Genomic DNA, 67957 nt, shown 5'->3' with positions numbered 1-67957 from the left:
GAAGGTATTCCACATGCTTTACTTTGACAAAGCTCCTGCTGACTTTCTGGGAAACCTTGGCTAGTCAAAATTTGGCTTGTGATCATGGACCAATATCATCGTCATAGTAAGCGTCGCTAAATGATGTCATCTGAAATAATATCACTCTTTTGGAAGGCCTCACTGCTGACAGAGTAGTGATCCTACTGCTCTTACAGCATTTTGCAAGCCAGACACTTAGAAATGGCATTTAAAAGACTGAGTCAATTTACCCTTGTGTCTTAACGTGACTGCAGAATCTTTTCAAAGGCTTATCTTTATGATAGTGTTGTAAATACAAAACATAGCTGGAGATAATTAGGAAAAAAATAAACAAGTTAGAAAAAACAATTTATTAAGTAGTATCATATAAATAACTTGTTACAAAAATCAATTTGCAAAAAGGCAAATTCACTCTGTCCGTGAGAAATTGTTGTTCAAATTGGTTTCTCATTAAATCCTTAAGTTTCATTTCCCCCTGCCCCCCACCCCGCAAAAAGAAGCCAGTACAGTGAATAGGACATATAAGGGAGAGAGTGCACACTTGCCATCTGACCATCACAAACTGCTCATCCACGCTGCAGAAGAGATAATCATTCCAGCACGGGTCCCTTTGCAACACAGGGAAGCTTGTAGATGTAAATCTCTTGGGTGACCAAAATGTTATCACCCACGAATGTCCCTCTGTGCTGAGCAATGACCAGATCCATCCGATGCTGAGGGTCCCTCGGCACAACCAGGGGGTGACATCGCAAGAGACTGTGTGGCTGGAGCATGCCAGCAAGTTAATCTTCCCAGGTGGCAGCATCAATTTCAATTTATGCTTGGAAGTATTTTTAATTAAAAAAAATCAATACTGAGAAGCATTTATTTTAAGGGTTTAAAAATCACAAATTGCAATAGGAGTTTGCCAGATTGATTTTGCTCAGTAACACAGTTAAGATGCACATAGCATTTATTATAAGGCCATTCTTTTAAGTTTAATTTTTCAAAGCATTGAAAGTAATCACAGATTTAAAACAGTACAGTGATTCTGATGAGTTTTTTTCTGTGTCAAAATCCAGAAAAAATTTGTGTTTGCGGTGTTCTTTCTTTGTTATGTTCACCTGAATGCTTAATAATTCTATACATTTGTTTCTTTAATAAACACTAAAGTAATAGATCATAGAAAACTAAAAGCTTATAGAAAGTGTCTCCAGATATATTTACATAAATAGTGCAGTCTCATAGGAAAGGTCAAAAGCCCATGGGAGTGGAAAGGATTTCTCTATATGCTGGACTTACGCATTGTCAAACTAACTTTGTGGAAGGAGAAATTTGAAGTTAGCAGCAAAAGACACATGCAGGAGAAAAAAAAAAGAATAAGAGCAGGTTCTGTAAAAACTCCTTTGAAATCCAGTAACTCTATGTGTAATATAACAACTTTGTGGTTTTTAAGTGCCATGGGCCTGCCTTGCACATGACGAATTACCTCCCTTTGTCCCTCCTGTAAAATTCACTTTTTGTTCTTTTTCCTGAAACTCTCAGTTCTCTGACTCTTTTACTCCCTCTAATCCCAGCCATGGCTTATGGATACCTACAACTGAATTTTATGAACTGTTTGGTAAAGTGTTTAGGGTATGACAAATCCAGGCCTGGGCTGTAAAGCATAATATTGCAAAACAATGGGCAGGATCAAGATTGGTCCAACTGTGCCTGAATAAAACCACTGAGGGGAGAGACTGACATTAAAACATTGTGTGGGCTGCTATATTTTTCGCTGCCTTCTGAAGCAATGCATGAGGCTGTGGACATTAAATATGCTTTTGTTCCTCTTCTTTAAGTACAGAAACAAGCTTGAAAAAAACAAGTCATTCTGAAGACTAAGCTGAAATTCAAAAACATTGTGGCTTTAACATTTATTGGAGGCTGCTGTTTCATGCATCCAGAGGGGTTGAAAAAAAACCCCTGCCTTTCACAACTGATGACATAGTTCATACTCATTAGAAGTAGCGTAATGACACTTAATTTGTCAGCTCTCATATGACAAGGGAGCTCAGATGGCAGCATTAATTGAAACACAAATGGGCAGGGGATGTCAGCATCCAGCTGGGACAGTGGTCTTCTGAAACACTTCAATTCTACTTATAACCAACAGAAACATGGAGATATTCAAAACAGACGGTGGCAGGAAGAGCTAGCATGATAGTGTTCACAGAGTTACCTGCTTAGAAACACTGTCCATAGTTCACCCTGCAGAAGGCCATCAGGATAGATCTGCCACAGAAATTTAACACATTTTAACAGTAATCATGCTAAAGCAACTTTCTTTCCTAGACATCTGCAGAGAAATGGCCTAGATTTAATTTGCTTGGTCTGAAAAAGATGATGTCTTCCTTCCTATCCATGCAAATCTCCTTCTGGCTGCTATAGGAAACCTGGAAGTGTTTGAAATAACTGTGCACTGTTGGCCCTGCTGAACATGGATATGTATGGTTTTGAAACACGGCCAGCTTCCAATGTTTATTATTTCCTTTCTTTTTATTCATTCTGTACATGTGCAGACACATATTGCCAAAGCCATTTGTCCCTGCTCTACTTCTTTGTGACTATTCTGCTTTTTATGGTATTACATTTATTCACTTCATTGTTTTTTGTGGGATTTTTTGTTTATTTTGTGACAGAGAAATGGAAATGTTGTGCCTTGTACTGTAGCTTGCTACTTCCAAAACAGGATCATTTGAAGGTTGCCTCTCCCATTCACATTCAACAGCTGGAAATGCCTGTCCATAGAATGAATTAAGACAACTAACATAATAAAAAAATGGAAAAAAATTCATGTGTTTCTTAGTACAAATTTAGAAAATATTGGTGTTGGTACAGGTGGAGTGTTCTTCTTCTACTCTAAATGTTTCCCAGCAGTAACTGAAAAACACACACAACTTGTTTTTCTCATGGTTAGATATATCTCTGTTGATGTCTAGGTTTGGGGACACATCCCAGTCCTGTGGTGCTGTCGGTAGAGTCCTGTGGAAACCCCCAAATTCCCTTGTCCAGAACTTGCTGCAAGTTTCCACATCAGCTCTCTTCCAAGCCCTTGTCTGCACAAAGACAAGTCCTGACACAACTGCATTGGAGACACGTGCTCTTGTGTCTCCCAGTACTGCCGTAGGAGAGAATTTGTTTTAACTTGAAATAATAATTCTTTTGGAGTAAAAAACCAATCATTTTTCTGGAATAAAGTAGCTGTTTTGGGAGTTGGGATGAAATGGCTATACTAGAAACCTTATTCAATTTCAAGAGTAGAGATGTTGTTCTACAGCAGCAAGGCTGGAAAACTCTCCCATGTAAACATGTCCCTGTTTCATGTTAACTCCACTGAGTTCCTTGGTATCTTTTAACAGATCCCCTGTTGCTAGATCAGATGCTTTTCCAAATTAAAAGCCAACTGCATTGCTCATTTCTCTACCTGACTTAGCTAAACATACTAATAATATTTTTTTCTTCTCAAATAGGTGTGATTGTAAGAAGAGCAGGCTTAAAACAGCCTTGAAACCCACTTCATAGCTTATAGTCTAGCATTTTTTATCTATAAATGACAATTTAAGCATTGTGTGAAAGCATTGTTAAATACTTATTTCTATCATCTAGCACGCCAGCATGCAACAAAGTGCAAAGAAATACTTCTGTAAAGTTTTGTATTCAGTGCAATATGGCACTTTCAATATTTAATATGCAGTACTGATTTTATAAATTGCACTTTGTGGTACTGCCAAGCAAGAAGAAAAGACAGAATTGAACTCCTCTTGCTGTGTGAGAGATGCTAAATCTATCTAATTTGCAGGAAAGTAGACCTTAAAACCCAGATGCATAAATAATAATTTGGATGTGAGTTTGCCTTGAATTTTCTTATAAGAATCCATTTGCTATTCAGGAATCCTATTTGTGGTGACATAACATGATTTTATATATAATATATTTACACAACAGACATGAGTAGCCACTCTATTATTCACTGTGTCACTCAATGGACAACATAAAACCAGCTTTCAGTTCAAAGGGAAACAAAAAAACTGAGAAACTTGAGCTTGGACTGCTACTCACGATCACTAAATCAGACAAAATCACTGTGAAAACACAGGAAAGTAGTTACAAGATCAGTGATTCCCCTCCCTTGTTATCCCACCCCAAGGAGTGACCAATGCAATGACCTGCAGTGTGGCCTGGCACTTTCGGGGTGCAGTGACTGTTTTCAGCCAAGCGAGGGTGGCTCCCTCTTCCCTGCAAGCCAGGGGGTGGTTCTCAGGGCCGAATACATGCGTGGTTTCACAGCCACTTCTGCTGTTCCTTCCACACAAAAATCTGTTTCCTCAGGAGGGGAAAGAGAGTTCGCTGACTTGCTTTGGGTGTCCAACTTGACTCTGAGCTTCAGGTGATTTGCACCCCATGCAGGAAAGGGTGAGACACAGGTGTGTAGCGGGGAGCAATTTGGAAGAGCCCCCTGAGGGGTGAGCTGTCTCTGCTGATTCTATGAGGAGAGCAGCCCGAAGTGGGGGACCTGTGGCAGGTGATGCTGAGCATCTGCTGCTCCTCCATGTATCTGAAATCCAGACAGCCCCTCCTGTGTGTCAGACCCAGGTTTCAAATAGGTTGCCTCCTGGATGCTCAAGGAGGACATGAAGAACTAGATTTTCAAATACTCTTAAAATCTTAAATTACAGAGGAGTCTTGAGGAAGACATTAAAAATGCCTAGTTGTGCAATTACCACTGCAATGGGTATGACAGCCCCAGACCCACCAAGCGATGGGGTTGGGCACCTTGCCCTGCTGGATTGAAACACTGTGAGAGGACTCCATCAGTGAAACTGGGGGTTCAGCTCCCTTTGAAACTCTGGGTTCCTCTATTCTGAAACCCCATCTAATCTATCATGCTGGGCATCTGCGAGCCATTAGCTTCCTTGCCCTAAACCTGTAAAAGTGCGGTGTTCCCCGCTGCGAAGGAGTCCTTCGGAGTCCTTCCCAGTCCCACGCAGCACTGCAGCATGGCTGGCTCATCCTCTTTGCTGTGAGCTGGTTCGCAAAAGCTGAAATGATGTTGTCATGCTTGTAAAAGTCTAATAGTCGAGAATCTTACTTCTCTCTTTATTTAACTCTCTAGGAGTAATGAATTCCAGGGATTAATTTTTAATCCTTTTTAATTTTCTGTTTATTAATTTTTTTCCCTTCTCTCTTTATTTCTAAATTGGAGCTGGCGTTTAGTTTTTCAGACTGAATCATTTAAGATTTAGGGGAGGGGAAAAATGGATCCATGCCTATAATTCTTGTATTAAATACTGTTTCAAAATGAAATACATGAAATGAGTTATGTATGAGGTATATTAAAAAAACAAAAACAAAAACAAAAACCCCACAACCTTCTTTCCTTGGCACACTGCCATGTGCTGTGTACCTACTTTGAGAGCAAGGGTTGCTTTTAGCTCCTGAAATTGGATAAGCCCCATGGCAGCCCATTATTTTTATCCAGATTGCCTCTCCTAGATGGCTGGGTTTGTAGAGCAGCAACTGCATGCATTTGACAAACCAGCAGAAATACTGAGTGGTGCCCAAGCTGTAAACAAAATCGTTTTCACCTGAGACTACGGCATCTTCTTCCACCCTAGCCCTGAACAAAAATTACTTAGCTTGGCAAAGCAGATGACCACACACAAACACACAGGCTTGTGTTTAAAATTTTGTCTTTTGGTGAACTCCTTAACAATGCTGGCTGAGTAGTTTATTAAAAAAAAAGAAAAAAAAAAAGGGTTATAGTTATAAACCCTTCTTTTCAGGCCACTGGAATGACAATTGAAAAAAGGGTTGTCAGGCATTGGAACAGGCTGCTCAGGGAAGTGATCGAGTCCCCATCCCTGGAGGTGTTTAAAAGGCATTTAGACAAGGTTCTCAGGGACATGGTTTAGTGCTAGAGTTATGTTAGGTTATGGTTGGACTCGATGATCCTGATGGTCTCTTCTAACCAAAATGATTCTCTGATTCTATGATTCTTGTTTACTTGTGCATTCAGGGCTTGAATCTGGGAGGAAAACAAAACAAACAAAAAACCCAAAACCAACCAAACCAACAAAAAACATGAAAAAAACCAACCACCCAAAAGTATGAGAAATTACTTCATCTGGCCGAATGCCAGCATTTTCTATCTGTAAAGCATTTCCAAATGACTTATGTAATTCTTGCAACACTCTGATGAGGTAGGCAGTATTTCCCCACTTCACAGATAGCAGAACTGGGCAGATAGTCAATCGGGAAGGCCATGACAAAAAAAAGTACTTTCCTCCTTTGCAGTTGCTTCTTTTGCCGTAACAGGCAACAGGTGGCAGTCACCTTGAGGCTACTACTCCCCTCCTGCACATGAGAACAGGCAGAAGTAGATGGATATTAAAAGCCTGACTCCCACCTCCCCAGCATAGTGGCTGGCCATCACTGAACTGGAAAAAGTACCAAGAAAAACACAGTTATGATCTGCTCCTTCCACCAAGTCATAATCTAATCTGGAGATGGATTAGATAACTTTCCCCATACCACAAGGCAAGTCTGGCTTAGAACTGGGAAACCATCTCAGAATTTGATATTGGGGCTACTGACTGCACACACATGCACACGCACACATCTCTCCAGCAATGCTAGGTCAGAAGTATATATACATAGCAGTCAACGAACTATATATATGTGTGTGTTAGTATGATTCAGTGCATTGGGGGCAATAGTGAGTTCTAGAAAAACATTTAGATTTAAATGACCATTAGGCCTTTCTACCCTCCTCATGAGTAAAATGCATGTTTGATGTTTTTTCTCGGCTTACTCTACTTGTATAATAAACCTCCATTCCATCACCACTACTTTTGACTATAATACATAGGGTAAACTAGAGTACCTCATTACATTGGGATGTGCAATACACAATTGACAGAGCAGTCGTCTGAGCTGAATAGTCTGAATATAAGTAAAAAGAGCAAGTGAGCTTAAACAGTAATATACTCCAATTTACAATATAAGCAGAACAAGTGAAAATATTGCCCCCCGTCTGATCCTTTTTTCCCTTCCGCTACTGCCGTGGTTGTAAGATCGGCTTGATAAACTGGATGCACTAAAAATAAGAACTTTGCCTCTTGGAAGCTCATAAAATTATGCTAGAAAAAGCTTTCTGACGGCTGATCCACACGGACTGCAGTCATTAGACAATTTGAATGGGTAGAACAGAGCACCCTTTCACACAACTGTGGAGAAATAGAAAGAAATAGCCACTTCACATATCTTAATGCTGTTTCTGATTATGAGGAAGGAAGGAAGAAAAAAAAAAAGGCAACGTATTAAGAGTCTTTGTCACTGTCCATTGCGCCATACATATCTGCCAGCTTTTTAAACCGAGGCCCCCAGTCACTGAGGTAATCGTAGTCCTGATCTCCGTCCGTAGTCATCGACTCCAAGGAGCTGAGTGACTCGGCCACAGAACCATTACCTTCATATGCGTAAGTTGCTAATGAGTCATATGGGGGTGCTGTTGGATCTGTATCATTTTCCTTTAACCTTTGGTTAATGAAATCTCTGACATCCGTGTTATCTCGTGCTGTTGCAGTCCGTCGTGGCACAAAAAGTGTTTCTGGCACAATGTCTCTGCGTAATTTATTATCGTCTATGGCTTCTGGATTCCTCAGGGTGCCGATATCAAATGCCTGGGTGTCTTCTTCTCCACCACCTTCATCATTATAACTGACAATGTTGTCTCTGATGTCTTCTTTAGAAATAATCAAAGGCTCTTTTTTCCGCTGCCGTCTCAGTGCTGCAAACAGCACCACTGTAACTGGAAACAAAAATAACAGGGGAAGAGAAAGGGAAAGGTTTATCCTGAACTCCATTAAAACCAAGAAGAAATGCTGCAACTCTGCTCGAATTCAAAGTTTTAAAAGATGTGTTGCAAAACTGCAGATGCGCATGTCAGGTTTTCAGACTGTGCATGCTTTGCCTGTGGGTACCCTGGGAGATGAAATGGCATGGACATGCACTGGAAGAAAAGGAGCCGTCAAGCTTATAAGAAGCCAAGTGGAGTATCTTTCTGTCAGTAGGCACATTTTTACTCAGTCATATAGCAATTTTGTTGCCTTGAGAACAAAACTAGTTTCATGATAGTTGGGAAGGGAGAAACACTTTCTCCAATATAACTAACATCAGGTGTTATTTACCTTGAACCTCTGGTATGAGATGTGCTTTGTGCTATGGACAAGGCTAGTATGTACTGGGCTATGACAATAGATCAGCAAAGCTGCATTTCAAGATAAGTAAGTCAGTCTTCCTCTGGAAAAAAACTAGGAATATGGAGTGGATTTTTAGCCAGCAAAAAGTTCAAGTTTTATTAACCTCTCTGGTGTGTTTTTACAATCTACATCACCTTAAAAAACTACATGCCTTAAATCTTAGGCTGATGAGCTATGGTAATGGTATTATTTAATCTGCCAAAGGCATGAGATTTCTCAAACAGATAATTTAATGCCTGTCATTCTAAAGTGTGTGTGTATGTGTACGTATATATATCTACATTTCATTTATTTGGAGGGCAGGAACTCTTTCCAAGGGCGTGATCCAAATTTAAATATTTTTACTCAACAATGATCCCTGGTATTGCTGGGGAAGTGGGCATAGATAAATGTAGGAGTAGTTACATTTATACAGTCCTAAAATTACATTTGATCCTTTGAAGGCAACCATGAGACTGATGTGGCCCCCAGTGAAAATGAGTTTGACACCCCTGGCATAGAGGGTAGGAGGGGATATGTTCAACACGTTATTTCCTTTAGAACCTAATTTCAGATTTCTCAGCAGGATACTACCTTAAGATGGTTAAATTACTGAATATTTACAAATTAACAGCAGCCAGGAGCTGCAATGTATTACTACTATCACTGCTGCTTTCATAGTCTGAGGTCCAGAGTGCTCAGTATTTCAGCTCTGCTGTGCCAACTCTGAGAAAAGACACATCTTGCTGTCTTCATAGATTTTTCATAACAAGATAAACCAAATCAGAAAATGCCTAAACATATGAGATGATAAGGTGGTTCAAAATTATCTTTCATGTCAGCTGTGTTTCCAAAATGGTGAGTCAAAGCACAGTAACTGTTTTTGGCGCTCCCTTCCTCATTTGTAACCCTGTTAAGGGCAATACCAAGGACTAAGGACATCCCCAAAACAAGATTTTAGCCCCCCCACCCCTTTATTTTTTTATGATGGACTCCCTTGCAGGTTTGCTTAGAGCAAGATGCTATCTGTAGGTGTGCTCAAGCATGCTGTGGAAGAGTCTCATACTCTTTCTCTTCATTGACTGTAGAGGGATCCCAAGAAGATAGGATAAAGTAGGAAAATGCTCTAATTCCTGCTGTGTCATATTGCCATCTGTTAATATGAGTTGAAAGGATATAAGTGAGGTGGCGAAACTGAAGGAATAGGAGGGTTGGTTCAGAGAGGTGGTAGATGCCCCATCCCTGGAGACATTCAAGGCCAGGCTGGACGGGGCTCTGAGCAACCTGATCTAGTTGAAGTTATCCCTGCTCATTGCAGGGGGGTTGGACTGGATGATCTTTGCAGGTTCCTCCCAACCCAAACTATTCTATGATTCTATGATTCAGATGGTGAAAGCTTCAGGCTCTCATGTTAATAGTGAAGATTTACATATAGTGTCACGTAAGGGTCCTAATCTGAGTGATACTTTTTTGTGCTGCTATGCAAAAATACAGTAAGAGATAATTCTTTTCCTTAAGAGCATAAACCTGTGACACTATATGGGGGTGTTGGGGGGGAAGTCTATGTGAGAGAACAGAACTAGCTGAAGAAAATTTTGGAGAACCTGAAAAACACAGTGTTGATTTTGAATGGACTTCTGGAATAGCAACTGGTAGAATGATCTGAGAATGTGTAGGAATGAAGGGTTGCTGAAGTATCTCATTAGTAAAAAGGGTGTTACACAGAATATGCAAGGATGAGACTTTGTTAATTATGTCACATCTCTGATACCTGGGTTTTCTTATTTTGTGCTGAACTTGCAGGCAAAAAACCTCATTAGAAATTGTATGTTAAAGTACATCACCTCTATTTGCATGTCAGTGTTTAACAGTATCTGAGGCCTCTTGATAAGCTGCTAGACTTACTCAAACTGCAAATAAACCTAGGAATTTACAGTCACTTTTTGTTGCTGCTAAACTTTAAGTTGTGGTTCAGGTCTGCCCAGAGTATTGTTTTTCACTCAGTACTGGTTGCACATGCAAACCCTGCAACCAGCCTGAAAATAGAAAATTATATAGCTGAGTTAATTCAAAATCTGCTTATGTTGCATGGTGGCGTGAGCAGTAATTGACATAAAGTGCTGCTTAGCACACAGAATCAATTATTTTCGATTGACATAAAACAGGAAATCGTTTAATGTCAGATTGATATTAATGAGCACAGTTGTACTAACGAGTGCAAGGCTATCTGCAGCATTAGATTTCTTTTTCTGGGAAGGAACTGAACACAAAGTGAGCTCAGGCCTTAAAGGCGATGACACTGTGTTTTGAAAAATGAATTTAATGGTGAATTAAGGGCAAGGTTGTTATTGTGGGAATCTTTTCTGTAAATGGGATAGTGCTTGTTTGAATAATCCATGACTATATTGTTAAAGTCTGAGAATCACAACATGATCTTTGATCACTGGAGAGAGAAATTTTATTAACAGTAAAGATCAGGATGATTCTGCAGTGGTGATGAGCATGTCCAAGGAACATATGAGTATGACAGCAAGAAATGGAATCACTGCAGAAACATTTTTTCACTTCCTTGACACTACTGCTATAAAATCGATTTGATTCCCTTCTTTCCTGGCCAGACACTAAAGGTGAACTAATAACATCTCTGGAGAACTGCCTAGTTCTCTGCAGATGATGGCTAATGGCTGAGGGATCCATCACTGGTGCTGTAGAAGGGGGCTGGTACCTGAGTAAGAAGAATCTGAGAGGTGTTGCAAACTGTCTTTATTTTTATAAAAAAAAGTTGACCACTTGTAAGTGCTGTAGCCAGAGATCTATACATTCTCCACATTCAGGATCCAGCCTCTTCATATTCACAGGTTCCTGAAAGGGAGGACCCTGCAGCTTTTGAGAGAGTGCTTTAGTAGCCACCCCATTTCAACATCCTTTTTCCAGCAGAACAGAAGCACTAAGGCTTGTTTCTCCTCAGTTTAGACATGGGAACTTAGTTGTTTAAAACGAAGTTATCTGGCTTTCTATGGTCAACAGGAAGAGATGCACAACTGCAGAGGGTGATCAATCTGGTCCACCTCAGATACAAATATGGGATTGGAATGAATGTCTCTCTACATGTGCCTGTCTCTTTCCATTGACCAAAGGGTGGAGCCCAGCTGCCTCTTCTTGCTTGGACATTGCTAACTTTTAGATAACTAAGATTATTTAGGATGTGTTCTGTACACCTTATCTGTAGCAGCCCTCAGAGGAGGAAATACAATAATAGAACTGCAGGATAAGACAAATATGTCTTTGCTTTGCTCTTGTCCTAGCCTTGGTATAATCACTTGTAGAAATGCAAAATAACCATGAAGGGAACAAAATATCTCTGAGCTACTTACCAAGTAATATAATGATACAGAGAAGAATGGCAATAAGAGCCCCAGTGCTAAGACCAGTAGGATGAATCAAGGCTTCTGCATTACAGGACAGCATCTTTCCTCGATGGTCACAAGCACATACTCGAATAGTCACCGTTTCAGTGCTGCTCTGGATAGGGTAGTCATTGTCTGATATTACAACTGGTAAGAAGTAGGTACTCATTTCGTGCCGGTTATATCTGTTTTTTCGGGTGAAAATCCCTGCTGTGTTGTCTGGAAACATAAAGTACACATTAAATCTTCACCTGAAGACTGAAAGCAAGGGTGAGATAATAAAGAAAAGTCTTCCTAGAAATTCACCTCTGTTGTCCTGTAGTGTAAAGTTTGAGCTGCTGGCTGCCTCAGGAGCTAAGGAGAATGAAAACTGATGTCCACTGTAAGAGTCATCTTTATCAACAGCACTTAATGTTTGTATCAGCTGAAACAATAAGAAAAAAATTAACTGCAAAGTCAGTGGACCTTACGCTTATTTTTTTACTCTAGGATTGTAAAGTAATCTTACTGTATTCATATATTTTTCTTCTGCTTTAAAGCAGCTGGTGCTGCTATGGCGAGCTTAACAAAAGTGATGTGTGTGCTGGTGATGCTGTTTAGGATCATCATGCTATTGCATTACATACCACCAGCCAGTAATGTAATGAATTTGAAAGTTGGTGGGAAAATCATGTTGAATTCAAGAGCAGGCTTGGATTGATGCCAGTCCAGATGGGTAGGAAACTTTTACATGTTACAAGCAATAGAGATGAAAGGTGAGACAGTCCAAGATGACTGTTTATTTATCTACCCAAATTTCCTGTCACAGGAATTGTTTGGATGAATTTTCCAAATTATCTGCTACTTTGAACCATTTAGTAACGGGACTGGTAAAGTGAGAGTTATCTGTCAGGAAATAGTTATATCACAGACAGGACCTGCAACAATTATGGACCTGAAACTTTTTGAAGGAGACAGTGGAGGAGCCTCAATAAATAGAGAACCACAGAGCAAAACTGAATCAGGGCTGACAAGGTGCAGTACAGAAAACAACAGTGTAAAACATGCTGTCACGTTAGCTGCAAGAACACTAAGTGTAAACAGATACTGTGCAGCCACTGTCTATTTTAATTTTGCAAAACCAACAGTTCGATGCAATGCAAAGTACACTCCTTGATGAAGTGATGCAAGAGTAGTAGAAAACTCAATTAATTTGGAATATTTTCTTAGTACAAGCAGAAAACACACCTGTTCCGCCTTCGCATTTTCACAGACGAAGGTCTCATAAAACATGGCAAACTCTGGAGCATTGTCATTTACATCCAAAACCTTAATGAACACTGGGACACGACTGCTTTGTTTTGGGTTGTCTGAAATGATAAAACCAGAAATAATAGAAATTTTCTTTAGACCAGCTACTGACTCCATGCAGGAAAAGAAAAGGACAGACTTAGGGGCTCCTTGCCTCAATTCTTCTCACAACACTCCACTTATATTCTGTTGATTTCTAGGGAATGTGTTACAGGGTGAACTCCAAAAAATTGTGCTTTGTTATCATTACTCTGATTTTGTGTAAGCTATGCAGTTAAGATTAGACGGGAGCCCAGGATTTACAAATTCTTTTGAACACTCCAAGTATGATTATGAATCTATGTATGATGCATATAAGTAATACTGGAATTAAACAAAATCTATTTATTAACCTAACTGATACAATTTGGTGAAACAAAGTTTCTAATACATATTCTCTTTCTTAACTCTGAAACAGGAAGACTGAAGAATCATGAAGATGGGACTGGATGTTTTTTCCATCTCCACCTGTGATATATAATAATCTGACCCCTGCAAATCTTGTGACACGGTTCCTTAAGCTACCATGATTACCATTATGTTATATAAATAGTAACTGTGGCTGTGATCACAGATATTTTCTAATCTGTTGAGAATTGATTTGGCTGATTTCTAGACTTAACACTAAAATGTATCAGCTGAAGAACATAAGCATTACATAGAATCTGCAGATCCCCATATGTAAGCATGTTTTTTTCCCTATAAGGACTGTATAGTGCCAAGAGATTGAATTTGACAAGGATATTCCTGAACATAGTGATGAAAATATTGTCATCTTTCTAGATGAAAATTGAAACATTTGGAAATGCACCTCATATTGTATAGACTATTCCTTTTTCTGTTTCAAGGAGACAGGTTTTAGTCATGAAGATACAGAAAATAAGGAGGAAAGGTAACAGGCAGAAACCTCACGTGGGAGCCGTGAATGGTGAAATAGGCAAGATTCTGAGGCAAAAAGTCACATCATGACAACCATCAAATCCTAAAAGGTACAAGACCTGCCCTCAAACCAATTTGTCATCACTGATCAAAAGAAAACCAAGAGACTTTGCCAGGACCTGATTTGTGTCCTTCGTGCTCCATATCACACACAAAAAAATATCTAGGCCAGGCCACCCAGACATAACCGCCTCAGTTCCTGGGAGTGTGTGGATGTGGGAATGTGAGAGAGTGAAATCTATGAGTGAATGTGATCAAAATGAGTTTCTTTTACAATAAACACCTCCCCGCTCCCTTTCATAAGGGCTCACACTGAGTTTTGCTATGTTAATTTCCTACCCATGTTAATATAGTTTATTAATGCACTTTAACCTATGATTCAAGTGAAAAAAATAGTGCAATAAAATATAGCAGATCTAAGACTGTACGCTTCTACAAGCATTCATTATAATAGCTTGTTGAGTTAGGCTTTAATAAAAGTCCTATTACTGTGTTTATCATAGTTTTATAAATTTGAAAATGCCTTCTCCAAAATTGTCACTGTATATTTGTATTACACAGCTCAGTCATTTGAACGAAATATTGTGCTTTAAAGCTCCACAGTCCTATTGAAGTTAATACGATTCCATTAAGCATGAACCACTTTCTAATATGAGCCATTGGGCTAAATTCATTCAATATATAAAATAACAGTTTATGCATAATATAGAGTAGGCTGAATTCTATGCTAAAATACATCAATATAAATGTCGAGGTTTTATAACAGGCAGAAATCAAAGGTACTCATTTGAAGTTGCAGGACTATTGGCGAGACTATTTTATAAGGGCATACTTTTCTAACAAATATATTCAAATATATTGGCAAATGTTTTTCTTCTCAAGAATTACAATTGTTTTCTTTCCTGCTTTTTGAACCATGAGCTGTATATTTTCATTTTATTTCTAGGAGCTTAAAATTCTTGCAATTTAAAATGATACTGTAATAAAAAGAATCTTCATAAAAACTCTGTATTCTATGGACAAGCGCCTTTTTCTGATTTACTGAAAATGTAAGTTGAAATATATATATACATCTTTAAGTCTTTTTTTGCTAATCTTTCAAAATATTTTTGCAAATTACTTAATGTAGGTTAATTTGTTTGCATTAACCTTTAATTACTGCTGTGCTCCATCTCAAAAAAAAGCCACAGACACTCAATGAACTGCTTAAATCTATTCACCTCTATAGTAGTATGCTTTCTGTTGAGCCAGCAACCAAACTGTTAAAGATTTTTCTTTTTCTGAATACATCCTCAAAGTCCTGCCAGTGTTTGATTTACCCTTAAGTGTTAAGTAAAGAATATTTAAAATTCTCTCCCCCTAGATCAGCTGTAATTCTGCAGCTGTGAATCAGTAACCCTGTTTACTGAGTTTTATCACCAGTTTGCCTTCTGACAACGGCAGATGCACTGATGCAGTGTTTCACCAACTATTTGTTCACAACATTCACAGCATGATTCTCTGGGCTGCTGAGCAACTGCAGCTCATACTGGTGAAAAAGCAGAACATTAAAAAATGAAGCTATCTAGACTTACTGACAATTCTAGACAACTAAAGGTAAAACAGCTTCTATATTTTCATATTTTTTTTCTACTGTAAAATGAAATCAAGAACAATTATCACTGAAAGGTGTTTCTTTTAATGACTTTTTTTTTCTTTTTTTTTCTTTTTTGGTATCAAAGGAAGCACCCATCCATCTGAATGTGCACCCTGCCTGTAATTTGACTGGGTATTTCTTTTAGATTACTTCAGTGGAATATGCCTGGAGTTTGATGGGATGGTATGTCACTGAGAGCAATCAGTGATTAGCTAGAACTCAGTGGAATGGGATTTTAGCTAGCCTTGCTAGAAATTACTGGGTTTAGCTAGGAGCATTGAGCAGTGGTGCTTTCCAGTCTAGTTTCTTGAGACTAAAACTAGTGATGTAGCCTGAATCAGACCAAGGCTTGTTTAAACAGTAGCTGCATTTCAACCAAGAAAATTGCCTTTGGAAGGCATCTACCCCATTTATGCCATATTTGGTCTAGGCTCAGTGAAGCAAAACCTGGGAAGAACCTCCTGCAGCCTAGAAGGATTCAGACTAAAGAGGAATGGTAATTAAGACAGACATCTGTGTGTCTGTCTTTAAACAAAAGGTTTAGTTGAGAGTGTTTGGCTGAGTAGAAGGTCTGTCCTTGGGGGAGGAGACAAGGAAGTAAATGAGTATTTTATATAGATGCTACTGTCTACTATTTCAGCTCCTCTGGGATCAATGTAAATGTTCTTCGCAAATGTTCTTGCTATTCTTTCCTTTTTGGGTGTTTATTTTTCCCCTGCTCCTCTACAAGGAACTCAGTCCGTAGCATACAAGTCTTGATCGTAGATTATTTCTTCAAAGACTTCACAGAAACACAAACACCTGACTAACAGTCAGCCAGAAGTCAGTATTTGGTATGCTGAAACCACATAACTAGCATTAAAAGATGTAAACTTTCAAGCGAGGGAGAAAATTATTAAGAAACATAACTCCTGTAGGCTACAGCCCACTATTCTTTCACATAACCCCATCTGCTTGCTTCAATACTACTGTTTCACATCAGTTTTCAGTTTTAAAAAGACTAAAAGAATAAAGCAAGCTGGACTCAAGTACTCCTTAGTTACACTTTTCTCACCATTCAGCAGCTGGTTGAGCCATATACACAACATAACAAAATAGAACTTATATTGTCTGGGTTTATGTTAAAAGAAAAAAGCCATTTAGCCTCTGAATTGCACAAAGACTTTGTGACAGTCATAGAACTGGTGTTTATATTAGATCTATCTATCATTCCACCATGCTCCACAATCATAGGCACTGTGACTCTGCAAAAGTGAAAAGAATTGCATTCCTTAATATTTGAGCGTGTCACGTGCTTATAGTTAATGTATTATAATAATGAGAATTGATTATTTAGACCACCAAGCATACATGCCCTTATCTAGTTCCCTGGTATTTCCACTTATAAAATCAACATGACCAGTATTATCACAAAATCACTTCTGAGCAATTCTAAACTAAGTGATGGACTGATTTGTAACTACAGCTTGTAATTTCAAAGGATGGGAAAGAAATTAAAAATGGAAATCTTTAAAACTGGTTAAGATCTGGACACCTACCTCAGACCAACTACCTTAGTCTTAGCTGAAAACATCCAGCCTGTGCTATATTCAGTTTGGAGCAGACTGAATTCAGCCATGAAATGTAGTTTGGCTTTAAAACAGCTTGCTTGCTGCACACGAATTTCAAAATTCAACAATCATGTTCGAAATTAAAAATGGCTATTACTGATTAGAAAGCAGAAAATTATTACCTTTCCTCCCTACTCAGCTAAGTTACCTCTTCATGAACTGTGTCCCTAGTAAATACAGAACTGCAGACCACCTCTTGCAGTTTCTGCTTCTTCATTAGTATTGAGTGGACTATCCATATAACCTGACATCTGTCCAGCCGTCGTTTTCCATGCTCAGCTAGAAGGCTAAATCCATTACATCAGGGACAGCAGTGGTATTTAGGTTTGACTTACTGATCTCTGCTGCTATTACTGTAATGTTGTGCCATAGCAGCGTTTCCCGGTCAAGGGGTTTTGAGGTAAATATCGAACCATTTCCTGAATTGATGTTGAATACTCTGTCCATATCAGTGTGTCGATCTACAGAGTACCTGGAAATACAGAGACAGGGGTTAGGAGAATGCTTTATTTTTAATTTCTATGGTCTTAAACCATTTTCTGAGACTAGACATCAAACAGCTAGTAAATGGGGTTGTCTTTTGTTTTCAGTGCAGGCTTCAGAGTCTTTATATATTCACACAAAGAGCTAGTTCTGAGCTACTGGATAATGACACATCGGAGGTTTGATTTAGAAGGTGGAGCATTGTCAGTGAATAAGTGAATTACTGCAGAATTTACATACCTCTGAGAATTATCAAAGCTTTGTTCTTAGTGAGAAATGTGAAGTCTGTGTCCTGAAAGATATTAAGTTTAAGGCTGAGTTGGCTTTCCCATTATAAAATTCTCTTTCTATGGTTTGATATCTCAACTGTTCCAAATCATTTCTGATATAAGATTTGACAGCTGGAGTGCATTTCTGCCTTTCACTTCCCAGTGTTTAAAAAAACTGCCCCCAAAACAAGTCAGCACGGAACAGAGATTCATTATTCCACAGTACATATCACATAAAGATTTGCTGTAATTCATTAAAACTAACATGCTCAGCCCTGCTTGATGGTATCTAGATGTGAAAATGAATGCTAACAAGCTCTGGAGGAACTTGGAGTCTGAACATGGATTGAATTTCAGTCTGATCTTTCACTTTTTCTACTGAACTGAATCCAACTTTAAAAGCAGAGAACTCCCGTTCATAGAAGAGGGTGCTACCACCTTAATTCAAAGACTGTGGCTTGGTTTCATCTCTCACGAAGAGAAAATTCTTACATAAATTACGGAGGTTTTGACAGAAATATGTCTCTGATGTTGCTAAAGCAAGAATGCAATTGCATTATTCTGTTCTTGTTTCAAGCCCAAATGTGTGCTGAAGTACAACGCAGGACAGAGCCTCAGGAAGCCCCGTGTGCTCCCTTGGTCTTGCAGGCTACGTCGATGGAGACAAGGCAGCTTGGAGACACGGCAGCTACTCGACAAGGGACATGGTCCCTTGTGTCCAGACAAGGATAAAAATACAGCTGAGGTGTGTATGCAGTCAGATGAAAACTGGACCAGGAGAATTACTGGCAGAGTTTACTGCCACTGCAGAATCGAGGGGAATGCGGAGGTTGAAGAAAAATTTCCGTTCCTGGCTCTGCCCTAGGAGCAGCAGCATGAGACCTCCCTTATTCTGCACAGATTTCCCAGTACCTGTGCAGTGTCTCTTAACTGCTGAAAAAGACTTTGCACGGAAGAAGGAGGGAATAGAAGAGTCCAGTTGAAATATGATTCTGTCAAAGGTTTAAAATGAACTAACTTGCTAATTATCTTATAACTGCATTTTATTTTTCTTATCTGTAAGTAAAAAAAAAAATAAAAAGGGATATAATAGCCACAGCAAATTTGACTGGTCTTATTCTAAAATGAGAATTTTAGTGTAATCTACCTTCCTAAACAAAACAAAACAAGCAAGTATTCAGGTATAAATTATTTGCACTAAATTATTTGTCTTTTTCCACATTAACCTCTTATGGAAACAACCAAATGAGATTCAAAGGTACTCGCAGAAAAAGCTAACTTTTTTTGGCAGGACTTCCATGGGCACAGCTTGCCAGTTTTTCAGGAATTGATTGTTTTTATTTGTTGCTGTCACTTTCCTAATGGTACCCCAACTTCATCTGCATAAAGTCAGCAATGGTGTCACTAACTTAGTGCCTTTATGCAGCACTGTAACGTTAGCTTGAAAAGAGTATGAGCGAAGGTTTGTAACATGCGGCGCTGACTGATGGGACAGCTCCAGCAAGCTGTCTTGTTTTGTCCAAATGTAAATAGTACATGTGAAGCTGTTGACTTAGCTGAAATGCTTGATGGAAACAAGTTTATACAAAGTGGTCTGACTCTCTTATATTTTGACAAAGCAAGTATTTGATATGGTAAACATTTCATTTTAACTTTCATTCATTCTGGCTTTCATATGATATTATGTTGGTATTCCGTGAATTCAATTATTTTTCAGATATTCTGTAGCTCATTTCCATATCTTTCAGTTGAAATACTTTGGTATTTCCATTTTGCAGTAAATCTAGATTTTGCATTCTTATTTGAAATGAACTATGAGGATTTTCCATAGATTACATTTTCCAGCCAACTGTAATAGTGTGTTCAGGCTCTTATTCAGCAAAATATTTAAGTAAGCAACTAGCTTTAGGCACAAGTTGTCTCTTCATTGTTTTTTTTTCTTCAATTATACTTTCACTCACGCCTCATGTTATGAACAGACAAAATATCTTACTGCTTTAGCATATTTTAATGCCTTGGCATATTGTAATCACTATCTTTACTTTTTAAGATTTCCCAAATTCAATCTGTGGTACAGTATCTGGAGGAAATTTTAAAAAAATGTTCTGTACTTTTTTTAAGGTTACCAGACCTGTAATATTGAGGACTTCTTCCTCAAGATATTAAGGATTTTAAAATATAAGTCCTTGTAAAACTATATGTATTCAGACATTTGTACAGTGGAAAGTTAAACTCACAAAAAACCCACCCAACCAACCAACCAACAAAAAAACCCCCACAAACAAAAAACCAAAAGAGAAAAACAAGAAGAGCTTCTTAATGAAATGTTAATTTTATTTCTTCACATCCAAAAGAAAATACATACAAGTTCAATGCAGTTAAAGTATATTCTAATTATTCCATTAACCCTGGTCTAGAAGGATGATTTTAATAAGCTAGACTGTCACTTCTGTTTCTCAGTTTGTATAATTCAGTCTCTTTTGATCAAGGGCTGTTAATTATGTTGAATTTGTGGTGATTCTGACTTACAGATTATAACCTAGTAAGAATTAAGCAGACAACATCAAACTAATTTTTACATTTATTTAATGAAATTACTGGTGTGTATTTGTCAGATTTCAGGACTTCATCCCTTTCAAACCTTGAGAAATTGACAAGCTAGGAAGTTAAAAGGTATCTGTGCAGATTCCAGTCTCTCCTCATACATCACAGGAAGGAAGGTGAAAGAGAGAATCTAACACATGCAAATATGTTGTCAGTAAAATACACAAACGAAATTAAGCTTTACATTTGTTTGCAGAACATTTTCATCTAGGACACTTTGGTAAAACAAATCACAGCAGGGAGACAGTTCCAGTGACTGATGAACTTCATTATGCCTCTGAGGAGTTACTATGGCAAAAAAACTCAACTAACAATTTAAAAAGATCTGATGTACAATACAGCAGTGCCAGTTGCAGAATTATTTTTTTCAATATGCAGAGGTTCATAACATTTCTGTTTAAATCAAACACAAGCAGAACAGAAAACTTCTTTTTATGATATAGCTGGACAGTCGAGTGTTACTCAGGAGCGTTTTAATGTCACTATATGTGGATGCATATTCAAATGCAGTTATGGGTGTATTTTTGCATTTTCTTAATGTCATGTCACAGCAAAGCTTATTTATAAGGGCTGGACTGATGAAATGTAGCTCTACCAACAGGCAGGTCATAAATGATTGTGCACTCTTACAACCAGGGCAGATATCCACTTCATATTTTGCTATTGCTTCATTGTCTTCTGATGTTCAGCTGCTTGCTGGATAATGTAGCCACAAGTCAGGAAGATTTGTGGGTCAGGAAGCGATGTGTGTGAATTTTTCATAGTGCATTTTCATAATGATATTGTGAAGGTTTCCTTTAATGGAAGATCAAAGGGGCTTTCATCTAACAGAGTTAAGGCTCAGTTTGTTTAAAAAGAGAAATCTTCACTCGAGTAGAGGAGAAAATGAAAGATTTTCATTGTAATATCAAGTGTCTAAAGATTCTATTTTACCCGTCAAGAAAAATTGACAAGCAAGTGACAAGTCATATATATATACTCTAATTGCATCTTCCCTGGAGCTCAGAGTGAAAATTGGATTTAGCATCTCTATTGCATGATGAAAAAAAAAAAAAAAATAGCCTGTCAAAAAGATGCAGACTCAACCTGTGCCCCTAAATTCTAGGAGATACCCAAGATATCAGCACCATAAAATTACATTTATTGCAAGCTAACATCTCCCAGACTACTGCTCTCTGCTGTTTTCCTTCCCCTCTTACTGATTTTCATGTTTCTCTTGCTGTGTTTATTTCTTTTACTTTCACCTTTTCCTCATTTTTCTTTTTCTTCTCCTTTCACCTTGATCGTTGCATGCTATGTGGGTATAATGGAGACAAGTTTTCTGCTGCACTGCATCAATTTTGACACCTGTGTTAAATTTTGCTCAATAATTATTCAATACTTTAATATGTAAAGTACCTATACTGTACTAAAGATCTGCCCTTTGAAAGACAGGTAAGTTTTAGCACACAGATTCAATTAATAGAAAAAAGCTAGTAGGCAGTACTCAACAATGAACAGCATAATCCCTATCCACTGTAAATCACTTATAATTAGGGGCTGGTGCTGCTGTGAAATGCAAATGGTTGTAGTTATCACCACAGGGAAGCAGAGGGAAGCATTCCCCTTGCTCTACAGTGCCGTTACATATAAAAAAGCAGATTCACATGATGACTCCAAGGGGCCCAGGTGTCACCCCAACCAATTTTTCGTCTTCATGCTAGCATGCCCATGAAGACATGCTATAGAGAGTGTTCATTCTGTCCCTGGGCTTCACCAAAGTCAACAATACATTATGTTGCTCTTTAAGTTACTGTGCTCTGCTAGTCTAGAACTCCATATAACTGTTGCATGTCATGATATAATGAAAGCAAACCTTAATTAAAATTAGCAGACTTAGTCTTGATCAAGAATTCATGTGCAGGGCATTGCATGTAAACTGAAGACAGACAGGGTTTCTGCCAGAAACGCTTTAGATTTAGTTTCTTCATCTAGGAAAATAAGATGATAATATTTACCCCAATCGCAAGATGAGCTGAGAGCTTAAAACTTACTCATGCCTCATAAACATTGTAAGATGTCTTGATGAAAGATAGTTGTTGCATAAGTGCAAAGTATTGATGGATTGGGTTTTTATTAAACCTGCATTGTTCTATTTGATCTTAAGAGCACTATTGCATTTCCAAGGTGGCCAACCCAGAGACATACTGAAAATTGACCTGGATTTAATATTGCTGTATTTTTCATTTCCTCCTCTTACTGCCTTGTCAGTAGCAATGAACTTTAATTAAAGCACACAACTATTTAAAAGTTATTTTATACTCTATCCAATATGACTTAAATACTCCAATATGTTTTTAAATATACTGAAACACTGTACCTGTTAATTTACAAAAAAATGAAGGCTTAGGTTTAGCTAGTCCAACCTTGAGATTTCTTCCACTTCCTCTAAGACTATTGATTCATGGCAAGTGTAATTTATGAAGTCCATGAGACTGATTCTTATCTTACTAACCTTACACTAATACAAGTGAGATCAGAGTCTGTGTATGCACATGAGCTGCTTTGAAGGCATTTCTACTTGCAGTTTAGGGAAGGTAAATGTGACCTCTTAAGTAGGGCTGGACAGATGGGAAAGGAGAGGGCTGCTGAATCACCACCCTGTCATATAGCCAAGACGATGCACCACGCTGCACTGGAAAATGTGGAAGGTGTAAGGAGAACACTACCATCTTAGTGGTCTTTTTGCAGTAAATTCTTCTATGGTAGAAATAACCACAAACATTAGTTACTGAAGAAGGTAGGATATAATTCAAGATGCAAGGGCCATCCAAACACAATCATACATACCTAGATATGCTTAAGTGTGAGAGATTGTTTGCCATCTATAATACTCCATATTTAAGCATGTCTGAACAATTTCATTGTTAAAAGTGATTTCCTGTGTGTGTGCTGACAGGAAAAAAATCAAAATTATAGCTGTAAAAAATTTACACACAAGCCAAAATACTCTATGCTTACTTGACAGGGTTCTTGGCAGCATCTGGATCCTGAGCAGTTACTGTTCCTATTACAGTGTTCATTGGAACATCTTCTTTCACTTCCATTATGTAGGCTGGTCTGCTGAACACAGGGGGTTCATCTACATCCTCCACCTGAATTCTGACTGTAGCTGAGTCCTTGAATGGACCCAGGTACAGGAATCGAGGGTCCACATGAGTATTGGTAGCTTCCACTTTCAGAATATACAGGTTTTTATTTTCAAAATCCAATGCCTGATGGAAAAAAAAAAAAAAAAAGTTTGAAAGGTCTGTGGTGATTGCTGTGGTTTGCAGCCAGATGAGCCAAATGGGAGGATTTCATGGAGAGACCTGTGCTAGATAACAGGAGACTGAACAGGAATTAAAATGCCAGCAGAAAGGAGAAAGATAGGGCTCTATGTTACTGATGATATGGTATAGAAAAAAAGACTTTTCCAGAGAACTGTATGCCTGGACCTCCTAAACATCAATTAATCTTTCCTTCTCAGATGGTCTTAACTCTTCATGCCTTTTATTCCGTCGTTTTTGCCATTTTGATGGTTCCTTCTCTATTCCTTCCCTCTAAACACCATACTCTAAAGGTGGGAAGATTTTCTAGGAACTTCTTGTTTAAATATTGGCATTCCATCACTGGAATGAAACATTGTGACATCTAGTGTCTAGACATCCAGGACCATCTATCAAGGAAAACATGATATTATGATAGGCTACACTATATCGCACTCTGTTAAAAGTATGAAGAAGCAGCATTTAGCAACTTTTTGTCACAGTACTTGGAGAAATGTGGGGAGAGAGTAGTCACCCCCTTTTTTTCCACTATGTTGTAGAAGATTCACAGCTTCTGTCAGCAACAGACAGAAATGCAAACAGAGTTAGACTGATATCATAATCAGCCCCTGGAAGGCATCTTCTAAAAAACAAGTAATGACAGGTGTCGTACTGATATCAACAAGCAAGTGCATGTTCAGAAAATCTACACAATGTCTATCTAGTGATGACTGAACTTGAACTGATGGAGGATGATATCTGTAACCTTATCAAGTTTGCCTGATAACCCACTGTAAACAATATTTCTCAAACCTTTTCTGACAGCCAATGTACAACCTAGTAGCTGATGTCTATTGTGATCCAGCAAAGCACTGTGATTATTTTTTTCTAAAGCAAAAGCATGCTGTTGGATTTATTCATTACATTTTTACAAAAAAGTGAGTCAAAATAAATTTGTCTATATACTTTAATACATTATAGCTATACAATTTAACACCTTCCGGTAGTGCAAAGTAGGCAATGTGACACTGATTATTTCTATGGTCTTAACACAGCACCTTCTAGTGGGTGAGCAAATCCTGTAAGCATCACAGGGAGAAAATTGCTGTTGGATGGTGGCGCCTCCTTGAGTTATTCTGTGGATGTCTTCAGACTGCAGAATTTTTTCTCAGTCCTATCCTACTCCCTAGGTTATTTACTCTCTCAGGTCCTTCAAAGTATGTGCATTGGTTTAGTAAAGGAGGGAATGAGAAGGACCTCAATAGCTTGTATAAAAGAAATTTTACATAGGGAATGTAAAGTTTCCCTATAGATAGCATGCAAAAGAAACATCACATTACACTACAAAGGGAAAAAAATATGTGCTAGATAAAGTTTTGGCTGGTATTTCAGAGGCTGGGATTAAGTGTGTTAAATTGTGTACCTTTTTAACAGTTATAATTCCTTCTTGTGTGTCCTTGTCTGTGGTAATTCCAAACATGTCATATCCATCCCCCTCAGTGATGCTGTATTCAATTTCTGCATTTTCATCCACGTCAGCATCGTTAGCTTTTATCCTGCCAACTGGTGAATCAGGTGGCATAGACTCAGGAGCTCTGAATTGGTATGTGCCTGCAGCAGATAGAGAAAGACATTTTGTCAGTCAGTCTCATGGTACTTTGGATACCCCCTTTCAGCCCACTGTTGATGCTGGGCATGCACAGATGGGTTAGTCGCTGTGTCTTCAGGCCTTCCTGAGGAAACAACCTTTTCTAGTAGGAAGGATGGGCATTTAGTTTTCCTACACACATATATCTTTAGCAATATATGTCCCTTTCTAGACATTACCAGAGTCTCTGTTGGCCATATAAAAATTGTATATAAAAAATGTTTTGAAGCCAAAAGACAAACATTAGGAACTGCCGGAGGCCAATGCAGCTTAGTAACACAAAAGCAAAATCCAGGCAAATGCCTAGTAATAGTGTGTTACATTGTATTTTCCTCTGAAAAAATTCTACTTGGGGAATGTTGGCATTATGAAGTTTTATCGCCTGCTTTTAAATTGAAGACACTTATGTCCAGAGATGTATAATTAACTCATTGGAGGCAGAGTGCTATATTTTCTCTTGAGTTACTCTAATTTAAATGGAAATGCTTTGCCCACAGCTAAGAAGAGACTTTGAACTTAAATGACAAGTTGCTTCCAATAACTTTCCTGGTGACTTAACCACCAAAGCTTGCTGATTTGTCTGATACTATCTACAATTATTTTCTCTAACAGCTGCTCTTGACTTTGACACACACTGACACTGTGATACACACACATCACACACAGAGCAGTGTTAGAGAAAGAAAAAAGAAGAGAAAGAAAAAGAAGAAAGGAAAGGAAAGGAAAGGAAAGGAAAGGAAAGGAAAGGAAAGGAAAGGAAAGGAAAGGAAAGGAAAGGAAAGGAAAGGAAAGGAAAGGAAAGGAAAGGAAAGGAAAGGAAAGGAAAGGAAAGGAAAGGAAAGGAAAGGAAAGGAAAGGAAAGGAAAGGAGGAGGAAAGAAAGAAAGACGTGGATGAAAGCTGAATCACTTTGAATCACTTACGGCCAGGAGTGGTCACTAATAGAAATTACTTTCTAAGATCTGGCTCAAGTGATTCCCTTGAATATCACACAGATATCTACCGAATGATCTGGGAAGAAAAACAGGTAGAAATATCTGGTATATTTATGTATGTGCTTTTGTCCAATGAGGCAAATGCTTCCCAGTTGTAAGTATTCATTTTGATAGAATTGCTCTTGGGATTAGTTTATATACTTAAATAAATATGTTTCAAAACTTAAATATGTTTGATTAGAATGGATGTCTTAAAACACAGTCAACGACAAAGTTTAATAGAAATAATATTGATCGAGAAATAAAGATTATATCAGTCAAAGCTATTTAATTCAGAGGAAAAATAATGATTCTGTACATTAATTCACCTCTCAGACTATCTACTGCAACTGGAGTAAAAATATTAAAGATACGGTTCCCACTTATTGCAATTAACATTAGCATGATCCTATTGCTCACTTGTGTTTTGTCTTTTTCTTTCTTACAGAAAGTCTGATACTCAGTAAGTCCATGACAGCATGAGGTGAAAAAAAATATATCCATTTTTGCCCGTTCTACTGTAAAGACTTAGAATGTAAATATTCCATACTCTGGGGGAAGCGAGGTGGATTGTCATTTACGTCAGTCAATGTGATGTTCACGGTGGTGGTTCCTGATAATCCGCCCATCTGGCCTCCCATGTCCTTAGCCTGGATGACCACTTGGTACTGCTCCCTGTTTTCACGGTCCATGTTTAGCAAAGCAGTTTTAATAATGCCTGAAATATGAAAATTAAAGAGGGATAATTCACAAGTAAGGTACTGACTTTGATGGGAATTCGTATTAAAAAACCTCGCAGCCTAAAGAACAAAACAGTCTCTGTGTAATAAGTAAACTTTGCCCAGTACAAATATTTACTGTTATAAGACGGCACATTAAATTATAGACTTGTCATCTCATATCTCAGGCTGCTACCTGTGTGACAGGCACAATATTAGTGGCATTCCCAGGAAGACATTCTACCTATTTGTGAGCAGTGTTATTTTACATAACTATTTACCCCCTTTCAGTTCCATGCTAAAATCTCTCACTGAACTGGAAAAAGGCTCTTTGTTCATTATAATGTGCTCCATCTTTTTTCTCCTGTTCTGTCAATATTTTTATTTTGACAGATGTGGTAAAAAAAAAAAAAGGCTAACTCCAGCAAGACATCATTAAAGAGGCAGTACAACAATATTAAAATGGAGAAGAGAAAGTAATTAAGAAAATTGTGAGCATCCAAGAATGCCCAGTTATGTATATTTCTATTTATACATTTATTGAAATGATTTTGCATGTCATTTCCTTCTTCAAAGGCACAAATACCAGTTGTGAGGCCAGCTCCTATTGAAATTCAATCATTCAGTTTTACCATGAAGCAAAATGACTGGGTCTCTTAAGGCTAAGAACTGACTCCTTTGTAGGCAAAAGGGGTGAAATTCAAGCACTGAAATCCATGGCAAAATTTACAGTGGCTTTGACAGAGACTCATTTCGCTCTAGGAGTTTTGCAATTGATTTCCACGGCAGGAAGATCAAGCCTGTGGTTTACCTTGATTCCCCTCTGTGCCCCATGCAACCCTCTTGCTAAGAGATTATTACTCGTGAGCTCCCAGCTACATTATCCTTATTATAACTCTAAATAGAAGAGCACATAGTATAATGTCCAAGTCAGAATGAGTGCATCAGTGCAAAAATCCTTGCTTGTAGTATCTAATACCTTACTCTTGAAGGGAAGGTCCCTTTGATCTTGACTTTCCCTTTTTTCAGAATTTTGTACATTCTTTCACCTCAGATTTTTCTTTGAGACATCTAATCTCTCCCTCCTTTTCCTTGCCCGAGTATCTTAAGATTTATTTAAAAAACAATGCTAAAAGCAGATTAATTGTCTGGGATAATAAATTCTTTCCTATAATGGTGCTGAAGAGAACTGATTTCTTTAGCTTCCAGCAACCTATCACAATGGATGTTCCCATTTAAGGAGTTTCTTGAGATCCTTTGTTTCTTGGTGGAGAAGTTTGTTATACATCTCGGGAAGAGAATATCTGTTTAGTCAGATAGTCAATGGTACAGCAGATTCAGTCAGTCAGAATTCATGTGTTTTACATGCACAGGTTGCAAAGCTGGCTGTTATTCAGCCCATAAAGAATTCCAGTCACTGTGTATAATTTAAACACCTTCCAAAAACAGAACTCAGAAGTTTTGGATTCTATTTGTGATCTTCCAGTGTAGCGCAAGAGCCAATTTTACCTCTTCTATCATTATTCTCAATTAAGATTTCTTCCATAAAATTAACATTAAAGTGATATATTGCAGATGTACGGAAATTATAATTACTTTAAACAAGTTTTGAAGAAGCAGAAGAAGAAAAAAAACAACCCTAAGCTGAACAAGTCCTCAGTCTTAATTTAGTCATTATGAAGATCTATGAGAATTAAACACTTTTTTACACACCCACCTGTTTCTCGTTTTCTTCTAAAAGCCAACCTATTTGGTTTAATTTAAGCATCCACAGCAGCCTCTGTACCCACTGCTTGTTAAAAATGATTGAAAACGGGTTCACATCCAGTACTAATTGTATTTATTAGACTTTGTTGTTAAGATTAAATTAAGGTAGGTGTCATGTTTGCTGATGTATTGCTCCTTTAAATTTGCCAGATTTCGCACTCAGTAAGATGTAATCTCTGAAGTTTTTGTCTAATATGTCCTAGCTTGTCTTAGTATGTCATTTTAAATTGCAGACATTGTCATAGAATGACAGATAAGGTCCCCTGACCTGTCTCAGATTCAACGGAGAAATATGGTTGTCCCTGGAGAATGCTGTAGACAACTTTAGCACTGTTGCCATACGTAGGATCATCAGCATCAGTTGCAGTGACTTGCACAACAAAGGTACCTGCAATGATAAATTAAAGAAAATATAAATCCATAGTTTTTTTCATGGCCAAGGCAGTTTATGATACAGAAAAAGCATAGTTCAGGTTCAGGTCAAATTTGTGGCAAAAAGTTAGAGAGGTATTCTTATTTTGTAGCAGCTTCTCTGTTCTTAAAGCACATAGCTACAAAACCAAAAATATAGTTGGTTTATTCTCACTTCATTAAAATATACAGTTATTGATTGGATATGTAGATCTTTCACCATATTTCTTGTGAAGAAACTAGAAATACACCCTCCCTTAGATATTGAAGGCATTTAGAATTTGAATCTAGGTCAAAAATATACTTTTGCAAATTTACTTATGCTTGTAAGGTATTTGGCATAGGAATGTAAATCTGTTTATTTCATGTGTCTTCTAGAGAAAGAATTGGTGTTGAACCCTAGGCAAAGTGTTAACAAACATACAAAACGAGCTTTGGTTTTGGCATTTAAAACAGATTTGTGAATATTACGTTCTTCCTTCACCAGATGAGATTTCATCCATGTGACAAGACCCATTAATGAGAGCAGACAGTATGCCCCAAAGTCTTTATTTTCATACTGCTTGAGCTTTATTTTAATCTCACTCTTGATTATGATTAATTAATGCTTCTCTCCCTGGATATTATTTCAGATTAGAAATGTGCTTCTTGCAGTTTGACTATCTATGTCTCTCTGACAAAGAAATCAAAATGACCTCCCTAAGAATCAGAGACAAAGAATCAAAACCTGACAACTTCTCTGGAAAAGATCCAATCTTAAAACCGTATTTCAAGGAAGTTCTTTTCTTTTTTTGACTTATTCCTACAGCTTGATACATTTTAAATCAATAGAAAGATTTCAGTGGACTTCAATGGACTTTGGACCTTTTTCCTTTTGCACAAAAAGAGCAGCAAAGGTCATAGGAAGTTAATGTTGTGTCTCCGAATCAGTGATGAGTTGACTCAAGCAACAGTTTTCACTCCTGAGTTGTGTACAGCTACTTCTGCTCCTGCCCTCTTCCATTTTTTTTTTACCCTCCTGAACTAAAGAAGGGTTGCTGAACAGATCTAGGGATGTTGTGGACACACTTAGGTGACCATGGATTACCATCTTATCACACTGCTACTAAATCATATTAACAAAGTGTATTGAACTCTACACATGTCATGTAACACAGCTTAGCACAGCTCTCTTTCACTGTGAGCTAAACTAGATCTTGCATTTTTTCTGGTACAACAGAGGGAGTGGGTTTCACTCAGCTGACACATCTGATTCCAGCAAACTTGTCACTGTTTTCCTGGACTTAGATTTTTTTTTTTTTTAAATGGCTAAGGTGCTTTTTTACTCCAGACTCAAGCAGTGGATGTCTGTATTCAGTGCCTGTAAAATTCTAGCCCTTTAGTAAGTCCACAGAAAGAACGCAGATTAGACACTGAAATCAATTATTCGTTGGCACCTACCAACATCTGACATTTCAGGAATGCTGGCATTGTAAACATCCTTTGTAAACATTGGCTCATTGTCATTGATATCATGGATCTTAATGATGAACTCAGATTCTGGCTCCACTGGTCTTCCAGTCCTTCTGTTTATAGCCTGGGCACGGAGTATGTAGACAGGCTTTTCTTCCCTGTCTAGTCTCTTTGTGGCCTGGATGTCACCAGTGTTTTCATTGATAATGAAGAGGTCTCCTGCTCCATCTCCAGAAAGGATGTACTTAAGTGATCCATCTCCTTTATCCTGGTCTGAATGCAGCTGGTGGTGAAATGTGAATTAAAAAAAAAAAAAAAAAAAAGGAAAATAAATAATTGAGACACAATTCTAGATACTTTAACTGATACCATGATAGATGTTTTACTATTATTAATACCCAGCCAAAAGGCTGTACACTGCTTTTGGGAAATGAGATGATACCACAGTAGAAGCAGTGAATTGATAGAGTTGTGTCTTGATGTTGGAATTGAAACGATCTGCAACGTGGTAAGAAATTGCCTGAGGAAAACCATGAACTGAAGCTGCAGATCACTTTCCCAAGCCAAGCATACATCAGTCAGATCTAAATGTTAGTGGCTTAAGAAGAATCCTATGCAAATGTAGGACAGTGAGATCCTACAGTGGAAAAACTTTGGGCTCAGGAATTGCAGTAAGCAAGGAATTAACAAGTGGCCATGTCAGCCACTTTTTGAGTTTAAATTCCGGATGCTCTGCTCTTACTCCCTGTGGATATTATGTAATACACCACACAGTGAACAACATAATAACATACTAAATACATACATGAACAGCAGATAAATACATGCATTTACAGATGCAGCAAAACAAGAGCGGAGGTGGGCAGTCATACTAGACCATTCCAGCACTGGCAATGAACAGATCAGTTGCCTTATGCAAAGCGACACTGACTAAGCAGAGGAAATAAGATAATGATAGTAATTAGCATAAAAAGAATGAGCTACCCAAACTTTTTTTTTTTTTTCTGCTAAGCACAAGCACAAGGTACAACTGACAAAATCATACTCTCATGGCTATTCCTTTGATAAAGTCTTATTTATCCCTCCTGGCTTTAAAATCAAGGCTAATTAGCTACAATTTATTTCATTGTTACATTACAGAAAATAAAAAATTTAAAAATGAAACATTAAAACGGCTTCTAAAGTCAGGGCATAGGTGATAAAATTTGTGGGAAAAAATAATCTATTAGGTAGCAGATTCCTGGAAATTATTTCATAGAAGAGACAAGTTTATGAATCAGGAGAGCTGGACTTTCTCAACCAGCTCTTTGCTTCTCTTTTCCTGTATACAAGTTCGAAAAAAAATACCTAGTTGTCTATGTGACAAAGTACTTAACATTGCTGGATGGCACGCTTTGTAGAAGAGAAAGATTTGTAGGTTGAAATAATACAGAAAATCTTCACATAACCAGTGCCTGGCCATGCCCCTACCACGCTGGAAAGGCAGCCTTCACCATGACCAGATGGTCAATGTTCTGAGCTCCCTCCAACCTTCTGCCCGGATCAGTGCTATGCTGGCAGCCTACTAACAACCCACTTCATGGCATGGTGCTCTACCATGTGCACTTATGCCTACAGTCTCCCTACAGAAAGCATGAGCCATGCAACAAATTCTATGTTTAAGGGCAAAACTCTTTGTCACCACACATTTCAAAAGTGTCCAATAATGCAGAGTAGCAGAACTGTAGCATGCTTAATTGTTAGCAGATGTGCTGAAGCATTCTTAATTTTGTTCTTCAGGGAGAAAACAAACATTCCATGTGATTTTGCACAGAGCCCTTTCTCTTGATAATAAGGACACCAATAAGTAGCTTCTACGCAACATTTTTTATAAGTAGATTTCAAACTCCTTCACAAAAGCAGTCAGTACCATTTGCTATGGTTTATGGATAACAACGTATATAAACTCAAAGTTTCTCAGAAGGCTAGTATTGGAACCTGGAATAGAGTTCAGGTCTCCTGAGTCTCATTCAGTTGGCCAACATACTCAGCCACAGGGCCTACAGGAATTATATGATTTACTAGATATAACCTCAGCCTCTGATGAATATCTGTTAGACCTGCTTGTTAAGAAATCAGACTAGAAGTCTACTGCAGGAAGTAATTTCAATAGGATATTTGAGTATAATTTTCCTCCTGGAGCAGAAAAGGCATGAAAAGAATTTTGCCTTTAAAACAGTATTTTTTATTATTGTTTCACATCAAAAGTTCAACTTCTGTTTGCCTTGAAAGCCTCTTTAACTTTGTCTGCATCATATTGAGAAAAAAAAACCCAGCCCTTAGTAATATACTATCATGAATTCATATGAATCATGGAATAGGTCTGTTGTGACGCTTATTACAGGCTCAACTCTCAAACTCATTTTTATCATCAATTTAATTAAACCTGGTTTCAATTAACAAGGTAGCAGAAAAATATCAAGCTAGAAAAGGTGGTGGAACCCCTGGGAATTTTCTTCCTTAATATTCTTCATCTAGTCCAGACCAACTAAACAGCTGAAAATGGAAATGTGTGTGATTATTTTAAAGTCTGTAGTTTATGAAATTTCCACTCCTCCTCCACAATTAATTCACCGGTGTAAGATCAACTGTGGTTTTGGATATCAAGGTAAAGTATATCTCAGTCATTAGACTCATCAATATTGAGAATGAGGTGATCTTCATCAAAGGTTCAATCTCTAGCCCTTCAGCAACAGCACTAACTTTTGAAAATAAACATTGCCTCTGACAAGATCCTTTCCAACTTCAATACCTTTAGTTTTACAACTTTCTTAAGACATGACAGAACAAAGTGCTCAGCTGGCCAGGCTATATGTGGATTATTTACTGTAAGAGCGAGGCCTTGGGGAGATCATGTCCTATGTGCCAGTGTGTATTACGTAGAGCTAAGGCTGGCTGAGTGCCTGTTCTTCAGACTAACAGTGAACTTACAATGTGTCACCATATGTGGCCTTGAGAACCTGACTCACAAAGGGTCTCAGAAAGTATGATTATAATATTTTTTTATTTCAGTAAATTAGGATAGTGCTCTAAATGCTTGTCATCAGGGGTTTTGTGGGATAGGTTTATATCACAACACAAGGATCAACTGCTTAATAGCTGAGCCAAAATAGCTCAGATTTTGTTCTCTTCTTCTCAGAAAAAATGTTTTTATTTATTAGAAAAAAACAAGCAGATCTCTAGAAAAGTTTCTCATAGATTAGAAATTTGTAACATTCACTAGTGAGGAAAATATCAGAAAAAATTACTAATAATTTTAGATTATGCTACCAGTCCTTGACTGTTTCCTTGGTAGAAAAGTTTTATCTAGGCAAAGACAAATTCTGTTTTACTCTTTCTTAACTGTCAGTTTATCTTGGAATTAATATTTTGTCTGTGTGGCCACTATGAAGGTGTGAGTTGCTACGATAACCACGTTGGAAAAAAATAAACTGGGAGTAAAATTAAAGGAGAAAAAAATGGTGCAAGTTGAGGCCAAAAGAAGGCCCTGGAGGTGAGATGCACTTAAAAATACAGTTGATGGTTTTGTATATAAAACTTAACACTATTGTTAGATTATGAGGATGAAATTAGTAGTAATAACAGCCCACCCTTTCTTTTTAAGTTGAAGTTATTTTTCACTATCCAGATACGTCATTGCAAAGGAAGTTTGCTGTGATGAGATATGCATATAAATTATACTGCATATGCTTTCAGCAGCTCCAGTCCTAGCCAATGCAAGATATTATAGCTTCACTCTGCGTGCTAACCCATGTTGCAAAAGAGTATCCATTATCCTCTGCATAAAGTTGGTCAGATAAATGGGTCATGGCAGATAGTCACGGGATAGAATAAAATGTCTTGGGGCACAGTGCTCATGTCACCTGGGCTGTATCGTATTACCATTAGTCAAGACAAAGTTACTTCAGCCAAAAGTTTTTAGGACTCCATGTAAAGGTAGCTTTTATTTCCACAGGAACTCAGTGTTACTTAATTTCAATTGAGTGCTCAGACTGAACTGAATAATACCCTAAAGGTAAGCAAAATTGTGAAGAACTAAATCTATGCAATGAAAAGTAAATGCATCAGCAATTGCTTTTTATTAATATTACAGTAAATTGTTTCATTTAGAATCTAATCTGGACACTTTTGTGAAATCATCCATCAATCACTGGCTAAAGCTGAGGATGAATGACAAATTAAAGATTTTACTATGCCCTAGGCATACTTTTATTCATTTTACTTTAATACCACTGTTAAGTGAACCATCTGGTTTGCTAGTAATGACTTGCAGTCAGATAAAAACTGTCCAGCCTCTGCCTTTCTTCTGCCCTCCTGAAATGTCCTGGCCTGAAATATTCAAATACAGCTGGCCTGAAAACAGCGGAGGCTTCATGCCTCCAGGAAGAGGTGTTTGAAGTGCATGCAGGACTGCAGAATTAGCTGCCTGTGTTTAACATTCTGTTTGTTGTCACATACATAATCACTTTAAAAGGAGCATTGTTGTTTTTATTTTCAAATTTGCCATAATCAGGAGTAGCCTCCATCTCTGCAGTCTCTGTCAGAGCCCTCTGAAAGCACCCAGGGCAATGGCAATGGCGTACCTTCAGCACAACAAAAAGGAAAAGGCAAGTCAAAGTATTTGTACCATGAGCTTTTTTTATTTTTTCTAATTTCCAGAGTGAATATATTTACAGCCTTTGCATTCACGTCCAATAGATAGTATCACTTCACTTTAAAACAACACTCTGGGAAAATTTTACTGAAGTTTTAAAAATTGATTTGGACCCATGCTACACACACAGGAATTAATTCAGCATGTGGGAAGAATTGAAGGGCATCTTTCATGTGCTTTTGCAAGAGGACTATAAACTGATACAGCACGAAAACAGCAAATCCAATTGGCATTAATTTGAACAATTCATTATTGCCCATCTCTAGTATTACAAAGTCATGAGCTATACTCCAGAATGTTGGCAGTGTTTCCGAAAGTAGCAGTGTTAGTGTGTTTGAACAGAGGTGGGGGACAGTGTATCCCTGGGTTGGTCATGGCAGGGCCTGGCAGCCAGGGCCCATCCCACCATCACAGCCAGGAGTGGGGCAGCCAGGGCATTCCCTCTCTGAGGACAAAGTGGGCCAAGGCTAGGACACGATGTGGGCCCGTAGGGGAACCCAGCTTGGCAGGGCCTGTGGCCAGGCAGAGCAGGGCTATGGGGAGCTGGAGACAAGCCCTGCTGCAGTGCCAGTGGGGCAAGTGATGATGGTCCTGGGGCCTGACATGGGGTGCTGGGCTATGGGCTAGGGGAGAGAGCCCTGGGGCTGGGCAGGGACAGTCAGGGCTGGCGGCACCGCAGGGCCCTTTTCTAACCATGTTAAATTCACCTTGGTATGAAACTGTATGAAACAGCAGTACCCAAGCTGTATAAAGAAAGTGAGATCCCATATATTTTAACAAGTTAAGGCTAAGCACTAACTTTTTTGTGTGTTTAAATGGAATACATTTGAGAGAAGCGGCTTTCTAACATGCATACTTGTGACATGATCGTACTGAAAATGTGCTTTTATAGATGTGGTAATTAAATTCCAAAAACGAAATTTCAGGCCATGAATATTCTCCAGAATGAAATACCATCCCTCCTCTACCTCACTCTATAGCAATCGTTTAAACAGCACAGTTAATCTAATTTATGGAGTGGCTTTAGGTTGTGTGAGACAGCTGTAAATTGCAGTTTGGCTCCCACTAATGTCGTATTGCCAGTTATGATACCTGGCAAGTCTGTGAGTAAGATGGTTTTCCATCCACCCTGCAGACCAAGTTCTGTTTCCTGTTGTGAATATCACAACCTACTTGCTGAATTTCAGAGCAGTTACTGAACCTTAGCAAAGATCGAAGTCAATAGACTTGGGATGTACGCCCTAAAACATCAACCTACAATTATTCAGAAATAAACTGCCTATTGTGTCTTATTATTTGTTTGCATTTATAAGAGGAACTTGCTATTCTGGGATTGCTGTGGTCACATTTTTGTCTCCTAACACAATAAAGAAATAGAGACCAATTATTAAAATAGTAAGCAGGCAGTTGGTATCTAGCTAACAAAGAGAATTACAGGTTTACTGTTGGCAGTATTCATAGCACATGATTTCACTCCAAATTGAATAGATCTAACAACAGAGTCCTAGAATGATAGAATGACTCGGGTTGGAAGGAACCTTAAAAGTAATCTCGTTTCAACTCCCCTGCCGTGAGCAGGGACACCTTCCACTAGACCAAGTTGCTCAAAACCCCATCGAACCTGGCCTTGAACACTTCCAGTCATGGGCCATCCACAACTTCTCTGGGCAGCCTGTCCCAGTGCCTCACCACCCTCATGGTGAAGAATTTCTTCCTTATATCTAATCTAAACTACCCTCTTTCAGTTTAAAGCCATTACCCCTTGTCCTATCACTACATGCCCTTGTAAAAAGTCCCTCTCCAGGTTGTTCTATCTAGTAATGAACAAATTCAACCACATGGATTTCTTGAGGTTATGCAGTGCAATGCTAGAGCATTCAGAAAAACTAAAGCGCTTAAAATGAAACTGCTAGTACTATAATATTGCACAAAGTTTCTATTTCAGAATAATAACAACCTTGTACTGTGCCCTGTCTCTTCCAGTGCTCTGTATTCCTATAGCATCAACCAACTTCTTCAATTAATATCATAATCAACACCATTAATATAACCAAATAATCAGCACCAGAGGTTATGCTTCACTTGGTGACTCTGTGTTAAAAGGAAAATGGTATTGTTTTTGCACATTAGCTACTAAGTATTTATGTATCTTTTGCTGAAGTTTCAGGGTAGACTTCTTCCTAATGCACAAAAAATGCCCCCCAAACACTATACATGTTCCATATATCTATTAATATATACATACACTATATCATGTATCATCAGGGCAAGTATCTACACAACTAATTGATTTCCTTTTGTGGTCCACATAACCTCTCTATCTGACCCACCCCTAAGGCAAAGTATCCTGCCCACTGCATGGTATTTTGTACTTCCTGCTCCAGCCCCTGTTCTCAAAGCCTCTTGACTGCAAAACGATGCTGCTTCTTGTGTTTCCTAAATACTGGCTGAAGAAGAGACAGCATGGCCTGTAGTTGGTGGTGGCTTATATGTGTGTTTATGGAACAGTCATTTGACCAGTCAAGGCACAATGTAGGTTTATTTGTCTTATGCAGCTGCTATTCTTCTGAACTGTATAGGAAATTAATGGTTCTGACACCTTTATTCCTCTATAAAATTTAGCTGAAAGCAGTTAATGGATTTAAAAAAATATTTAGAGAGGGCAAAGGGAGAGAGATAAAGGGTAGAGTGCTGAAGATAGTTATCTGCTCAGGTCAGATATCTGGAAGGTTATTTCAAGACTTAGTTACCTACCCTTAGGGACCACTATTTCAAAAATGCAGGTTAAATTTCTGTTAAAAATAGGAGGATAGATGCTAAAAAAAAAAGAAAAAGACAGACAACAGGAGAAAGATGTTACAGTGCTTCCAGCTTTTGTTGGTGTTTAGACATACTAGAAGAGGTGATTCCTTTCCATTCTTATATAAAGTAATTTGAAGATTATATGAAAATTTATACTCTACACTCTCGAAAGAGTTGGAGAGCTGGAGTTTGAAGTAAGATTCAAGAACTGTAATTTTCAAAGAAAATAAAACAAAAAAAATATTTCACAAGATTAAAAAGAATTTCAAACAGCCCCAGCCTTGCTAGATCACAGCACCATGATTCCAGATGTATAGCTGTCAGACAAAGCACTTCCACACAGGGGCTGTTACAATGCTGCAACAGCCACTTGAAGTAGATTCTCACTTTTTTCATCTCCTCACTAACCCAAGATCTGCTGTCCTAAGCAATCAGCAGTCTTCATTGTTCATCACTTTCTTGAACTTACAGATGTCATGGTTCATAGAACATTTACATTAGTTAAATACAGAAAGTGACTAGTTTACTATCGTAAGTATAGTTACTATAGTATAGTTAATACAGTAAACCTGAATATGGCTTAGTATGACTGATTCCTGAGTGTTTCAGTTTGTTAATGCAGTTTTAGCTTGCTTCCCATTATGTCTAGTTAAGAAAAAGTTTCAGCGGGTACACAGTTCCTATTTGAAGAAATTGATGCTCTGGTGATTAGAAAGAATCTTGTTTTCCAAGATTAGGTGTGCTGTTCTTGTGCCAGCATTGATTTTCTGTTTTAAGAACCTCCTCCCACATACATATATTCTTCCTCATCCAACATTTATAGATAACAATCCCATATGCTCTCACTATTTTTCTTTGCTAGGCTACCAGCCTATATACAGACTTCACTTGCAAAATAGGCACTTCTGAGTCCTCAGCTGGAATCCTGTTTACAACCCCAGTCTCTCATTTTCAAGCCAAGTGGATTCCAAAAAGAGCCAGTGAAGAAAAGATCAGATATGAAGGGCTGATGATCCTAGTCTTTTTTCTGTAATTTCTGCATTTCAATTTTCCTTCCTTCTGTGTAAACGGACACAGGTCTTTGAGCAATGATGTTACTATTTTCCTATCTCTATTAGAAATGAGTTAATATTTTCCTGTCTCTATTAGAAATGAGTACAAACATTTGCCATTTTCATTGCCATATCAAACTATTTTCTTCCTGTCATCCCATGACTAAAACATTCAAGTTTTTGTCCTTCTCTTGCTGTTTCTAATTTATGACCATTTAGTGTGCATTGGATTTTTTTTTAATAACTCCTGTTTCAAGAACATTGCATTTTTATCCTGTTTCTGTTCCTTCCATTTTGAAGAACTTCCTTTTCTTCCTGTATGATACCCTGGTCAGCAATAAAGGATAAAATTCAGTACTGAAATCAGGCATGCAAACATTAAATCTGTAGTAAATTAATGAAATACAACACCGAAGAATGAGATTCCTGTGTTTTGGGGTGTTGGTTTCTTTTGAGTTATTGGAAAATATACTGTATGCTATTTGCATTGTGCTTACTTTCTTGGGTTTTGTTTGTAAGAGGTTGTACAGCAGAACCAGAAACACTTTAAACCTTGGCTCATTCAGCTGTGGGATCCTATTAATATAACAATACACAATAGATTATAATTTTATATAAAGTTCATATCGGCAAGCTACTTCTTTTAAGTAAACCATATCAGTCTTAGTTGCATGGAATCAGGTATATTAGAAGAATAACTCAGTAAAAAGATAATAATAAAAAATTTAAATGATACAGGTATCCAATACTTGCAGTATCAAAATGCAAATGAAATGTTTTATTAAGATAACCACCTCAGAGTATACCAGGGGAAGGGTAAAACAGTAATGCCCTCTAAGGGCCCCATTTAACCTGAGTACTGGTACTTAGTTCTAAACCTGAGGTTTTTACCAAAAAGATTCCATGAGATACAAAAAAATGAAATTAATGCTAAAATTGCACCCACTGCAAATGGTAAAAAAGCTAGAAGTCAGATAGAAGTGCTCAGTAACAGCAGTATAATCTGCAAAAAAAAAAAAAAAAGATTGTCATGATATCTGGAACCACAGGAAGAGTAAAAAACATCCAGGAAAAGAAAATTCACCAAGGTGATGCTATCTTTCTGTTTCTTGAGAGTATCGAAATGTCAGTGATCTTTCTCATTCACTTTTAAAAATAGGAGTGCCAATCTGTTCCCTGTAAATGAATGACACTAAGAGAAGCTAAAAACTGATCTTGTGCTGCTGAACAACTTCAGGAAATGAATGGGCCAAAAAGCACTGAGAGCACTTCAAGATTCAGAAGCAACGAGGCACTCCAAAGGCAAACTAAGAATAAAAGATGGTGACATCTGATTTCAAAACAAACAAAACACAGAAAAGGCCCTATAATAAAAGTAAAGGGTGCTGGACTGAAACAAAAAAAAAAAAAAAAGAAGAAATAGAGTATAAAGGGCCCTGCAATATGAATCTGTCGTTTGACCAGGGACAAGAGGCAAAATGCTCTCAATTTGGACCCTCCAGGCAGACTGGAAGGCTCCTTTCATTCTCTTTTTGTGAGGGCTATATGTGAGGCCACATAGCCTGAGATAGACAGGGACAATAGTTTGGCTGATGTTGTGACCCTTGGTTTATGGAACAGGCTGCTCAAACAGTAGTTGCAAACCTATTGTTCTATTTCAAATGTATGAAGCTAAGAATAAATATCGATATGGTGGTGACTCACACCTTTATTACCCACCCTTCAAAATCAGAAATGGGTTTTATAACCTAAAGTGAACACATGCAGCCGCAGCTAATCAACTTTGCAAAAGTTCAGTTGGAAAGTGTCAATCACTTCAACATTGCCTATGGCCTATCAGCTCTTTTCCCTCTTGGGTTCCCCAACTGCTGCTGCTCTTCACTGTGATTAGACAGGGACAATGGCACAAGAGCTTTTGTCCTGCACTGCACTACCTCAAACCAGAAAGGTCCCTTATTCTTTTGGCCCTTCTCTCTAAGGACAACTCATCAGATCTTAATAAATAGATAGCAAAGCTGCAAACTAGGTAAAGGTGTCTCCATTTTCTCCTGAGCTCTTCTGTGGTAATGCAGTTTTATTTGTCTCTCTTCCTACTATCTCTAAGCATAACTATAGCAGGAATTTATGAAGTTTTCCTTTACAAAGACAAACAGGTCTTTAATTTATAAGGCACACGAGACTGTGGTGTCAAGTCTGATCTCTATACCTACGGGCCCTTGAATTTCATGTTGTTTTAAAAAACTTATTTTTGAACTACTATACAACAGTAAGAAAGATAGCCAAGCTTCCTTTTAGACTCAAAAGAATTCTACCTGTCACTTAAAAAAAAATCTTCAGTTCTAACCTTAATTTTCCCAGTTTTACTTACAGAAGTTGGGTTTCATTATGCCTTTGTCTGTTACCATCACAGTAGTGATGGTAACAAAATAGCGTTGTACAGACTTCTGCAATTACCCTCACAAAAGCAGAGATCTGGTTGTTCTCTTACAGAAGACCAAGGCAGTTAAAAAAAAAATATATATATATAGTGCTTTTTGGTCCATCTATTTTAGCATCTGGCATCTCTTTGTCATACTGACCATCATGTATTTTTGCCAGTGTTTTTAAACTGTGTGGTAGCAACACTACCTGGCAGACATGAGGAACGGCTTTAGTTGAGGCATCAGCATTCGCTTACTAAAAAGCATAAAGGACCCCCAGTCTTATCATACCTTACCTCAGGTGCTAAGAAAACTCTCTACACGAGTATCTAAGCAGAAGATTAGGAGGGATTAAAAGTTATTTTCTTACCTAGTGTATGTACTTCTGTGATCAGGAATGAAAACTCACACCTTTAGATCCTTGAAATCCATAAAGAGACGCATAAGTAATTTTTTTTTAGGAGACAGACTTTCTCATCACTGCAAATTTACCACTGTAAACAGTCAGTCATTGGATTTAAGTGTGAGTCTTAAAGACCGAATGAGAAAATTAGTTTGAGGTGTCACTGATTATTTCCTTGGTATAAAAAAATACAAACAAGGAAAGGAGTGCATTTAAGTGTGTCTCTTCGACAAAAAAACTAGATATGCAGAGAAAAGATAGGCTTGTAGCCACAAATACAGGACTAGCAGGTTTTAATATTGTCTCTGCCACAGTCTTCCTGTCTAATCTTAGATCACTATTTGATGCTTCTGCATTCTCCCTGCAGTAAAATGTGGGTTGTTAACAATGACCATTTCTGTATGTAATGATTATAACATGATTATAACATGATTATATAACATGATTATAACATGATAACATGGTCAGTTCTGGGACCAATACTGTTCAATATATTCATCAATGACTTGGATGAGGGAATTGAGTGTACTATCAGCAAGTTTGCTGATGACACCAAGCTGGGAGGAGTGACTGACACGCCAGAGGGCTGTGCTGCCATCCAGCGAGATCTGGACAGGCTGGAGAGTTGGGCGGGGAAAAATTTAATGAAATATAACAAGGGGAAATGTAGAGTCTTGCATCTGGGCAGGAACAACCCCAGGTTCCAGTACAGGTTGGGGAATGACCTATTAGAGAGCAGTGTAGGGGAAAGGGACCTGGGGGTCCTGGTGGACAGCAGGATGACCATGAGCCAGCACTGTGCCCTTGTGGCCAAGAAGGCCAATGGCATCCTGGGGTGTATTAGAAGGGGGGTGGTTAGTAGGTCCAGAGAGGTTCTCCTTCCCCTCTACTCTGCCCTGGTGAGACCTCATCTGGAATATTGTGTCCAGTTCTGGGCCTCTCAGTTCAAGAAGGACAGGGAACTGCTGGAGAGAGTCCAGCGCAGAGCCACAAAGATGATTAAGGGAGTGGAGCATCTCCCTTATGAGGAAAGGCTGAGGGAGCTGGGTCTCTTTAGCTTGGAGAAGAGGAGAATGAGGGGTGACCTCATCAATGTTTATAAATATATAAAGGGTGGGTGTCACGAGGATGGAGCCAGGCTCTTCTCGGTGACAACCAACAGTAAGACAAGGGGTAATGGGTTCAAGCTGGAACACAAGAGGTTCCACTTAAATGTGAGAAGAAACTTCTTCTCAGTGAGGGTGATGGAACACTGGAACAGGCTGCCCAGGGAGGTTGTGGATTCTCCTTCTCTGGAGACATTCAAAACCCGCCTGGATGCCTTCCTGTGTAACCTCATCTAGGTGTTCCTGCTCTGGCAGGGGGATTGGACTAGATGATCTTTCGAGGTCCCTTCCAATCCCTAACATTCTGTGATTCTGTGATTCTGTGATTTGAGAGCCTTGGGTGTAATTTTTTCTGTGGTAGTCTGTGGAAAGACTGAGGATTGCTTAACTGAAGCAAAGAATAGCAATTCTGTAGCTTTCCCACAGCCTGCTGCATTTAGAGGGTGGGGGGATGGCCTATTCATAATCCAGCTGCAGTTCTAGAAAATCTAATTGCTTTCAGTTGTTTGTTATTATCCACCAGTTGAAGGTTACTGCCACCAGAGAAGAGCTAAGGGATGGGGTAGATGGGAGAGTTTCTACAGCCTGGGACTGGCTCTATTAGCTCAAATAACATTTGGAAGTATCTTCAGATGTAAGACTTTGTGGTAAAGTGAAAAGAAATGTAGTTGTTTTCATGTCTACCGGGTGAGCTGTGGAGTTAAGGAAAATTAAGTGCCTAGCTTGTAATGCCTTTCAATGGGGATACGAGTCCCTAAAGGGATGGATGCCTCCCTGGGAAATCTCTCCTTTAAACCCCCATTTTTCGATATGAATTGTGTACGCAATTCAAGAGCACCTACCTTTGTTATAGCTTTTTTTTTCCAATCGGAGCAAAATAGTTCCAATATCCTGATATCCTTTTATATGTAAAAGACAGGTATGTGCACAGGTAAAGGTACTTACAGCATAGTTAATGTATCTCCAGTGTTTAAGATTTCTAATTAATATATAAAGCATGTTCCATTTTCCTTTTTGCAAGAAAAGATACTCACTGAGCCGAAAGGCCCAGATACTTAGGGACATGCTTTAGTGGCAGTGCTTGGTTGACGGTTGGACTTGATGATCTTGAGGGTCTCTGCCAACCAAAATGATTCTATGATATATCTCATCTTTTAAAAATTACATAGGGGAAAGCGAAAAACATATGAGGTTTTCTGTGTACCCGGCCATTTTATGGCAGAATGCTTCTATGGGTTTGATCTAAATATTTTTCAGTTAATTCGAAAATCTCCAACTGACTATAATGGAACTTCTGTCCTGTACTGCATCATTCAATCAAAAAGTGAACTCACATTGTAGATGATAGTAGGTATTCTTCCAAGAATAGGAGATTTTATTTTTCCAGAAAATAGTACATTCAACAATCATGCACTTCTATAGTTAATAATATGTTTTAGTATATGTGCCTTGTTCTCTAAATTTTGTAATCTGTGTAGTTAGTGATATATGCCCAGCTTTGGTTTCTCAGGGAATTTACCCAGGGATAATTCCTTACTCTCTATCAGTGGTCAGAATTATCCATTTCATCACTGAGAAAATGTTTTCTTTGGACTCATGAGCTTTCAGAACTGCCTCAAATTTATATAGTGGGCAAATACAGCAACTTAATTAAGATATATGAACAAGTACATTTCTAATTCTGTGAAAATGTCTATTCTCCTGTGGGGGTAGGGGAGAATGTATCTTAAAAATGAACTAGGAAAAAACCAAAACAACCCTTTGGCCTAATATCCAGAAATGTTTTTACTGGGTTATAGTTGAATAAAACATCAGGCTTCTTCAGCAAGTAACAGCTTCTGACTACTCCCTGATGGATGCGCTTGAAAGCAAATGCTCATCCTTTGCTTACTGACAAAGGTGACCCTTTGATATTCTGAGCACTTGATGCTGACAATCAAATCCTGAAATACGTGTATGAATTTTATATGCTATATAAAAGTGTGTGTGGCAGGGAGGAAAGTAGGGGGATGGAGAAGGGAGAATGTAGAAAAACACTAAAATAAAGGAGAACTCACATTCATATTTAAATGAAGACTTAGGAAGAAGGAAATTAATTCATATGCACAGGTTTAGTTGAATCTTTATTTGCATGTCTGGATCATCTAGTTCTACAGATCAGAAGCTTGAAATATGAAAAATATCTCCATGCTGTTCTGTTCCCCAGCTTTGTTTCTAAACAAAAGTTTGTGACTTGTAAACATAGTTAAGGATTTGTGTTAGACAGCAGGTACAATCTAAAAGGCTGCACATTTAAATTTCAACAGGAACCTCTTGAGAAAGGCTACTCAAGTAGGAATATATTTATGGAAACCTTAGCCAAGGCTGCCATTGAGTAGATTCTTCTTTCAAATGAGTACTCCTCAAAGTGCATTACTTGGGATGTGAAGGGGTAGCTCACATGGCTTGAATGGTGCAGCAGAAGAATGTAGGCCCTTTGGAAAGACCAGGCCAGGAGGGCAAGGAGGTGGATTAGCAAATGACCAGCTCAGGTAGATGGAGCTTTGTTTTGGAACAGGTGACAAATCAGTCAAGGGATTGTGGATAAGCACATATACCAACATAAGACATCACACTAGGCATCTGCTACAGACTGCTTGCACAAAGAGATGAAGTAGACGAAGTCTTCTTTGGACAGATGCAGGAAACCCTATAATTGCAGGCTATAGTATTCATGGGGACCTTTAATCATGCTGGTGTCTGCTGGAAGGGCAATATATCTGTGTGCAAGCAACTCAGGTTTCTGCAGAATGTTGTAAGACAATTTCTTGGCACAGGTGATTGATGAGTTGACCAGACGATGCATTATGTTGGATCTATTACTCATGAATGAAGAAGAACTGCTCAGGGGTGTGAAAGTGCCATTTCCCACAGGCCCAAAAGATCTTTGAGCCTAGAAGAAAATTCTGGTGGAGTGAAGCATTATCCATAGCAGACAAAAACCATAAATTAGGAGCCTTTTAAGTAAGTTGGACAAACTCAGTTCCACAGGACAACATTGGATGCATCCAAGGATGGTGGTAGAATGTTTTCTTTCTACAAGGTCTGAAAAGCCATAGTCATTGGGGAAGGTTCTTAAATTCTTAAAATAGGGAAAGTCACACCCATTCTAAAAAGGGCAAGAACAAGGATCTGGGAACTAGAGTCTGGCCAGCAAATGCTCATCCTTTGCTTATTGACAAAGGTGACTCTGATATTCTGAGCACTTGATGCCAGCTATGCTTCAGTTCCAGGGAAGGTTATGAAACAAAGCCTTTTGGAAGCTAAATCTGGGCACAAGAAGAAAAAGAAGGTGATGTGGAACAACCAACATGAATTTAGTAATGGAAAATCATACTTAACTAACCTGATTGCCTCCCATGACAGCATGAATGGCACTGTGAACAAGTAGAGAACAGCGGATATTTCATGGATTTAGCAAGGAATTTGACACAGTCTCCCATAGTATCCTGATAGACAAATCAGTGAGATATGGACTGGATAAATGTCCAGTAAGGTGGGTGGAAAATTGGTTGGATAGCCAAGCTCAAAGGGTTGTGATGTGTAGTATGAAGTCTGACTGGTGACTGATTGCTAATGATCTTTCTTGGGCTCGATACTGGAGGTCACTGCTGCTTTAGTAATGACTCAAATGATGGAATGCATTCTCAGAAGTTGCAAATCATAAAAAACGGAGGTTGAGTGGGTGAAATACTCTCAATATTGAAAAGGTAAACCTTCTATCTGGGCGGATGTCAACAGCCTGGAGAAATGGATTGATGGAAACCTCATGAAGTTCATCACAGGCAAATGCAAAGTCCTGTGTCTGTGCTGGGATAATCCCTTGCAGCAGTACTGGCTGCATAAATAACAGTTTTGCAACAAAGGATCTGGGTGTTCTGGTAGACAAGAAGCTGAATATGAATCAGCAGTGTGTCCTTGCCGAAAAGAAAGATAACTGGTTTGTTTCAGCAAAAGCATAGCCTGTTTATTGAGGGCATTGATCATCCTCTTCCATTCAGAGCTTGTGAGAATACAATTGGAGTACTGCATCTAGTTTTGCCCCACTGCTGTATAAGAAAGACATTAACATATTTTAGTGAGTTTACAGAAGGGTCACCAAGAGGGTTGGGGAGGCTGGAGAGTATTATATATGAGGAGAGGAGAGGGGAATGGTTTTATTTAGATTTAAGAAGATAAGGCTTAAAGATGCTCATAGCTACCTAAAGTGAGGGTGTAGAGAAGGCAGAGCTAGAGGAGACAGTGACAGCATGAGAGGCAATAGACACAAGTTGTGATGAGGGAAATTCTGATTAGATATTAGGAGAAAAAGAAGCAAAAGCAGATCTGGTTAAGCACTGAGAGAAGTGTCCAGAGAAGTTGTGGAATCTCCATCCTTGAAAATACAAAAAACTTAACTGGACACAGCCCTGGACAACCTGCTCTAATTGGATCAGCTTTGAGCAGGGGGTTGGAGCGGATGGACTCTAGATATTTCTTCCAACCTTAATTATTCTGTGCTTCTATCTGGCAGGAGTCATTTTCAGTCCTAGGTTTCAGGTAATAGTTCAAGACCCAATATTTCGTATCTAGGAACGAGTGGTCACTTTGACTGGAGAGCCTGGAATTCTTCCGATGAGAATATTTGTGCCTATGCTATCCAAATTATGTCATATCTAGCATTTGACACTGTTTCCCACAGCATTCTCCTTAAGAAACTGGCTGCTCATGGCTTGGATGGGTGTACCCTTCAGTGGGTAAAAATCTGGCTGGATGCTGGGCCTGAAGAGTTGTGGTGAACGGAGTTACATCCAGCGGGTGGCTGGTCCCAAGTGGTGTTCTCCAGGGCCTAGTTTTTGGGCCAGTTCCATTTAACGTCTTTATGAATGATCTGGATGAGGCGATTGAGTACACCCTCAGTAAGTTTTTAGATGACACCAAGTTGGGTGGGAGTGTTTCTCTGCCTGAGGGTAGGAAGGCTCTAAAGAGGGATCTGGACCGGCTGGATTCTTGGGCTGAGGCCAGTTGTATGAGGTTTAACAAGGCCAAATGCCAGGTCCTGTACTCGTGTCACAACAACCCAGTGCAGTGCTACAGGCTTAGGGAAGAGTGGCTGAAAAGCTGCCTGGCGGAAAAGGATTTGGGGATGTTGATCGACAGGCGGCTGAACATGAACCAGCAGTGTGCCCAGGTGGCCAAAAAGGCCAACAGCATCCTGGTCTGGGTCAGAAATAGTGTGGCCAGCAGGACTAGGGAAGTGATCATTCCCCTGTACTCGGTGCTGGTGAGGCTGCACCTTGTATCCTGTGTTCAGTTTTGGGCCCCTCACTACAGGAAAGACATTGAGGTGCCTGAGAGAGTTTAGAGGATGGTGACAAGGCTGGCGAGGGGTCTGAAGCACAAGTCTGATGAGGAGCAGCTGAGGGAACTGGAGCTGTTTAACCTGGAGAAAGGGAGGCTGAGGGAAGACCTTATCGCTCTCTACAACTGCCTGAAAGGAGGTTGTAAAGAAGTGGATGTCAGTCTCCTAAGTAACAAGTGACAGAACAAGAAGAAATGGTCTCCAGTTGCACCAGGGGAGGTTTAGACTGGATATTAGGAAAAGCTTCTTCATGGAAATGGTGGTCTGCCCAGGGAAGTGTTTGAGCCATCACGCTGGAGTTATGTAAAAGGCATGTAGATGTGGTGCTTAGGGACCTGGTTTAGTGGTGGACTTGTCAGTGTTGGGTTAATGGTTGGACTTGATGATCTTAAAGGTCTTTTCCAGCCTAAACAATTCTATGATTTTATGACTGATGAAATAAAATCATTCTTTCTGAAGCACATGTAATTGGTATACTCCACTCAGTCTAAGTAATCTAAAAGGAATTTTTCATAAAGTATTTTCTGTAGGTAAATTAATAGGCATTTGCATAAGGTGGGTTTATCAGGGTGCATGATATAGATTCTGACGGGCTTTGTTACTTGGAAGTAGCAGGAGGGTCAAGCTCACAGCAGTTTACAATTACCATGAATATACATACAAGAGTTTTCATGCAGAGAGCATTAATTCTTGGCCCACAACCCCCTTGGCAGTTGTTTTTCCCGATGTTTTCTGGGCATTCTGTGAAGAATTTTAGCAGCTGTAAGCAGCATTAACTCTGTTTTAAACAACAGACCTGAAATGTGTAAAACCACAGAAAGAAAATGGAGTGAAAAGAAACTATGAATGCTCTGACACCTCTGTTTGCATGCCCTTTAAATCCTCTGCCAGTGCCCTGATCAGCGTGATTGCAAGAGCTGCCAGGTAGGAGGAAGCATGTCATAGAGCCACAGGTGCAGTTATACTGTTTGGTTCTGTCTTTTAGGGAGAACTGAACCTTCCATTAATGACAACATGATGTTAAACACAGAAGTTATACAATTGACTTGATTTAACTTCATATTGCCTTCCAACACAAAGATATGGTATTGGCAAAGCTAACAGACATGGTAAAGATGACTGAATGACCATTAAGAGAGCCTGTGTGGGACAGTAAATCCTTCTTTGTTCCAATAGACATTCAATTGTGAAATATTGCTTGACGTTTCACAAAGAGACAAAGTAAGAAATAGTGCCAGATAGACTATATCCCTGTACAGAGAGGCCATTACAGCTGAGCTCTTCTTGGAGCCCTGCTCTGTATGACATAGCATATGCAAGTTGGGGATAGAAGAGCTGCAGTCTTCTTTGGATGATATGACTCCAAAATAAACAACTGTGGAAAGAATGGGAATGATATATCCAGCAAAAACATAATGTTGATCTGTTTTCCCCCTTCTTCTTTAATGTACATTTTTAACTTGCAGCTCACTCAGTGTTTGATTTGTTTACAACCCTTGTTGTTCAGAGATTTTTTTTGGAAATTAGCAGAGAGAAAGGATTGATATTTTTCTTTTCTCCTTTACTTCCAGAAGGTGATTCTTCCCTTTCCTTTGTCTGCCACCTCAGACTTTCATGATAACTACAAGCTTCACTGAACCCTGAAGTACTTGCAAGTGAATGCTGAGGTTTTTTTTTCACTCCATTAATGGTGAAAGCAAGCCACAGTCCGCATTAGCGCATACGGATCAAGAGTAGCTATTAACATCACAACACATTTTCAGTTTGTGTTTTGAAATGTTACACTGACTGGCCACAGCTCTCAATGTGCTGCTGCCCCACTGTGAACCTATGTTCACCAGTGAGGGAAACGGCAGAAGAAAAAAAGGTAGTCACAGACAATACGAATTTCATTTAATAAAGAGATTTCTCAAAGATTTATGGCTTAATATTTTTGGTGAGCCAACTGTAAACAACAAATGGTGGAATAACAATGGTTCTTTGTCTTGAGTCTGAAAAAGGGATTTTTTTTTTTGCTATTGCTAGCCTGCAAGTTCTATATTCATGTCATTGCAACTTTATAGTGAAGCCTTTACTGTGCTGTACAAACAAATAGGAAAACGGTAATCACAGTTCCAAAGGCCAGTGGTCCAACTAACGCAAAATAAAGCATGAACTTCACTGGCAGTCTGTCCTTGGGGAGGAAGATTAACGTGCTTAGCTGTCTTTCTACAGCCAGAAGTCTAAGGGCACACAATTTAAGAAGACATGTAGATTGCTGACAAGTGTAGGATAGGACAATCTATGAAAAAATATGGCCCAAAATGTAAGCCCTGGTCTGAGTGGGTCATTAGCATATGGAAAACAGAATTGTTTAGTTAGGGGCACAAAAAAAAGAAAAACAAGAATTAACAGAAATATTGGCTTGAGCGTACCAGTGTTTGCTTGCTTCTCTAGGTAGAATGAGAAGAGGGGAGGAGGTTACGTACCATTACACTGTAAGTACCAACACGTACCATGATGTAGGAAATGTGCGGTGTTTGAAACAGATGGTTGTAAGGCTTTTATATTGTGCAATATATTTGGGTACAAGGATGATGCCAAGTAGATTCACAATTATGATGATCGTAAGCACTAACCATGCTATATTTCCTGCCTTTTCATTTTCTGAATAACATTCTTGCCCATCCCACCCATTTCTCATTATCTCCTTTCTCAGCCCCCATATGACAGTTTTAAATCTGCAAGCTGTTTCTGGATTGTCGTCCTGGGCCTCTAACCTCTCAACTGTCCCTCATTTCAGAGCTATCTCTATTCCACAGAGGCCGACAGTACAGACTTCTATCAGCACCAGTAAATCTTTCAAAGAGGAATATGAGACAAGTGTGTGTATGTGTGTGCAATTCAATATAGGAATGAAGGACAGTTGGGAAAGTCAAGTGGTGGAATGTAAAATATGAATGATGGATGAGGAATAAAGGAAGTGCAGATGCACCATAGCATTTGTTCTACCTTTTAAGAGAATGACAAGCATTCAGCCTGTTGAAGTGGGAGGCAGGTGACTTAAGCATTTAAACAGGAAGGGGGAAGGGGGCTAAGAACTCTGATTTTTATTTCTTTTTAAATTGTGGTTTAGAAATTTCTGACTTTTAGGTGTGCTTAAGGTCATTTAACCTGCCTGTACATCAGTTTTCTCACCTGTTAAAGGCTTGTCTTAATGCTTCTTTTACCACAGAGTTAAACATATCATTGCAAGTAACTAATATTGGTATGCGTAAAGGACCTTATGACTTTCTTGTCAGGAGTAAGGCCCACCAAAGCCCTGTGCTCTGCTAAGAGAGAAGTTCCTCTGCAGAGAGTGGTGCAGACAGCTGTCAGTGCTCCCCAAGGACCACAGCACCCTCACACCAATGGTATGCTGGAGGCAGCCTAAATCTGCAAAGGTGCAAAACTTTAGTCCTCCTCCTTCTGCAAAGTAAAGAGTGTGGAGGTCCTCTGAGAGGTACAGCATCAAGTCAAATTTCATGTGCACATTTAGCTGTCAAAAAATACTGTTGAGGACTTGCCAGGGGCAGGGGTCCAGCCTTGTGTACGCTGTGGGCAGTGCTGCAACCCACAGAGTACTTCAGATTGATTGATGCAACCTAGGGATGACTGACAGCTGTCTTCAGTTTTGCTGTGAGCCACTTCAAGCCCAGGAATTGTTCAGGACTGAGAGGACATTCAGAGACTTAAAACCTGGCTCTTTGGCTGCCAGTTCTCCTGGAAACAGGGTGCAGAATGTAGACCTGGAGAAAATATATTCTGAGTGTCAGAAGACATTGAAAACTGTTTTGAGTAGACTCCCTGAATAAACAGAAGTCACAAGTGGAACTTTTAATTTTAGGCCTCATAAAGATAACAAACAGTCACTGTTTGGAACAGGAAACTGAAGGCATCTGGTGTGTGTCACTGTGCAAGTTACAAGGTAAAGGAAACAAATACTGAGCAAGAGCAAATAGAAGTGAAGATGGGAGGAATCATTTCAGATTGACCTTTCAAATCTTGCATCTTGGGGGGTCAAAAGTTTTGATGATAAGTACAGAATGCTAGTGTACTAAAGATCTGAGAGAATGTTAAAGTTTCTCTTGCTAGTCATCACATCATCCAATTAAGATATGATACCTTTTAACCATTGGAGTAATGTGACCCATTACTGCCTCAAATGCTGAAAATACATGGACTGTATTATATGACAATGATTTTCCTTGTTTAAATAGCCCTTTGTGCCTGCTCACAGCCAGATATTTTTGTCTCAGTATGTGACTTAGTCCCACTACTTGCAATCAGTAGGAGAGATTCTACCTTTTGTTTGATTTGCTTCTGGTGAAATACACTGCAAGGGAGAGTTCTGCTTGCCTTCAGAATAGTTGTAGCCAGAAGTAAAATCAGGCAAAAGGAAGAAAAACAGTACTAAACCTACATTATATCATTCGGTTCACCCCCTCCTCCTCCAAAGCAGGACCAATGGTACCTTAAACTGTTCCTGACAGAGGGGAACTTAACTTTTGCAGTGGTTCTTTCAACACCAAAGGATTCTGCTTTTGCCTAGAATAATGCAGTATCCTTTCTGCTTTGCCTAGCCACATAGCAGCAGGACTTTGACTTTATCTTCCTTGAAAAATGGAGTTGTCAGCAGGGGATGATTGTTTATGATAGGTTGTACAGGTAGTAACATCAGATAGTTTCCAGGCGAGCATATTGCTTGAACTATATGAACATCAATAGGACACAGCAAAAATGAAAATTATGTCTAGAAGTTTCCTTTTAGTGCCAGACAGGCAGAAGTGTGACAAAACTATCCCACAGTTGTGCCTGTTGTTATCTCCACTCCAGGCTGCCAGAAGCTGTTTCTGGGTTAATGAGTAAGATTTAAGACTAGTTCAGATCTTCCCTTAGTCTAAAAGAAAGAGGCATCCTGTTCCTTTATGTAACAATGATTTGTAGGTTTGTGCTCTGACAAGACCACTCAGTGATGGATGCAAATACATGGATTTTATGTAGCCAATGGGACAGCCATACAAAGACATCAAGTGCATACAAATGGTAACTATACCTTTGAGTATAATCTTGGAGCAGGGCAGATTTTTTTTTCCACTCTTTTGTGCGGGAATATCTGAAGACTTCTAGGGAATATAGCATATATTTCTATATACATCTGCACTACTACTTGATCGTTTACCTGTGATTTATAGATGCATTCACCCCAGCCCTTTAAAATTGTACAAAGCAGCCATAGGTACAACTAGATCTCTTTTAAAACCTAACTCAAATGTTGCAGATTTTGGCTGGCTAGTAGTGCTGGGCACTTCTCTACTTTGATGCTCATGTAATCCTTTTATTTTATTTTGGGATTGAGTCCCTACCAAGTGCCATGATTTCTGAACCAGAAGAAAAGATATCTTCAGGTTAAAATGTCACTGTGCCCGTCAATCACACTTCAATGAATAGCTGTAGTTCTCAAGTTATTCAGCAGTGCAATGAATAATTCCAGTCTAAAACTTTTCTGCAAGTTCCTTGTATTATTATGTCTGAGGCTAACCAAGACTGGAGATGTGAATTTCTACTTTTTTTAAAGGGCTTTATTTCATGAATATATAGGAATGAAATTCAGGAATACAAGAACTGGATAATAAAATGGTGGATCTGGTGTCAGAACCACAGCATGTGATCAACTTGTATTGATAACACCAGGAGCTTCTAGTTGGCAGCCGCATATCTTTGTCCAGTGTGACACAACAGCATATTTGGGCTGACAGTAAAGCCTGTAGCATACAAAACTGGGGAGCGCTTTTTAAAAGCTGATAGTACCCACAGGTACCAAAAAAGGGCTACTTTGTTTTGTGTATGCTTTGGCATGGAAAGCATTTGTGTTCATTGGATATAGCGTATGCAGGGTATGAAGCACAGTAGTGCTTGGTCCAACACAGATGATGCTTCAGCATTGTCTTCAGTACTGCCTTGAACTCTGTCTTCAGAGACATTACCTTTCTCTTTTATTACCTGAAACCTGAATGCATTCCCCTTCACTTTTTCCCACCTTCTCTCTAAAACTGTCATGATATAAATGTGAGGGGTTTTGTAGTATAGACAGTTACAGGACTTTAAAACTGTAATTTGAGCTGTTTCTAGAAATGATGCTGTTTGTTGAAATCATTCTCAACAAACTTCTTATATCTCAAATTTTGATATATATGTTTGAATTAAACAGATATTAACAAATGAAAAGATGAAGTAAAACCAGTCTGAGTAAAATATTTTTTCTTTTAGCTCACATAGTATCAATTTTTAATAATTATTATGTTAATGCCCACTAGCTTTAACCACTAAACACAAAAAACCCAGAAGATCCAGGTCTGACTGCTTATACAGTAAAACATAAGCACAATTCTTCTTTACATATGTACATCACTATTATTTTAAGATTTTCCTGTTCACATTTCTTTATGGTATAAGAGAATAAAAAGACCATAACCAAATATTCTTACCATTTTCAGCTTATGTTTAAGGTTAACATTTAGTCCTCTCAGAAAAAATCTGCTTCATAAACATGTTCATTATCGTCATTTGCCCACACCAATCAAGTTTAATTGCTCAGTTAAATTGCCTGGTTACCTTCATTTGGAGACATTTGGCTGTTTCTATCATTTATACTCACACCAACACTACAACTTTCACTAATAATAAATGGCTGCTCTTCCATGCCTCTTGGCTAATTGTTCAATTACAAGGGTGCGAGCAGTTCTGGCATTTGAAAGACATGTGAAAGGCCACTTGTGAACAGCCCAGGGACACAGAATCAATGACATTTATACATTATGTGTCATTTCTACGCTTTGTAATCGTGAGTGTATTAAAGTACCAACAGGCAGAACAACAACTTTTAAAAATAACAACTACATTTTTTTCTCTCCCAATGACTCCAGTTCAAGCTTTCTTCATTTTCTGGTCCAACTAGACCATTTTCTAACTATCAGCAAACTTGTCCTGCAGGAATATTTACTCCCTCATCAGTCCCTCTGAAGCCAACAGTTTCTACTAAAATTCTGCAGTGGAGAGAATGGAGGACTTGGAGCTGAGCAGGTTTAGTGTCAAAATTCACAGTGAAAATGGCAGGCTGTAGGACTTGCCTTGGCAGTGCATGATTTATCTTTGGAGAAAGATGCCCTGTTACCCCAGCCCCCCTGAGCAGACTGTGAAAGAGGAGTGTGTGTGGAGGACTGCTGTCCTTTGTTTTCTTGGTATTTTTGTTTGTTTTGTTGTTTTGTTTTTGTTTTGTTTTTGTTGTTGTTGTGTGGGTTTTTTGACTCTATATTTCTTAACTTTTTTTTTTTTTCTTTCCCCTTCACCATCTCATCTTCTGTTTTTATTTGTGCTCTCCTTAGGTAAACCTTTTCTCCTGACTCCTATCCTCTATCCTCATTTGATGTCCCTTTCCTCTATCTTGATTTCTCTTTGTAAAGTTTCCTCTCCATCCATGTCTGTCTTTCTAGTTCTTCCCTCTTATTTTGGCTTTTTTTCTTACCCTCTTGTCTTACCTCTCTACTCCTCCTCTCTGAGGACTCTCTGCCTTTGGCTTTTTCCTGTAGATTGGTCTCAATGTTACTCTTTATGAATGCTGATTATCCTGGTTGGAGCTCTATGAGTATTACACCAGCTGACTAGCTCTTCATTCGAACTGTGCCTTGCAGCCAGTTAGCAGGAAAGGAGTGTCACATCTAACTTTGACTGACAGCTGATTGGCAGGCAAGAAAAGCAGCCACCATCTCCCATGGGAACGCTCAGAAGCTTGCAGAGGGAGATATAATGTCAAACCACTGTGATCTGCAGCCTGTGCGAAGAAGCTTGAGAGATCAAACTAGATCAGAGACAATTTCATTTTAGTTTGGAAAACTAAGCCGTGTTTTTTCTACTTTGAATGTGTCATCATCAATAGCATAATTTCTGTATTCTGCAAGAGAGACTCCTATGGCACCCTGGGCAGTGTAGATTCTCTAGACTTACCACAAGTGCATTAGCTCTACAATTCACATAAAGGTATGCTGCTTGGGGAGGTGGATATTCTCAGAGTGAAGCTATGATTTTTTTTTAATTATGATTATTATTGTTTTTTAACTGTCAGCATATTTTGAGCTTAGAAATTTCCAGCTGCCTGTTGCTTCTAGTGTGTACAAGCAAAGTGTGCTTCAACTCTTTGTAATAGCATGGCTTGTGATACTACGGTCAAGTCACAGAGTTCTCGGTGACACCACAAAAGCTCATCAGAAAATGGCTGCAGCATTGTTATGTGCAGTGGAAAAAAAAAGGAAATGGTTGCCTTTTGCTACATAGAGAGAATCCTCAACAAAATGTGTGTACTGTGAATCCTAAGTATCTTGGACCAAAACTTCTTCTAGTTTATATAGTTTGACTCTAGGAAAATTGATGAGCATGAGGGGGAAAAAAAGATTACATTTTAAAGCTAAAAATCTGGCCCAGACCACCCTATAATGAAGCTGCATTATTTCCAAACAAAAATGAAAAGGAAAATATTTACCATAATTGTGCATGATTGGTCATGGGACTTGCTGGTTAAATGAGGAACTTCCTGCTGTTGGTTACAATTTGAAGCTGAAGCGTACTAACCTTTCCGCTGAACTACTCCTCAGCAGAATCTGGGCAGACAGAAAGGTGAACTAAAAGTTGTAGCCAGCATTGTTTTTACCTACTTGTTATTGCTGGCTTTCTAGTGCTTCTAAAATCAAAACATAGGTGTGTATGAAAGAGTCTTACCTTGCCAACATATTGGTAGTCAGTTCCTGTGTATTCCTCCAGTAAAAAGAACTGATTCCACATCCAGCTCCTTTTGGAACGATGAAGGTCTTGCCTGCTGTTTCCGGACAATACCAAAACCTTTTCCTTTTCTGGAAAGCCGCTAGTCCTTTTGGATAATGGAGTTAAGAAACTTTGGTGGGGCTGACCAGCCCAAAACAGCAGCCAGAAGCAGTGGTAAGTTCTCATCACGGCAACACAAGAAGGTCTAAATAATGACTTTTATTTTCTTGTCCTCAAACTAACCTACTTTACTGCACTGAATCCAATCTCATGCCGTCTTCCTTTAAATAGTCTTCACAGTCTGAAAGGATCTCTGAAAAGAAAAATACCAACTTTTTAAGCATTTTCAAAGAATTTAACATTCATCACTACAGCAAATAAGTCCAAAAAGTAGAAGAGTAATAGTGAAGGAAAGCTGGGCTGTTTCTGGTTCAAAATGTTGCAAGTGGTCCTTCAAATAATCTATGTGAATCCATACTGAGTAGGAGGAAGGAGTCGTGATGTTTGGATGTTTAGGTTTGTGTGAGTTGCTTATGTTGTTGTTATTTATTTATTTATTCGCTTATTCATTTGGTCATTCATTCATTCATTCATTTATTTATTTCCTCCCCACCCCTTTAACTTCAGTTACTTCCATTAATTGACTAAGGCAAACCAGGCTTTTCTCTTTTTACTGCCTGGACTTTGGGGTGTAACTGATCAGTTTCTGACTGGGGACCTTGATGAGGTTACCTTATTACACCAAAGAAGGTCTAGCAAGAGTGCACTCTGTCTTCCCGGGAGGCATTCTGTTGCTATAGTTATGGGCTGAAGAGCCTGAACTTAGATAATTCCATGATTTTCCCTCACATTTAAGGAGTTTTGCCTTTGATTTCATTTAGGAAGGGTCAGGTAAACAAGTTAGTGAAATAAATGTGCATATTTGTCAATATCTCCCACATACTAGACCTGTTAGATACTGTGTAGGTAGTTAAGTGGACAATTTGATTTCCTCAGCTACCTACTGCCAGAGTTCTATACTGAGTTTTGGTTCTTTAAATACATAATTTTATACATAAATGCTTTCATTAATAACTTCTAAAAAAAACCCCAGTTAGTTTATCTCTATCTGTGAGCTTGTACTAGCTACTCCTTACTATTATTAATACTGTGCACCTACAAAATAATTATGAAAATGGTGTCTATGTCTGAAGACTGCATGATTTTCATAATGAAAAAAAGCTATACATACAGTACCATAGTGTAGTGTGGATAATTCTTCTGTTTTTAAAAAAGGTGAAAGCTTCTATTTGGGAAGAAGAAATGATACTGTGTGTCTCAGGTAACCAGTCCTGCAAAATGCCTAATGAACTGCTTTGGAACATTTTATAATCTGAAGAAATCAGAATGAGTTGACAGAAACATTCCACAATATATATTTTTTCATAAACAATTTGATAGATCTTTAGTCCAAACAGATTCATACTCTTAGAGAAGAATAATTTGATTAATTTTAATTTGGTTTTGCACAGATGCTCTTTGGAAAAGTTATCTTTTTCAATATCCTGATCAAAAAGTCATAGGTCATTCTGAACCATTTCAAAATTCAACACAGCAGCTCTCAATATTTGTAAATAAGGATCATGGAATGACAGACAGACTATACCAAATTGAAAAGAGTTTTTTCTTTCTTTTATTTTGTAAGCATTTTGCACAACAGTACTAGGATCATACTCTATATAAAAGGCTATTTTTTTCCTTATATTATGTGTGTTTGTTTTTTTTAAAGGTGTAAATCAGGCAGAATGTAGCCTTTGAGCTACATTGATGGAGTTAAAACATTTACAATGCCTAAGGTTAGCCACTCTTCTGGTTGTCATTGCTCTTAGTAATAAATTGTATAAAATAACCTCAAGTCTCTTACAGTTCCTCTTAGTAAATCTTTTTCTATAAAGAAATACCACTTAGCTTTGAGATGGATAGTAGATAATGGAACAGGACTGTTCAAACAGTATTGTTTTAAAGCTTCACAAGGTAAAATATCATTAAAAAGTAAGTTCTGGGTGAAAAGGAGTCAGTTTTTTAGCATTTAGAGGAAGAATGGAAAAGGTACAATTAATTCTGAAGCACTGTATTTTCCCCTGGAGAAGTGGGAAGGTTACCAGTTAGCTCTCATGAATGTCAGTGAACTTTCTGTAGGCAAAACCAACTCTGTCATGGAAGCCATGTCCACATACAGATTTGAGTGTTGTGATTTAGGATGTGTTCTGCAATTCCTTCAGCGTGATTCGTGGAGCACCAGCAAATAAATGTGCAGGTCGCTAGAGGAGTACACGTGCAGACTCAGGCACCAGGCTAGGGAGAGCTGAGGTGGCTTTAACTCTCTCCCAGTTTTTATAGTCTCTTTTCTCCTCCTCCTGTTCCCTTCTGACCTGCACAGAGTCTTGTCCTTTATGGGTCTGCCAGCATCCACTCCTCTAACACCCGTCTTTGAGTGGAGTCTGTTCCAGCGGGCATCTTCCCTGATGTGATATGAAAGAGGAGATTGTGTCTCACACAATATTTCTGACTTCCTTTTTCTTGCCAGGTTGCTTTACGGGGAGGCTGGGGCCTGCCCAGGTCAGTTAATTAGTGCCCTGGGCAGTGGCCGCGCTGGCAATCTGTACCAGCACACCCGTTGTGATCTCTGCGTGGAGCACAGATGTGACGAGGTGAATGAGACGGTAGATCTGGCTGTGCGTGCGTGGCTCGCCTTACTGGGGAGAGACAGGCTTTGAGGTAGGGAGCACAGTGGATGAGCAAACCTATTATTTTGCTATTAGCGAAGTCTGCATGGATTGCTGAGGCATGAGGGAGTGAAAATGAGCACTTGACAGGCTCCCCCAGTGCTCGTCTCATTGCCCCTACAGCCAAATCCCACAGTGGGGCCCCACACTTCTAGTCCTGAACATGATGTTTCCTGAGTAGTGCTTCCTGGAGCAGCATTACCTGGTCAGGATTTGTGCCAGCCTTTTAAAGGATCAGTCCTTCAAATGCCAATTGCCAGGAAACAATTATTCCGGCGGGAGAATTTTCTGCACTTGAAGTCAGCTATATTTCACAGCTCTGATGTCATGGGAGAGGTTTTATAGTGGCTCATACTGAAATATAGCTCACGAGAATGATATCATAGCTGTGAAATACAGCCTTTTGCTCTTCTCTGCAGAGATGTGTCCAAAATGCTCAAATAAGGGCATGATCCTGTAATGTCCTTCTTGACTGGATAGTCTTCATGAAGCAGTAGAGCAGCTAAGCCACGGCAGCCTCCCTGTGAGTAGTAAGAGAGGAGACACACCTTTACAGGTAGTTGGGGTGTGTAATTGGGGTAAGTATTAACTGTGCAATTGGAGTAAGTACTAACTGAAGTCCAAGGTGTCTCTGCCCTGTAGGTGCTAATAACTGTTTTACGGGTCATAGTGATAAATTCAGTTGAGTGAATAAAAAGGACAGGAGGACTATAATCTGAGCTGAGCCTTTAGTAAAGAGTGAGCTCCTGTGGCTCTTGAATGCCATTTTGTGCTCCAGTCCCAATGTCTCATGCTCCAGATAGGTCTCTGCAAAGTAACAGCTTTTCCTGTGCAAACTCCTTTCTTTTTTTTGAAAACAAGTAATTCACCAGAGATATTTTATTTTCTTTAAGAGGAGATGTGCAAATGTAACTGATTGGACCTTGCGATGGGGGCTAAAATTATTTTCTTCACATCGCGCAAAAACAGGCAATAAGACAAAAGGGGCACTTTGAACATGGCATTTCTCTCAATCATCAGCTGTTTGGGGAACTCACTGTGTTAATCAACTGTCAAGAATGAAAAATGGTTTTACTGTAGAACAGCCTCAGACAACTGGCTTAGCTCTGTCAGCTCAAATATGTAGCAAATCTGGGCTTTTTACAGAAGAAGGAATCTGCATATCCAAGCTTAAAAAAATCCCAGTCTAACTTTAGGTATGATGATTGTTAACGTAAAAGCAATATCACTTGCAACCACAGAACTGTCTTCGCTGTGACAAGTCGCAGATTTAAAGTCTATGTTCACGTCTCTTTGAAGGATCAAAACATAAGACAACTGCTTAATCACTATAAATATCAACTTACTTCAAAATTATGATATTTATAGTCAATCTTTCTATTCATCCCCTCCACCAGTATCTTGTCAATGTAGGCAATGTCTTAATGCCACCAATGTGAGAATTCAGTGCAAATGTACACCCTTCCAGACAAATACTTACTTATTTCAATTATAAATCAAAGACAAAATATGTCCATTGGAGTAATTCCTATGAAACAGGGAGCTCTGCCCTGGTAATGCTTTTCTGGCACTGTGATGGGCATCGGGTGCAGGATCTTGACAAGAGAAACCTCAAAGAGGATTCACCTCTGCTCCCACTCAGCACTGTAGGTTGTGCTGTTCTTCCCAACTGGTAGAAATAAACCGGACTAGCAAAGACCCTTCCCATGAGAGGCATCAGAAAGTAGAAGGAAAATATTTTTTCTTCATTCCTTTCTGTTCAGCCCTATAGTACTCTCCCCTCAACAGACTCTCAAAGGAATATGCTTTATAAAGTGTCCTAGACTCTGGACTTGAGCATGATTTCTTTTCAGGTGTCACACACTCATTTATGCTTTTGTATGTATTTATACATCTTGAATGTTATGGGCTGCTGATTGCTAGATTTTAAATAGCCTCTAAATATGCCAACAACCATCAGTGTCTCTAAAGTTTCTGACATATCCTTTATTTAAACAGAAGTGCCACTATAATAGGTCTTTTATTTCCTAGTCATCTAGGTACAGTCTCATTGTTTGAGGTTGGCTACAAAGCTTCACACATTAGGATCAAGGTCTATTAGTACACTGGAATGAACATTAATTGTATTTTCAGGAATTGATAATAAACTCTTATTTTCACACTGAGACTGAATGAGAAGGTGAAAGTTAATAAATGATGTGGTATAGTAATTTAGGAAACTGAGCATGGGAAATGATACTGATATACCCTGGGTGAGTAATATGGACCTGAAAATTAAGCTATTAAGCTAACGGGAACGGTTAGGTTGGTTGTATTTTTTTTTTCTCCATTTATGTGACACAATAAACTGCATCCATCCTCATGGAAATTGCATAGATTCTTGGGGAAAAAGTGCACACATGCAGAGAAGAGACACTGCTTTTTCATTCTAACTGATTATGCTATGCACCAATGTATGTGCCTTTACTACCCCAAAATCAGGTCTGATTTATGGTTGTTGGTGGAAAGATGCAGACTAGTTCCCAGCTTCATTAACAGCTAGATTATAAGAAGTCACTACCACCACCTTTAGAAGAAAAAGAGGGTTCTGCCCTGCTAGCTTTAAGTTATAATTAATTTTGCAGGAGATGTGGAGTAAGATTCCACAAAGTGAACTGCCAGCCACAATAACTGAACCGTAGGCTTCAGCTTCACAGTTTTTCTGTGCAGGAGAATCAGCTACTAGGCACCTAGAAAGACCATGCAGTGAGAGATACTCTCCATACTCACATGGTCTGGCTAGAAAATCCTGCCCCTGGCTCATACATCAGGTGCAAGTGTTTAATCCATCAAGCCTGATGGAGATGAAGACATCAACATTTCACTGTGGAAGACTGAGGAACAAAAGGTGGGAAGAGCATTGAAGGGGGAGGAGGATAATTGCCAAATAGTGAGTCTTGTGTTTGCTGCAAAAGGTGTGACAGTCTATGGCATGGAATGAGGAGGAATGTCCAAGTCTCTAAGAAAATCTGAATGACCCAGAGGAGCCAGGACACTAGACTGTTGTTGGAGCTGTCCTTAAAAACATGAAGTATGTGGTTCTGCTACCCTGTGGGCAAGACTTCAAGGAAAGGATTAAGGCTGTAAGGAAAATCTGCAGAAAAATTACTTCCTCATCACTGGAGGGAAAGGTTTAAATAGCAATAGATGCATAAAGAAAAGAAAGTATTCCAGCTAACTTAAAAAAAATGGAGGCTTCCAAATTCATCATATTCACTTCTTTTCAATGTCGTATTCATATATATTAATATATCATATTGATATATTTTCATATACAACAAAGAATTCCTTGCTAGATATTTTCAGAAATAAAAAAGTTTCATATGCTCAGAAGCTGTAACACTGCAGCCTTGCCCATAATTGACTTGGGCTTAAAAAAGCAGTTGTTGAGTTTGAGCTTACTTTACAATTATGTCTCTCTTATGACCAGTCAAGTCTGAAAGTCTCCATCTAATAATTTTCTTAAGTGTGAATCAGCTTCTACAGCTCTGAAATCCAGATGCCCTTTTTCCTTCATTGTCCATGAGGCATTCGTTTGTAAATATCAGTCATAAACAGAAAAAAGTGTCAAAATTTCAGTGTAAAGGTAGATGATGACATTTTAATCTTCTGATTTTCTCTTTTTTGATATTTTTGTTATATAAACCCATATGGTCTAGCAATCATTCCTGTAAATACACCTCTGAATTAACAAAACAGAAAGAGCCAAGAGAGAATTCAAACTGAAAGATTTGTGGTTTTAAACTAGAGGCACTTTCTGAAGACATCAAGTACACAATGTAATTGCAGCCAGCAGTGGTTGATTATAGTGTCTTTCAAAGTCATTTTTTTATTCAGTGCTCTCAGCAGGAAAAAAAGATCCAGAACTATAAAAATAACTAAATGTGGCAGAAATGTTAAGATAACTACTACCTCCATCCTGCATTGGGATCTATTAACATGGCCCTTTTGAACAATGCAACTGCTTTAACCCAAGTGGACCTGAATGCACACAACCACCAGCCTTCAGAAAAGCACACACTGACAAAAGAGGGAAAGAGAGATGTATATCTCCTTCTTTAGTTCATGAATGGCGGTGGCAAAAGATGACTGTATGACTTCATTCAGTAGCTGATGAGTGAATTGATGCTACTCTTTTTTTGCAGATTTTTTTTTCACCTGTTATTAGAAAAGCACCTTAGTGTCATCTTGTTTCAGAGATGCCCACTCTAAGTCTCTGTATTTAGCCACACTGGGAGCGTATCTTTTATCCACTATGCGTAAACAGTCTCAACACACAAGACAGAGGAATGGCACAAAAATCTTGTTGCCATTGTATGATTGCATTTATTGACTTTTCTGTGGTTCTTTAAGAATACTTGTGGCAGGGCTGGAACATGGACTTAGATTACCTGAGTTATACAGCAGCATTTTAATCACAAAGTTATTCTTCTTTTCTGGTGGTGTGCCAGTCAGAGGCAGAATATCTGTGCTTTAACTACCATGTGCACCTTTGCTGCACATACCGGCTGGATGTTGGCATATGGTGGAGGGTGTGTAGACACCTGGAAAAGGATCTGATACTCCCTGGGTGATACTCTGATACACCCTGCCAAAGCAGTAACTGCTGCAAGAGTGGCAACCTTATGTAGGTGTTGCAGGCTACATGGAGGAGAAAGTACAAACCCAGTTCTAGCTGATCCTGTCCTCTTTGTGATCTATCTCTGTGTGGCATTAACAGAGAGCAGGAGCTGGTCTTGTGAAAGGCTCCTATCTTCTTCTGCCTTTTGCAGGGGCTGTGGGGACAGGCCTCCACAGTATTTCATTGTCCCCCTGAAGAGCGAAGCATTCTACCAATGCTGTGTTATAATCTAAAACAGGGGACAAGTATGTGACTCGTAGGTAATACAGAATAATACTGTAAATTACATTAAGTTGTTCCTTGATGGAGAGAAGACTAAAGCAGTTAAGCAATCAACTCTATTTAGCAGGAGAACAAATCAGTAGCACTCCTACTGCTGTGCATATGTAGTACATGGGTCTTTTATCCCTGATCAATACTTTAATGGCAGAGAGTAGCAGATGTGTGCGGAATCGTAGCCAAAGGGTTTTCAGCCATATCAAAATTACCCTTAGAGCCATGAAAATGCTGTTGGAAAACCTTATTCCTTGTTGTAGTACTTGATAGAAGTTTGCAATGTTGTCATCCTGTTGTTAAAGTTACTGTTGTTTTCAGATAGGTAATAAGCTACTATCAAACCTGCAGTTGCTTTTATAAAGTTGGGGTTTTCCCTATACATTTCAATTTATTTATTTATTTATTTATTTATTCATGAATAGGAATCAGCAGGTTCTTCAAAGCAAGAGAGTCATCAAAAAGAAATCCAGTCTACCTTATGCATTGAAATTTGATATCTAAAAAAGAGCCTAGCCTCTGTACCCAGTTAATAGAAAGCGAAAGGCTCTTAGACGACTTGAAGTGTGTAGGTGAAAGCATTTTGTCTCTCCACTGAAAAAGCTACATGGTTTGAATGCTTCTGTTTCTTTTTAGACTTTTGTACTTGAAAGTCCCTTAGACAGGCTCTTAGAAGACATTTTAGGTGTTTAATTGTAAAGCAAAAATAGAGCTATTTTAAACAAGACTCCATTCTGAGAAAGGTATGAGATGCTACCATCCAAAAATCTCTAGTAAGGGAAATATTTCAAATCTTTAGACACATCAAAAAAAAAAAAAACCTGGTCAGCTTCTCCCCGAAAATTGTTTTTCCTAATGTAGGTGAGATAGTCTGTTTTGCTTTTTCCATGCACACTCAGCCTACCATTTATTAGGCATCTACCTCCATGCTATCAGAGGAAAATTATCCACATGCTCCCTTAAATGAGATAGAACCATAGACAACAGATCCTTTCTGTGCTGATCAGCAATTACTCAAAACCAAGATGTCAGTGATACTCTCCAAACACAAGAGAAAAACCTGGACTTGCAGATGTTTTAGTGGCATTGCTGTTCTCCCTCAAGTGTTCAGGTGTGATAATGAAGGCAGAGGCTATACTGCCACATGCATAGCCAGGAATAAAAGAAAGGAGGAGGTAAGGTTTCTTTTTCAACAGACACTAGCATATCTTCACATTAAAGACTGATGATTTTTGACAGTAGTAATTAGGCAGCTCAATAACAGACACAAGTAAAAGAAAATTCTTTGACAGAAATGTTTTGATTGTGCTTTGGGCAGCATATATTGTTGTCAAACATGATATTAATTGCTAAAATCCTGATTTATTTCAGAAGAAGCCCACAGACTGAGATAACAGAATTGTTATAGCAGGTGGTACAACCGAGGACAAACAGGTAAGCAAAGTTCACCTGATTTTAATTTAGGCATATTCGAGCTTATGCACTTTTCACATGTACAAAAGAGATTATTATTTTCTATTTTTTAATCTACAACTGTCTGTAACTTCACTTTTCTAGGACAGCCACAATCCTACATCTAATTGCTGCTGTCATTTTTTTTTTTTTTTTGGCAACCCTAATCTCTTCTTCCTGCCCTTTGTAGTTCCCTCTTACAGGCACTCTCCTCGCTACCCTCCTTCTCAGTGTGTCCAATTTCATCTGTGGCAGAGCAACACAGTTGCTTTCCTTACTACCATTCATCAGCTGCTGTTTGCATCTTTCCCTCTGCTGGAGGCTCAGAGCTCGCTATATTTTTCTTTACTTCTTGACAGAAACATATGCTAATTTCCCACGCTGAAGTTAGGCAAAAACAATCGCTAGGTGGGACATAAGGTACTGGACCTAGGGAGGATAGAAATAGCTAAACTTCAGCTTTGTATTTGATTGTCAAGGGCTTTCTTATTTCTCATAGACTTCCATGGTCATTTACCACTGTGAAACAGATGCAGAGTCCTACCAAATCAGAAATGCCAGCAATGCTCGGCTAATTGTGGGCAAGTAAACTCCATTTGTGCAAATACGATCCAACAGGAGCAGTCAATTGGAAAATAGAGGGATGCCCATTAAGATTCATTTTGTTACGAATGTGCTATTAAAAGAACTGTAGATTAGTAGGTCATGCCTCTTTTTTGATGAAAGAGCCTATTATTTCTTTGATCGTGATAGTAACTGGCTGTACTAAAATGTTATAGCTTCTTTAAAAGCTTCTTAATGCTACCCCTATTAACTATACAGCTTAAGAAGCTGTAGCAAAAGACAGGAGAGCTAATGCAGATCTGCTGGCCTCCATTCTCAGATCTCTTGCTCTTACTTCAGATCCTATTAAGGTTTTAGGAGATCTTCTCAACCAGGGCTAGACTGGATGGCAGAGGGTAGAAATAACCGTGGCAAGTTCTCCTGGGCTATCCTCATGGCTAGCATTAAAAAAACAGAAAACACAAACACCACCACCGCCACCACCAAAAAATCCCCAACCAACCAACCAAAAAAACTGCAGCAGTGAGAGGGACTGACCACTTCTGAGAGAGTTACTAGGACTGTATAATGACTATTAAAATGGGAATAAGGCATGTTTGTGGTTCATCCAGGGTGGATAAATCCCACACCATGATGACAGGGATGTTCTAGCAGTCTGACCACAAGGACATTCTTGTCTAGGCAGGATGATATTTATGCATCATACAACTGCACACCAAAAGCATCTACACTCTGCCTG

General features: G+C 38.8%; 1 protein-coding gene across 4 annotated transcripts; it reads right to left on the bottom strand.

Moving 5' to 3' along the window:
- Positions 1–7361: 7361 nt before the first annotated feature.
- Positions 7362–57690, bottom strand: LOC135986278 (cadherin-6). Of its 4 annotated transcripts, none has more exons than XM_065630211.1 (11): positions 57463–57690; positions 30805–31099; positions 29222–29341; positions 27018–27185; positions 25270–25457; positions 23560–23813; positions 17539–17675; positions 12917–13038; positions 11996–12113; positions 11657–11923; positions 7362–7852 (listed from the first exon to the last, which is right to left on the bottom strand). In XM_065630211.1, the coding sequence occupies exons 1-11, from the start codon at positions 57688–57690 to the stop codon at positions 7362–7364; spliced, it is 2388 nt and encodes a 795-aa protein (XP_065486283.1). The 4 variants fall into 4 exon arrangements, with proteins under 4 accessions (XP_065486283.1, XP_065486285.1, XP_065486286.1 ...); XM_065630213.1 differs by having other exon boundaries at positions 11657–11908; XM_065630214.1 differs by having other exon boundaries at positions 7362–7846; positions 11657–11908.
- Positions 57691–67957: the final 10267 nt, after the last annotated feature.

Source organism: Caloenas nicobarica, chromosome 2, assembly GCF_036013445.1.
Source record: "Caloenas nicobarica isolate bCalNic1 chromosome 2, bCalNic1.hap1, whole genome shotgun sequence".
NCBI lineage: Eukaryota > Metazoa > Chordata > Aves > Columbiformes > Columbidae > Caloenas > Caloenas nicobarica.
The sequence above is the reverse complement of the archived record's forward strand: the minus strand, read 5'-3'. Positions and strand labels throughout refer to the sequence as shown.

What these genes read in the sequence shown, in the direction of transcription:
- LOC135986278 (XM_065630211.1), bottom strand. Translation starts at nt 57,690, where the DNA reads ATGAGAACTTACCACTGCTTCTGGCTGCTGTTTTGGGCTGGTCAGCCC. An exon ending in TCCACCTCGCTTCCCCCAGA is followed by an intron (nt 25,458 to 27,017) that starts GTATGGAATATT and finishes TATCTGCTGCAG; the next exon opens with GCACATACCAATTCAGAGCT. An exon ending in AAAATGCGAAGGCGGAACAG is followed by an intron (nt 12,114 to 12,916) that starts GTGTGTTTTCTG and finishes TTATTGTTTCAG; the next exon opens with CTGATACAAACATTAAGTGC.